This window comes from Centropristis striata, chromosome 15, assembly GCF_030273125.1.
Source record: "Centropristis striata isolate RG_2023a ecotype Rhode Island chromosome 15, C.striata_1.0, whole genome shotgun sequence".
NCBI classification, from domain to species: domain Eukaryota; kingdom Metazoa; phylum Chordata; class Actinopteri; order Perciformes; family Serranidae; genus Centropristis; species Centropristis striata.
In genome coordinates, this window is record NC_081531.1 from 11,418,054 (window position 1) to 11,483,901 (window position 65,848).

The following is a 65,848-nucleotide window of genomic DNA, read 5'->3' on the forward strand; positions in this document are numbered from 1 at the left end:
ACCAAACTTTTTGGAATAAACTTTAGTTTCCCACGCAGTGAAACTTACTTATGGTAGGGCAGTGGATAGGATGCTTACAACAGGGGCGCAGATGGGATTTTTGAACTGGGGGGACGAAGCTGTCAGCAAATGATATTTGCACTCCATGCCTTAATCAAAATGTTTTATTTCAACATTTTTTTTTAAAACAACAACCAAGATATTTACATAAATAAAAAGCAGTTTGTACATGAAATTCCCAGTGCAGCCAAACAAATTTACTGACTTGAAACTGACTTAATGAAGGACCAAAAAACATCTCTCCTCCTTTCATTACCCTGAACATTCTTGTCCGTCTAAGGTGTCAAGCAGCAGTGCTTCCCACAGGATTTTGTGAGACTTTGATGGGGAGACCATAACTTAGTAGAGGGGTCCAGGGGCATGCTCCCCCGGATACATTTTTGCCCTTAAAGCCTAAATTTGGTGCCTCTCGCACATTCTAATGCCACTATTCCATCTTAATCATTGCATATTTTCAAATAATTATTGTAAAGGAGAATAAGGGTTCTGTTTTATTTAAGGCATCATATTTTTACAGTCTTTTTGTAAATTGTATGGTGGATTCTGCTAACACATCCATGTGCTCTTATTTTGAAAGCTACATGTGTTTGCTTTTATTTTTAAGGTGGGTCTAACACGTTCTTACTGTAACGCCTTATTGGGTGTTTTATCAATTTACACTGAAAGTCGGAACTTGGAGCTCAGAACAACGTCAAACTCTTACTCTATATATTCGTGTAGACCTTGAACGCACCATTAGCCATCGGACTCTCTATATGCGCTGCAATTTAAATTTGTCTAACGAACGGAACATTAATCCTCTGTTTCACCGGCGATGTTTGTCACTGGAAATTGGGGGGACGGATAGGGATCACTATGTATCTGGGGGGGACATATCCCCCCAGTCCGTAGTGCCATCTGCGGGCATGGCTTACAGTAACAGACATGATACAAAGAGCATTACAGTCCGTTCATGGTTGGTGGGAGTGGTGGTGGGTGGGTCAAACAAACCTCCTACTTTGACCCTGTGAACACAGAAGTTTATTTCGAAAATCCACTTTGCATGCAACCAGCAGAAACTGACACACCGTCCCTGACACGTCCAAAACTGATTGACCATTATGCATCAGACGCTGAAGGCCATGACAAAACTTGTATCTGATGAGTTGGGATGAGACTGCCTTGAAGTACCACGTAGTAAGGGTAGGGACAAAGGTCGAGCCAGGACATTTTTTATGGTTTAGATCTGTTGATTGAGGTCTAAACTCCAGAGGAGCTCTGTCTCTAGGAATTGTTTGTAAAGCTCAAACTCCAACCTGCTGTCTGGAAGCCAATGTGTTCACTCTGTTGCAAGACAGAGATAGAGGCTGTCCTTGAGCAAGACACTGAACCATTCACTGCCCATTGTACAGAGCTCTGGGTCAGAGCCTCAGCTGCATGCCAACATATAATTAAATATGGGCAGCCACCTCTCGAGTAATGTCCTTTCATAAATATATAGAAGGGTCAAACCTTGCCTTACAGCAATATCAGGGGGGTTGGCAGTTGAAAAGACACTGCCTGGTTTACATCTGTGGCCTGATGGTTAGGAACTCTGTCTGTGCTTGAAAAAAATAAGGTTTCTGACTATTATACAGAAAACCAAACATTTCGGAGCAGATTGTAATCACCATAATCATAAAGCGGTTAAGGATCCCAACAACACCCCCTCAGAAAAGCATTGGCCATCAACTGGGAAGTTAAACTAACCCCAATGTCCTGGAATTTACCGCCCACTTCGACACTAGTGCCATCACCATAAAGTGAATAGGTCATCTTAGCAGAGTGAATGGCTCCAGGTGTCCAACACAAATCTATTCCCTCTTCAGAGATTGATGTCTTGGCCCTGGAGGTCAGAAAAAGCATTAATATGACAATTCCAAATCATAGCCTGAGAAATGCCACAGGTGCAGGAAGCACACACGGGGGACAAAACTGAGGAGGATTACAGTGTTGGCTTCAGGGCCGATGTGATATATGGTGAGTCAATCACCTTCTCAACAGGGAATACATAGTTTTTTTCCTTGGTCCAAATGTTCCTCAAATATGGATTGTACTAACTGACAAGGCAACAGCAGTTCTTGTTTCAAAAAGAATCATGCATTTATATCAGTCCCTCAATATAAAAAATACAGATTCTGCTGAGAAATATGAAATTGAGCACAAATAACAGATGCTTACACATAATTATGTTTGGAATTTTGGTTTGAAGATAGGTCAAGAATATCGTCTCCAGTCTGACCATTAAATCAGACCAATTCTTCAGACTAATTGCAGTCGTAGGTTTGGCCACAATTATGAACATTGTATAAGGTTAAAGCCATTTGGGAATTAAGATCTATTCATGGTCAAAATGTAATTTTTTATTGTTAACTAATTGTATAAAACCCACAAGTTTCCTTTTTTCTCACCCAAACTACTTTCAAAGAAACGGCTTTAACAAAACAGTCCTGCCAGGTAAAATGTCATTATGTGTGAATAATATGAAAATATAAAGGCACAAGGTTATTTTGATGTATGCCCTCAACCATGTTTGGAGCATATTTTTACAAGACTCATGAGATCAGAATATGAAAAGACCTTCATTCTCTTTTATTCATTGTTCTCAAACAAGCAACCAGGCACAGTACAAGTTCTTACAGTTCCAAACCAATGTAAAGTTTTAAGGAGAGTCTGCTTAACAGTTTGAAACTGTAAGACACAGAGAACAGGGACAAAAGAACATCAAAACAAGCAATGATATCCGTAATTGGCACCTAGAGTCATTTCATATCTGGACTGCCAGAAATACACTGAACAAAAATATAAACTCTTCAGTTTTTGCTGCTATTTTTCAAAAGTTTAAGTAGATGATCTAAGACCGCAGACTCCATGTACACAAAATAATAATTTCTCTCAAATTTATTGAAACCTCGTTAGTGAGCACTTCTCCTTTGCCAAGACAATCAATCCACCTGACAGGTGTGGCATATCAAGGTGCTGATTCAACAGCATCTTTATTAAACAGGTGTGCCTCAGGCTGGTCACAATATAAAGGCCACTCTATAATGTGCAATTTTCTCTGGAAAAAATACACTTGACTAGTGCTGCAGAATTTTTTTTTCTTCACGGATACCCCAAACAATAGGTTACTTAAACACGTTTACATAGTTTAATGTTAAAAAATACATTCTTTTTCTTATACTGTCTGTTTAAAAATACATATTAAAATCAAAATATCCGTATTCACCCTCTGTCTGAAATTGTCCGTTGTCTCTTTAAGAAACTAGGTCAGGGGTCAGCAACCTTTATTGGCAAAAGAGCCACTGTTAGCTGAAAAAAAGGGGAAAAAATGATGAAATCGAGCCGCAAACCTTATTTTAAGCCTTATGATGACAATAAACAGCCTACTAAGTCTAAACTAGCCTCCCAGCTTTACTAAAAGGTCATCATGAGCATTTTTCATTTTGTCAGAAAGCAGTGAGAACCAAAGTGCAAATGAGAGGCTTGACAACTGACAAATATCTCAGGAGATTTGGAATTGAAATTGAATTGCCTGGCTAGCTAAACTTATAACTAGACTTGAAGATGGCAAAATTTAGAGGTTAGGGTGGCAGGCTGTAGACTTTGGTAAGCCATTATGCACATTTAACTTGACCAAAAAGTAAAAAAAAAAGAAAAAAGGTTTTAATGTCATGTATAAGCTTCGCATTTTACAACCAAAGAATGCAAATTGCTTTGGGTCTACACCAGTATTTGATAAAAATAAAAATGCAAACAGATAACCGTTTTATTTCGTAGAAATGTTTTCGTCACAGCCACAGGGAGCCACTGCAGATGGCGAATTAATCTGTCCATCGTATATGTCTAGTTTCTCTTCCTCTTTGCTAACCCTCCTTTCTGTCATGTGCATTTGCTTTTAGATTTATACTCACATAAAATTATAAAAACAATTCTAACCCAAATAATTCATCAGACTCACGTATATGAAAGCTGAATTTTGTGTACAACTATGGTTAAAATCATGCACACATCTTTATGATAGCTATCTTACTCCATACATATCGTAGCTCTGGAGCCGCAGGTTGCCTACCCCTGAACTAGGTTATCTTGTTTCACCATTTGTGAGTATAGGTAGGACACAAATATATGTGCACAAGCATTGAAAGTATGATTTCTTTTCACAAAATGTCCCCATGTGTATGCATGCATATATCTGTCCATCTGGTCCAGTAGTATGAGAGACTAGCTGTAGACTTACAGACAGACAGTAATTGCGGTGATTAAGAATTCTTGATAAACCAAGTGACTGTTTTATATCGTCATTGACTGCTGAATACTCTTTACCCACTCCTGCGGCTGGTAGGGGCTGGAAGTGATCAACAGCTGCTTCAGTCACATAGCAGAGGCATTTCCAGCAATCAGCTAAGCTATAAACAAACCTTACTGCAAGATTACACATGTGCAGTAATGTACATATATCATGTTACCAAGGCAACACATGCCACCACTAGCATTACTTTCCATCATCAACAGTGGCCAATACAACCACTATTGCTGGCCTGTTGTGGAAGTCTCAGATACGTTTGAAAACCATAAACCATCACGTCTGGATTAATAATTATCGGTATGTATCCAAAATAAATTGATATTGCTGTTACTTCATTGTCATTAAAAGGGTGTAGAAATAATTAAAACATGATGCCAATGTGGTCTGTCTGCAAGATAAGAAGCAAACAATGTTTGTTTTCTGAATGGAGTTTGGATCAATCAGAGCTATGCTTTGCAGGAGATTCTTAACACAGGAATGAACATGCGCCCGCACATACACACACACACACGCACACGCACACGCACACAAACACACACACACACACACACACTCCATTGGCTGTGAATCATGTACTGCTGCTGAACACTCAAACCCTAGAATTAACCTTACCTCTAACTTGCAATCAGGAACACAGGATTAATTGACCCTCATTCCCTAACTCTAATTTTGAAACTGATACTAATGCCTTCCCTTCCTGGGTTTGACTCTAGTCTGAACAATGTCCTCACCACATGGTTCCTGAATCCACTTTAAGTGCAACATCTGATCCTCACATCAAGAGAAATATAGACACCCAGCTCCTCCTCCTAGGAGTGTCAGTGTACCTTTATGCAACATAGCCATCCATCACTATGGTGACACTTTGCTGCAGTATAAAGCTCCTTCATCTTGTTTATACCGTTCCTCAAAATATTATCACAGTGTACTCAATTTGAGCTTAGATTTTTTTAAATGCAAATTTGTGTTTAATATATCATTAAAACTGTATCACAAACACGCCAAAGTACACAAACACCCGGCATGAATTGCCATTTAGGCGGAGTCTTGATGAAAAATGGCTTCATAGGAGGATTTTTTCAACACAACCAACACATAAGAGCATGCCATATATATTAAAATATTTCTTGAACAGCAAGAGCTAGAAATTGTAGCTTCCATGCAGTGAGAACCTGCAGAGTAAGTCCTTTTCATTCACATCACCAAAGCGCAACAAGCTCTCTGAACACATTAAAGCCACAAGAGTGACTCTCAAACTGCCATAACTTGTAAGGTCTTCTCAGCCAGAGAGCTTTATCCGAAATGGGATTGATGCTTAAGAGAATGTGAACCTACATTCTACTGTATGGGGCACTAATACATCCACTGCAGCCATCTCAACCACCATCACACCTTATTACCTCTGTAAGCTCCAGTGGTCACCTCTCCCTCACCAGCGTGGTGTAGTGGCTTTTCATCAATCATGGTCAACTAGCTATAGAGGCTGAATGGAGGCTTGGCGGGGGTTGGAAAAGCAATTGGGACAAGCTAATGTAGTCTAAACACAGCCTGTAAGCACTGTTTACACATATATGACGTCTGGTGTGAATTTAATTTTCACTTTTAATCAGTTTCTGTCTGATATAAGAACTCATAAGAGCCGTTTCACACACGTTCATCTCCTGTTCTCACTTTTTTTTCATGCCTATTTACACACAAAAACACACCCACACATACACACACAGACAATGCCTCATAGTCAGTGCTGTCCATTTAACTCCACGTCACACCATCAATCTTCATTAAGCAATTGACCTTGGATGAGACTGGTGAAGCATGGATGATATCACCTAGCACTAAACTATTCACCATTGTGCATTGCATCCTTTTGTGTCCATATCTGTTGTTTATTGCTGCCTTTGCAACAAAAATACAACAAGAAAAACACTTGTGTGTAAGGTTTCTATGGCATAATACATGCCACACAGATACAGTCATGGAAAAAAATATTAGACCATATTTGTTTTCTTCTTGATAATGAATATGGTTATTATAAAAAAAAAACCATGGAAACTGGCTAGATATCAGCTCTTAAATTAAACTCTTATCAGTTATTTTTGTTGTTATCATTATATTTGTCCAAACAAATGTACCTTTAATTGTACCGGGCATTAAAATGAACAATAAATTGAAGAAAACAATGGTCTAATATTTTTTCCATGACTGTATAAGCAGAAATAATGTGTCTACAATCATAAAATCATTTTTTAGCAGCTACAAGGAGTCTGTTTTTGTGTTTATTTAACAGTACTGTTGATGCCTCACTATGAGTAGTATAAGCAAAATCATTTCTGAGAAGACTTAATGTTTGTATATGATTCCGTATGCTTGACACTGGGTCGGCAGCGGGTTGGCTCTGGCTTTCTAATACATTCAAATTAGGGAGCAAAAGCTGTTATTTATATTCCAGCAAAAGGGTGTCTGAACATCTCAAAACCTTATTAGAACTATTACTTTATAGAATGCATCTTTCACTGGTTATTGATCTCTCCGTAATTAGAGGTACTGTAATGTTCCTCATCGGTATACAGTGCATCCCGTAAGCTGTTTATCCCAAACACTCTTCTATTTCCTGCTCTTCAAAACAGTTGCATGTCTGAAGGTCATGGATGAAGGCGGGAGGCGCTGGTGCTCATGCTAATCTCTAAGGTTTTTGTCCACGGGGGCTTAGAGAGTCAGCCAAAAGCAAAAGTCTAAGTCTGGTTTTTGTTTCCCCTGAATCACAGGCTGCACTTTTTGTTATTGATTTGCGTTTGGGATTTGATGTTTTATTAACACCACTGAATTTGATGTGTTAGAGATTGCAACATTTCACGTGAGCCTTCTTGTTCCATGCTGTGATAAAGTCCCGGGGAAAGTGTGTTGACCGTCCAATGAGACATCTCAGGCTTTCAAAATCCCAAGAGGAAGAGCTCAGTCCAGTCTCGTGAATGACTTCATAATTATAATTAGAGGACCAGGTTGCTATTGATGGGGTTCAGGCTACCTCATTGTAGCTTTTAGAGACTCATTCATTTCATCATTTAACCAACTAAGGCCTATCACAAGTTAATTAGTTCTTGTTGAAGTAGGCAAGAATGGATTATTATGGGAATGAAGAATAAGTACAGCATTGATATTTGACGTCTCAGTAAGGAAACACCACACCATGCTGTGACAGTGAAGTAACCGAAAGTAGAATGTAAAACCGGATGTCACAAGTTTGTTGCTATTTTCTTCTGTACCAGTCACGAAGAAGCCTGTGGTGCCATTTGTGTGTGTTAACCCATTAAGGCCTAAAGCGCCTGGGAAAAAATGCCTGGAAAACCTATGGGCGATTTTCAAATGATCCCCTAAAACCTGAAGTTTTTCTGGAAATTCAACACCTACTAAATAATAGATTTTTCAGCCTCTGTAGCAGATAAAAAGGAAATTCAAAAAGTATTTGAGAGCTTATACCCGTGGCTTTCATACGAAGTTGAGTTTATCTGTCCAAACTTTCAATACATTTTTTTTTAAATCAACAAACTCAGCAAATGTTACATTTGACTGAATAAAAAATCCTATGCATAATACTAATACATGCCCATTAGCAAGATGCAAACATGATATGACCACTGGAAGAACAAGACATATTTCCCATTAGCCTACTGTAATAAATAATAATAATAATAATAATAATAATAATAATAATAATGATAATAATAAATAATAATACATTTTATATATTGCACTTTTCAGGGTACTCAACGACGCATAAAGTAATATAAGACATAAACAGTCATGATTTCTTATATCATCATCACAATCAATTAGCCTATTATTATTATTATTAATATTAATATATTATTAATAATATTATTATCTCCAGATGGCCACAAATCTGTCTGTTCTTCAGTGAAAATATGTCGTCTAAAAACATATTCCTCATCCATAAATGCCGGTCGATTAGTTCCGAGGGTTCAAAGTCCGGATCAGCAATTAAATGACCGGCGCTGTTTTCATCAAGATTGCTTCCGTCACTTACTGCTGAGCTCCTCCACTATAGTCGTCTTCCGTCATGATTTCAAAGTTCTGGAAAAGTCCGATGTTGCATTGCGACACTCCCTCATGTATTCTGATCATGTTCTGATACATTTCATTGGCCAAGAGACCGAAAATAGGTGGAAAAAAATACAAATACTACAAAATGACATTTCCGCTGTCCCGGCCTTAATGGTAGAGTGACGCAACAGCGCTCCCGGCTTTAAAAGTAGAAATGCGGTAATGCTTTCCCGGCGTCAATGGGTTAAAGCAGGACACAGCCTGTAAATTTAACTCAGAACCAGAACTGGTTCTGAGTACACATGAGGCTTTATGTAAGTTAAATAATTGTATGCGGCAAATAACACTGATTGTGTGTTAGCATAATGGCGCTAGCGTTAGCCCGCTAGCATAAGCGCGTTAGCATTAGCGCGTGAGCAAGCTATTTGATTAGCATGTTTATTGTTCAAGGTCAAGGTCTCGTTTATTTTTTAGAGCACCTTATACACAAACAAGGTTGACGAATGTGCTTTACATAAGTGAGTAACAACAAAAAATCTAAAAGATACATAAATGAATAACAATAAACTCAAAGATAAAATTTAAAAAGACAATTTCATCTAGTAATATATGATATGAGATGTACGATACAACACACAGGTTTGAAAGCCTGGGAGAAAAAATTTGTTTTAAGAGAAGATTTAAAAAAAGTCAAAGTCAAAGAGTTAGCAATCTGCATAGCTGAAACAGGAATTTAATGTGAGTGTGGCATAAAGAGGTAGAAGACCAAAGCGCAGAAAAGTGTCCATCTATTCCAGCATTGTGATGGGATGTGTGAAAAGACACAAGACTAAAATATACTGACTGTAGTGTGAATAGTGAAAATCAATAGACATAACGGAAAGGTTATCCCAGTGATGTTATGTGTAAAAGAGGCTCAAGGAGTTTTGGTGCCTAAAGCATAACCAAGTAGTGTGTCTAAATTCACAACGTTAATTTGTTCAAAACTGCACCCCATTGCATGTTGAGTGCATGAGTAGCACATGAGAACAGGTTAAAGAAAGAACATGAAATAACATGAAATTCAATGTCTCAGTAGTGGTTAGCACTCTCGCCTCACAGCTAGAGGGTCGCCGGTTCGCCTGTGAGGTGAGGAGGGCACTGTTTACTGAACATGAGTACTTTGACCAGGTCAAAACCTAGTATATGGCCACATTTGGTCAATGTGATCTTTGGATTTTGTGGGCACAAAAAGGTGTTACAGGAATAATTTGGGATATTAGTAGTTAGTTTGCTTTTGTCCCAATAATACAAACATTTAATAATACACTTAATGATGTAATAAACCCTAGCGGAACAATAGTGCTTTTGCACCACTCTGTGCTTGGAACCTAATAATTACCTTATAAATAAAATAAATGAAGAAAAAGCACTATACTTACAATGTACAATGACAACAGTTTAAAAGCAGCAGCCGTGCCCCCCAAAGTGTGATCACTCACTCACTGACTCACTCAGTCACATACACACCTGTAAAAATCTTTGCTGTGTATGTGTTTTTTTCTCTCTCCAGTTTACACTGCTTACCCTCACAACATGTGAGTAGGGCTTCTAAAGGCCAGCAGCTTTATTTAACTCTCTTTCACTGCCTTTAACATATTCTGAGTGGCAGCAGTTTATGCAAACGATTCAAAACAAAAGTAGCCATTATGTTTTTTCGCTCCTGTTCCTACTCGACTGTGATCAAGGAGAGGTAATTGTAGGTCTGTGTCTGTGTAATTTGCTCATGCCAGCAAAAAGAGATGGAGGTGACGATGTCTGAAGTATGGTTTAACAGAAGCCAGTTAATAAGATGTCTGAGATTTGGTCTGGGGGTTATGATGTTGTTTCACTCTTTTTATGTACACGTGACTCTCGAAACCTACTTAACCACTGCTCAACATAAGACAATAAAAGAAGCATTATTTAATTTGCTTTACAGTTTAACCATATATTGACAATGTTTATTATCTCTACTGGTTTCTGCAGATGCTTTATTACGAGAGTATTTTTTAAAGAATACACCATATACACATGGTTTCATTTTACACAGTATATAGTATCAGCAATGTAAAAAGGCTTCTCTCATGAGTTAATCCATATAAGCAGCTTTTTCTTTTCCTACAGAGACCTAATGGCAAGGGTAACTTCAAAGCACACTGCAATGCAGAACAGCGAAAGCACCATTTCTTTCCACACATTTCAGTGCTGTGCTTGTTTCAAAGAAATCCAGCACAGTACAGTGATCTTCAGAAAGAAATGCAGAAATGTATGTTTTTGCAGTGTATGCTTTCTTCATCTGATATAGGATTTTCTACAGCAGGCCATTGTTCTGCATGTCTCACTATTTGACACATTGAGATATGCTAAGAACAACTCTTAAGGCATTAATCATAATGATACGAGTCAAAAAGATATATCCCCAGTCTCGGCTGCGTAGTGGGAATTGAACTTTTTTTATGTGTGTCTGCAACCCAGAATAGCACCTCCATACAAATTCACAGTTTTGCTGAATGACTGAATGATCGGCTCTAATGAGGTAGGAAATATGCGGAAAAATTGTTCTTTTTTATGTGTTCCCTCTGTCTATTTCTGTTTTGTTTTTTTTTGTCGCTAACTTTCTTACACACATGCATGCATGCACACTCTGATACCATCTCTCTCAGTCACACACACACACACACACACACACACAAATACTCCTACACCTCCAGAAATAGAGGCAGCAACAGTCTCACTGAATTTCTCAGCCCACATGTTGATACTGTCACCTTTTCGGTGTTTCATTACCTTGTGCTAACAATCAGAGAACATCTCTCTCAGAGCTCTCTCTCTCTCTTTCTCTCTCTCTCTCTTTATTTTGGGATCAGTGGGATGTTTGAGAGGAACTGTCATTCCGTATAATTGCCATAGTTACATTAATGGTGTAATACTGCTATTTCTCTATGGCATCTGGAGAGGAAAAGAGAGTTTATGGTCCATTAATGTCAGTACGTTCACTTGCAAACTGCACTCAGAGGAAATATCGGACAAAGGGAGGACAATGTGGAAGCGAGGTCCATCGCAGAGGAGGCTGAGTCATAATTACACATGTAGAGGTTCTCCTCGACTGTAACATTCTGTTGATCCTCATAACACTAACGGCCACTGACTAAATCACAGATCAGTTCTCAGAGAAGCTTAACCAAGCAACAGTTTGACTTCATAAACGCTGATCTCTGCACTCAAAAGTTTGGGGTCACCCAGAAAATGTCTGTGTCGTTTTCCATGAAAACAAACTGTTTTATTCATGAAATGAATGGAAAATATACAGACATTGACAAGGATAGAAATAATCATTTTAACCTGTACAAATCTCTTTACCCCTTGATACTCAACTAGCCTACAGAAGGATCATTTTATTGCAGGAGTGATGGTTAGTGACAATATACAATAGATATTTTTTTATAAGAAAATCAGCCGTTTCCAGCTTTAATAGCCATTTACCAAATAAACAATGTCTACACTGTATGTCTGTTATTTAAAATTTTTTAAAAATATGCTTTTCTTTAAAAAATAAGGACATTTCTAAGTGACCCCAAACTTTTGAGCAGTAGTGTTTGTCATAGAGTAACAAGATCTCCAACCTAAACGACAGAATGGACCGTTTGTCAATACCTCCCATAACGACACATATGATCGTTTTACGGCTCATGGTACAGCAGAGTGTACTAAAAATAGCACACACGTCATTATACAATACACATACGGTCTGCAGTCATAAAAAAGCCAACAGTTTCTGTTCATTTAGGCTACAAAACCACTGACCTAGGTTTAGGGTAAAAAACTCCCTGGTTGGGCGTTGTAAAAGACAGTTCAAACGTAAATTCCGGAAGCGAATAGTTGCGAGGGTGACGTGAGCGTAAGAACGTAAGATACGTAAGATACATAAGATACGTAAGATACGTAAGATACGTAAGATACGTAAGATACGTTAAATGTTGTTAACTTTTGTTTTCACATGGGACCAGGCGGCAACCTCCAGGTCTGAGCAGGGAGGCAAACCAGGAAGTGCCTTAAGCTACATTCTACTGATAATTCCAGCAGGGGGCGCTAAGTGTGGCTGCAAAAACATTTCTGTCCATTAATTTCAATGCAAAATGAAATACTTCTCATTTGGTTTGTTAACTCAGAATTGTTTTAGGACAACACTATGGTCTCAATCGCTGGTAAAGACAATAGTTCAAATAATGGACCTATATTTAGAAGAAAATAGAAGATAAAGAATCGTATGGTTTTGGGCGTGGCTACCTTTGATTGACAGGTCACTAACAAGGCAAGCCGTCATCAGGAGAGAAGCAGAACAATGTGTATCCATGAAACTGTGTCAATAAAGTTATATATAATGTTATATAGATATAAAAAAGGACGTTTACAGGTTTGGTCTCATAGCTTTGACCCTTTTTAACTGTATTTTCACTTAATGACTATGATGACTAATGTTTATTAGATCCCTCTCGCACCTCCACAGTCCAAATATGGTCTGTCCCAGTATTGGAAACAAGATGGTGACGCAAGATGGTAATGAGTGTAACGCTGAACTCAATGCTTCCAACGGGCAGTCCACAAACCAATGGGTGACGTCACGGTCACAACGTCCATTATTTATATATAGTCTATGCATGGGCCACGAACCCCGTTGTCCTGGGTGACACTGCGCCGTTTGTTCGGCCCATCCAACCTCTCACCTCGAGTGTGACATCCTGCATTTAAACTCTGCATCACCATCAATCACTACTACCACGTCAGCAAGATGGCAGCAGAGGAAAGTCTAAAACCTCAATCGTATGTTGCCGCCCATACTAACGCCCTATATTGTCGTTTCTGAGGGGAGACCAGTCTCTCATAGAGAGACATAAAATAAGGCAGATACACTGAGTGTAAGTTTACCCTTGACTGCATCTCTGCCAACTATTTCTCATAGACCTTGAGAAGACAAATGGTCACTGAAGGGTCAGCTAACATTAGAAAAATGTCCAGAAATGAACTCCTCATAGGTTAGTGCTGGAGTCGCATTTTTCAAGATCTGCACTTGTGTCTGGTTGTATCCCAGAGCTGCCTGGGATAACATTCTCTGATGTTAAGGTGTGCTGCCAGAGAAGCCTTTGAAGGAATATGCAGGGTAATAACCTGTCAGAATTTAATAAACACGTCCTGCTAAATGGAATGAATATGTAGCTGTCACTGTAATAAATGACTCAGTAATACCTGTTATGCAGTGTAGAAGTTAGGAAATTAATATCACGTATTAGCACGAAGCATTCAAACATCTGTGTTAGCTTCTGTATAATTTGTGGGATAGTGATATAGATACTAAATATAGAGATAAATGAAGAGAAGAGAGGAGAAGTATCCACTTTTTTTTGTGCAAGCGAGGGAATATCATACAAACAGTTGTTGGGTTGTTGTTGGAAGGAAAGTACAGGAAGGGAAAAAAAACATACATAATTTGTAATTATTATTTTTTAAAAGTATGCATTTTAATTTAATTTAGATTTCATAGCACAGAATATCAATCATGTGTTTGTTTATTAATTGTAAGAATTTTTCTGCAAATTAACTCTTCATGTGTCTGTCAAAAGCTCAAACAACCATTAGAAACAACAAGAAGCATTATGAAACAGTATAAAACACTATATAAATACTGAAATAGAGCTATTATATAGGACAAACAAGTCTGTGATCAGTTTGCACAGCTTTACATTTTATTTTCTGCCATTTTTTTCATTATTTACTTAAAGTGGGGTTGTTTTATTAGGTGAAGTCAAAGTTTCTGTACATTGAAGGTTCATTATATTGAGTGAAGTGATCTCTGGATATATTGAATATTTGTCCAGCAATCAATCAACTTTGACATTGAATGATGGAAAATAGTGATATGTTCCTTTATGGAAAACTTGTCCCTTGGGTTATGTCAAACAGTCACTATTCCAAAGAGCTTGCGGCAAATCTGGTTTGCAAATTACTTTTAACCATGTATGTGTTGTTGAAAATAAGTGTCCCAAAAATTGATTTGAAAATTGCATTTTTTGACAATGAAATATTGATAACTTACCAAGTGAAAATAAGGCTTTGACTTATGAATATGTTGCAACACATAATATAAAAAATAGATTTACCATGGAATCCAAATAAAAGAGTCAATACTTAATATTTAACAATGCAAAAGATAAAAAAAAAAAAATTTGAGAGGCCAAAATACTGTGAGATAACTGATGTTATATGTCTTTTTTGTTTTTGTTTTTAGTGGAGTTAACTGGCCTTTTTAATCATTCATTTCTATTTTTATATACATTAAAAATAAGACATGGTTATAAAAAAGGATGTAAAGTTTCAAAGTGTTTTCCAACAAGATAAAATTACAAAAACAGAAAGAAGAAACATTTGAACAAATGCAGGTAAAGCCATATTATTGCTCTGTGAAGCTTGAGTGGCAGTACTGTACAGTTTCAATAGGTAGAATCAGTGTCCAGGAAAAGTATTTGAAGGAAAGCAACTAAGCAGTGGAACAGATGGTCAGTGAGATTTTAATGCTCAGGCCAAACTAAACTGTTGCGCGTCAGTTGGCTAAATCTCAGGGTTATAATCAGTGTTATGTAAACTGACGAGTGAGAGCGCTGCTGCTGCTGTGCGGTCTGCCTCCGCTCAGTGGCCCCACTCGCTCGCATCCACAGCGCTGTTTGTGTGGATATGTTTAGAGTGGATTCCCGAGCAGACGTCAATGTTTGTGAGAGGGAAAGGAACAGAAGAGCAAGCGTGGACGTGAACCAAGAATGGATGAGATGGAAAAACTGAGACAGGGATCAAGGCCAGAGGGAAGAAGAAGAAAAGACATTCAGTGGAGGACATCAGTTCATCACAGTGATCAGAAATCACCATCGCTGAATGGTGAAGCCAACTGACACATGTCCAGAGCAGCACTTCCTCTTATGGCCACTAGAGGCTGGCTCCAGCTTGAAGTGACTGAAAAAACAACAACAACAACAACAACAACATAAACACGAGAGCGACAAATCTACTGCTTAGAAGTACAGTCATGGAAAAAATGATGAGATGCTTTTGCTTATACTGGTCATATTGAAGCACCAACAATACTGTTAAATAACGCAAAAACTGACTCCTTGTAGCTGCTATAAATGATTTTATGATTGTAGACACATTATTTCTGCTTATACAGTCATGGAAAAAAATATTAGACCATTGTTTCCTTCAATTTATTCTTCATTTTAATGCCTGGTGCAACTAAAGATACATTTGTTTGGACAAATATAATGGTAACAAAAAATAGCTCATAAGAGTTTAATTTAAGAGCTGATATCTAGCCAGTTTCCATGGTTTTCTTTATAATAACCAAAATCGTTAAGAAAAACATGGAAAATGTCTAGATATCAGCTCTTAAACAACTCTTATGAGCTATTTTTGTTGTTATCATTATATTTGTCCAAACAAATGGAACTTCGGTTGTACCAGGCATAAAAATGAAGAAGAAACTGAAGAAACAAGGGTGGTCCAATCATTTTTTCCATGACTGTAGATGAGAGCGGGTCAAAGAGACACATGAAGGCATCCAAAAACAATTTGCATAAAAATGATCAAAAATACATCTACAATAAAACATAAAGGTGCCAAGACCTTGAGGAACACAAAAAAGACATGCTGTGATTTAGAATAAAAACCTTTCACATTTTGGAGATCTTTGCAAAAATTGCATTTCTACCAACTGAATGGCGAGTTCATGTTCTGCAAATTGCCTCATAGTCAATATATAAGCCGTATATCAACAGAAAGCTCCAGGTCTCGAGTTTGTGATCGTAAAGTTTCATGAGGCTGTGATTTTCCTAGAGGTCACAGCAAGTCATTAATATAATGAGGTCAAGTTTCAAAAATGGTCTCGCTGCAATGAAATGCTACTATGGGGACTAACATCATGACACATGGATAAAATTGGGCTAATTGAATCAACAAGTCTCATCTTTCCAGTCATACCCAATTTATGTAATATGCAACACTGTTCAGAGACCTCAGTATGGAGATGTATTCAAATAAAATACACAAAATTAATGTTCTTTCACCACATGAGAAAATTTGCAGAGTGGGGTACAGTTTTAAGGAAGGATGATGCATTTTTTTAAGTGAATAGATAGAATATCTTTATTATCATTGTCACATATGCAACAAAACTATGTGCATTGTCAGTGTCAGTGCTAGATTTAAAATAAATAAATAACAGTGAAAATTAATAAATAGTAGGAATATAAAAAACAGGAGAAAAAAATAACAACAAACGAACATAAACAAAGATCAAATCAATCATATAAAAATACATTTGCACAAGTCCTCCTCATGGCATCATTTAAGGCCTTGATGGCTGATGGGTAGAAACTGTTTTTGAGTGTTTTTGTTTTTGCTCTGTGTGTCATGAACCGTCTGCCTGAGTAAAATTCTATTGACATTAACAACGGACATTTAAAGGCTGTGTTCTTGGCAATACTTAACTGTCCATAATTACACTGTTTATTCAGTCTAACACAATTCTAATTATGTCAATTATTACCTCCATGTTTTTAAACGCCAAACAACCTTTATCTATGGGTAGATTATGAGACAACAGGCCGCCGGACACCAACATGAAAAAAGCCCCTCTATCACTCGTATCTCATCCCAACACCCAGACTGAAAGAAACATGAAATGATTGTTTTGTTAGTTCGTTTGTTAGTTAGTTATGTTGTCACCTTACGTCTCATTTGCTTCTCATTTTTTTGCCACTTTGGGTGGTTGTATTGTGTCTCTTTGAACTTGTTTTGCATCTCTTTGTAGTCTCTGTTCTCTCTTTCCGTCTCTCTTTGTGGACATTTTGCATCGCTTCTGTCATTTCATTTTGTGCCACATCATGATCTCATTCTGCGTCCTTATACTTGTCTGATTGACTTTAAAACAGGAAATGATAACAGTGACCTCATATAGAGCCTCCGGGGCCCTGTGGGTCTGTACCCGGTAGGGCTGTTTAATAATCCATCCATGATACTAACAAGCCAATTACCTATCACCTTCTGACTCTGGTCAGGTGGTATAGAGCTATATACTGGTGTGCTGCACTCCAATTCAACTCTGAGCAGCTCCATTTTAATTTTCTTTCTTTCTTTTTTTTTTAACCATGAACATGCTGTATATCAGTCAGCGGCTCTTTTACTCATGCTCATATTGTCAAGGGAGCTAATTATGTGAATTATGGTCCACTGAGATGATCTATAAGTGTAGATCAATGACATCATAGGACACTGTGGTGGAATTATCTAACAGTGAGAAAACGATTATAAAACATGACGAGACAATGCAACATTCAAACTTACCAGAAAAGCACTGCCTGTGTCACTGTGAAGCTAAAAACATGCTGATTGTTTCAAGACATAGCAGTTGAAATATAATTGAAACATATATATATATATATATATATATATATCTCCCTGGGGTCTAATGTCTGCTATTCCCACATTTTGTCATACATCAATAATGTCAGAAAACAGATGATTAGCAAGATTTTGATAGCTGAGGTGTACACAGTTGATAAAATACTTTTAAAAGAAGTAAGTAAGAAAACAGTGAGAAGTAAAAGCTTACTGCAAGCTCGGAGCATTTGGACACATGCATATATAGTGTATACATGCATGCATGCACACGCCCACACAGTTCACATACATACCAGTATGACAAAACCGTCTATCTGTGTCTTAGTGTGCAGAAAATCAATGCCATTCTATGGTACAAAGACGCAGCAGTGAAGCCTCTAAATGCTTCATCTCAGGTTAGCGTATATATGCAATCTAAATATAGAGCTTAGCGGTGTACTTCTTTTGATATGCATTTGCATGATGTTTATAAATGACGCCGTTTCATTGGCAATCATGAATATTTGAGTGTGAAAAGATCAACTGGTTGCAGGGTGCAAATGCCTGCAGAGATTTGCAGACTATCTCTAGCTTTAGCTTTGGATTTACCTCCTTATTTTGTCCTGGATTGTGCTGTGCATGTGTGTGTGTATGTAGATGGATGTTGGTAGCTAATTTTTCAAGCCTTAACCATAGTGTACATAGAGTCTGTGGGATATAAATGGATATTTGTGCACAAGCCTTAATGTATGCATATGCATGTATTGTATGTGAGTTAATGCACCCAGGATGTTTTTTTTTTTTTTTGCTTTTATACTAACACATACTCTGTATTTGCTTTAGCCTTTGTAGAAATGCTGTAGTTACTGCACAGGGTACAACTTTGAGTTTATCTTACTTAAGTATATGGAATAATAAAGGTGTGTAATATACAGTAATAAATAATTTATTTTTTAAGTTAGGGTATTATTGTGCAGTTAGTTGCATAATTAGATAACATTTTCACTCTGGCGTTTATTATTTCATTATAAATAACAAACTGGTCAGGCTCTTCTCATTCACCATTCGTACTTATACCTATATAGAAGTAACACACTGGCATGAGCCAGTAGGTGCACCTTATTATGACTGCTTATGGCTAGGAAGACTCTATTGCGTTCTTGTTGCAATCGAAAACAACTAAGGGCTTGACCCGCCATACTCTTCCTCTGATTGGCTTAACCCATTTAGGCCAAAATGCCTGTAAAACCTATATTTGAGAGCTTATACATGTGGCTTTTATAAGAAGTTGAGTTTATTTGTCCAAACCTTCAACAAAGTTTTTTTTTTTTTTTTTAAATCAATGTGTTGCATTGAGACACTCCCACATGTATTCTGATGCATTTCATTGACCAAGAGACCGAAAATAGGTGGAAAAAACTACAAATACTACAAAACGATGTATCTGCTTTCCCGGCTTAAATGGGTTAACCTGATATTATTACCCTTCCCTTAGCCAATCTTCTTTTTCATGCCTAACTCTTACGAGAGTTTTATAACAGGCCATTTATCTAACCAAAGCCAGAGTATATGTATGATGATTTTTAGTAGGCGACGACCTCTTGTGGGTGTAGTAATCATGACAGTAGTAGAGGAAGTCATACAACGTAGTATAAAGAGTGAGAAAGTCTGTGAAGGCAGGAGGTTGGGGTGGGCGGATCGGTAAAAAGGACTTTCACACAGGAGTCTGGTGTTCCTGTACTGTGAAAACAAAAGTCATTCTTGTAAGTTAACTTTTTTACATAACTACATCATGTCAACTGCATGACTGCATCACATATATACATACGGAAGGAGTTATTTTAACAGTAATTATCTCATTTTCTAAATTTGACCAAGTCACTTTTGACTCTGTTACAAGAATTTTATAACAGGCCGATCTATCTAGCCAAAGCCAGAGTATATTGATGATTTTTAGTAGGCCACAACCTCTTGTGGGTGTAGTAATCATGACTGAAGTAGAGGAAGTCAGACAACGTAGTATAAAGAGCGAGAAAGTATCTTATTTTCTAAACTTGACCAAGTAATTGTTGACTAAACTTAATAGTTTTGATACCAAAACCTAGTAATTACATATCACAACATTAACCATGTCTTTAAAACTGCTAATGGTCACATGTTTAAAACAGTGACTGGGTGAAAATTTCACAACGTTAAATTTCCGGGTCATATTTCATAAAATATCATATGACATCTTTCCGTTCATGAGGAAACACTGAACTGCTGGATGTAGCAAATGCAGCATTAGAGTTAGAGAGGTAGAGAGAGGGAAGTTGTGTTTATTTATTGTCTTACTATGTTGCTGTTGATTTAAGATCCAGGAGAAACAGCAGGCAGCTTATTAGCCACAGCCGAAAATGACTGGAAAACACACATAAAAATTCAGGGTGAAGCTTTATTATATGAAGGAGAATTATGGACATACCTGTGTATGATTTGTATCTATTGAAATGTTTTATTAATGTATTACATTATTTGCAAGGTTTAATGCCCATCATAAATGTTGTTTGTGATTAAACTAAAAAGTAAAGATGGATTACATATCTTCTCTGGAAGTGTTCCACTGCACAGTGCCTTACACAGAAAAACCTGATTTCCCAATGCGGTAAGTCCAAAGGGTGCAGTTTAATTTATTGTGAAAGACATTCTAAAAAATGATGTTGTTGTAATAAAGTCACATAACAGATGAGAGAAAGGGTTATGCACAACCCTATGTACCAGACTTACATTTGAATAAAGTCTGTATTTGTCAGACCTCAAAAGATTGTTTGTTAAGTACAATCTGCATTGCCCACCGCTAAACGTATTAAAAAAAAAAACCTGGTGTGGAACCCACAAACACCTCTCAAGTGATTGACAGGTCTTTTAATATACAAGTAAACAACACCCATTTATGCTTTCCAGTGCTGTTAAATGTTTGTTTACATCAATAATGACTGGTTTCTCCAGCCTGCTGGTAGGTTGTAGCACAATACAACATGTGGGGAAGGATCAAGTGATTCATAAACGCTGTATTTTGGCAGCATTGATAGAAAAATATTGCTCATTTGTCTAAATGTTATGCTAAGCTGAACTTCAATGTTCTTTAATTCCTTTAATATGTCTTTTAAAACTATGTTTTGAGTCTCAAATAATATCAGGTTTTAGCACCAATAGTTTTCTGTCAATAAAAATGCCAATAGTTTGCCTTTATTTTGTTTAAATTTCCATTATCATTTTGACAAAATCTTATTTCATGACAATCCTTTACATAGATGTTCCATCGCAGTTGTGCACATCTGTATTTATGTACACATACACACATAAATACATTAAAATTCATGTGTGCACATGCAGTCTATAATGTTCCATTTCTGTATGCATAGAGACATCCATTTAGGTATATAGGTACGTATATATATATATGTGCATGTCTACCTACATGAGCAAAAATGCATGAATATGAATGTAAGTATACCTGTGTCACAATGGACCTTGCCAGAAATAGTGAGTCAGAGGTGTTGCAAGCGTATGGCTGTTTGCATAGAGCAGCTCACAGAGGGGGAGCACTCTTTTGTCTTTTACAGCAGCCTGATTTATTCCTCAGGATACTGATTGAGGCAAGTAACCCATAATGTTCTGCAGAAAGGGAACGACAGGTATCACAGTGCCTAAGTGTCCACCGGTAAAAGTGCTAGAACGGCAGGTAGCCTGCAATTTGGCAGAATCAACTTCTGACAGTGCATTCCTGTCCGCCCTGATGCCAGCCTTGCTTCATTGTTGTTTGCTGTGAGTGTTTCTCTTCCTCTTGGTACTAAATGCTGGTAGCCACTCACTGAAAGGATTTCCACGGAATCATCTGCACCTGTTGAAAGCCTCAATTAGCCTGCTCCATCCACATTAGATGGATGAGAGATAACAAATGAAACTAGGAGGTAAAATGAGACACTGTTTAACAGCAGATACCAAGTCCGGGTTCAAGAGCCAGAGCCGTAGCACAGTTTTCAACCCGTTGGCACTGGGAAATGCACAAGCCCATGGGGCGAAAAAGGCAAGCACAAATCAAGCTTTACTGCAGTAATTGAACTGAAGTACTGCACTTGGGTTTATCTCTCTCTCTACAGCTACAGCCTCAGTTGGAGGCCAGATGAGAGCCCTGCCTGCTGTTGCCTACCGGACAAAGAGTGGTCTTGAGCGACCTCTCCATCGAGGAGCAGCCCAGACGAACCGGAGCTACAACATTCTGTTATCCACGAGCTGAGAGACTCACAGAGCCTCAGGAATCTCTAATCGAGTGACATCACATGCTGAATTAAGACATTCCACCGCTGTCAAGAGTGCTCTGGTCCACTCCAAAAAAAGCATTAAAAGCTGAAAAAGCCCTCTCCCACCAGTACTGCTTCGATCCCTTTTAAAACTGCACTTTACTGCCTACAAATAACGGAGACTTCATCTGCTGCTGTCTGTGTGCTTGTGGACAGAACGTGAAAAGAATTTTGGGCAGTGCATGTATGTAAAGGAAAACACAAAAGTGCCAGGTGATAATGAAAGGCATTATAATGGAATATAATGCAGTAAGACTCAGTCATTCTTTATTGCTTTTACATATGTATTGGCCAGTATTTACAAAGTGCACCTCAATGCACCACGAGGTCTGTCAGCACCCATCGTACACTGTGGCTGCAGTTCTAAAAAAATATAATTCACCCAAACAGAAGAAAGTAGACTAACTTTATGCAGGTTGGCATCCAGCAGCCCTGTCTAACAAAATGTTGAACTTGCACTGTTGTTTACTTGGTTTTCATGACTTCGCGAATGATTGACATCCTGTCATTGTTCCAGTTGCTCATCCTCAAAATGAAGAGAGATTGGACAACTGTTTTTATAAGCTCCACAGACACCATGACAATCAATGAATTATGAGGAAGTGGTGACAAGCTAATGCAAAATGAATAAAGGCGAAACAGTGCAGTTTATTTCGGACCATTATAAATTACTCAGAAAGCCTGATATACAGAGGGCAGAAAAGAGTACCAGCAGTTTGTAATAAGAGCTGGTGCACAAGGAAAATGTCAATACGCCAAAGATTAAATTGTGAAAGTACCAGAAGTATGTGAGAAGTGACGTAGACAAGAAAAAAGTGTGATATGCCAAAGAGTAAAATGTAAATGTTCCAGACGTATAAAGTATGAAGTAGTGGGGGTACGCCTCTGTAAATTGTATAAAGGTGAATCACTTTATTTTAGCCTATTATAAATGACCCCAAGAGTCTGATATAAAGAGGATGGAAAAGAGTACCAGCAGCTTGTGAAAAGTGGTGCATATGAAAAAGTCACAATATGCCAAAGAATAAAAAATAACTTGTCAAGGTTGTGACAAAGTCAATACAATTCAGCTGTTAACTAAACTAAATAGAGGCCGGCAAAACCTTCAGGGTCATGAGTGGTCAAAGGGCCACAGTTCCTTTCATGATTCTTTAAGTGCTGTACAAAGGCACAACAGGACACCCCAAGCAGCAAATGGTTGTGTAATTGCATGTGTACATATGCAAACAGTGTTGGACAGTGTGAACGACTTCACTTTAAAAGGTCAAAGGGAAAAATACTGATATCACACTAACATATTCAAGGTTGATTGTGCAACAAATCTGCACAAAACAAACACATGGGGACAATAGAGACACAGGTGACTACATCATCACCACAGTTGGTACTTTAAGTTTGTGTGTAACTAAACAAATCATCACCACATACTGCCCCATGATGGATGCACAAACAGAGAAAGAAGGGGGGCGTAGTCCGTCAATATCCCTCCCTTTAAAATTCAAAAGCACTGTTCACAGCGAGTGATTATTTCTCCATAACCTGCACATCTCTCACCTAAATTACCGTCATCCATCTCTCTCCGTTTAGTCCTGTGCGCGTGCACACACACACACACACACACAGGCACACACCTCACTTCGCTATCCGTTCCCATCACCTGCCCAGAGATGGAGCTGTGAGTAGGCAAGTCGCCTTCTTGCTTGTCCTTATTTGTTTGAGCGGCGTCACTGGATATTCGTCTTAATTGATCACTTGCAGTATTTTTTTTTTTTTTTTTTTTGGAGAAGCTGTCTTTTTAGTTGCAGACGGAGACATTCTCCTCTTTTGGCAGAAGAACGGAAGGTTATTTAAACGTGAGGAGGAGGGTGGAGAGACGCGAGTCGTACTTTCTTCCCTCCTCTCCACTATCCGTCTCGGGGCGCGCGCGCGCCAACATAACGCGCACGCGGGCACGTGTTGGTTATGCATGCCCGCACGTGCACGCGCGCGCACAAGGCAACTCGAGTCACATGCAGCGGTGGCAGCGTCTGGCTTTGAGAGAAGGGAAGCAGCTTGAAATGATACTCCACTTGCATTACAATAGCATTAATTCTACAGGAGGAGCTCGGTGGGGTTGTGGAGGGCTTTTTTTCTTTCTTGTTGTCATTATTAAAATATGCGCGTGCACCTGCGGCATCAGGTTATGGGGACGAAATAAGAGCAGAGCGCAAGAAGGGGGGTGTCAGATATTTAGACTATTTTTTTTGCCGTTGTTTTATTTTATTGTATTGAGAAGGGTTGAAATGGCATTTCTGTATTTATATACTCAAACGTCAAATAATTGTATTAATTTATTCAGATAGATAGATAGATCTCCCACAGTGAATACAGAGGCATATACAAGCTCATGACGTCCCTCATAACTAATCACGCACATGCACTACTTTAACCACGCGTGAGGAGGCAACACACACACACACACACACACACGCACGCACACTCAGAGGAAACGTTGCACTGCAGACCAGACTGACGTGACTACACTGCCAGCTCACTCTGCCCTGCTCTGATGAAAATAAACCCCCAGTCAAAACTAAAGGCAAAAAATGAGTTGCTCTTCTGTCATAAAAGCATAAAAAAATGAAAAATAAAAAAAATCAACAGCTGGGATTTATAGGAGGCTTATGCAACCACGTATTAACACTGATGTGATATAAAACTGCCCATAATAATGTCCTTGTTTTCCTCTTATTGCCTCCTGTTGTAGTCCACGGTGATGAAAATGTCTTCTGATTTGTAGTTTAACTTGAAATACGCAGATGACTACAAAAATATACGCTGGGTATCATGAGCCCAATTTTTTTTCCTCCCTTGCAGATGCACGCAGCTCAGCGCTCCTCGGCGTTCTGAGCTCAGTCTGGAGTGGCGCGGCTGTAGCAGCAGAATATTTGGCTGTAAACAGAGACACAGTGCTGTTGTCTCGATGCGAAACGCAGGCTTTTAGGAGACGGTGAGTGATTCGAGGAGGATTTTATTGCAGAGAGAGGCTCGTCTCATCAGTGCAAAGCTGGTGAGGGAACACGATTTTCTTAACATTTTTTGGAGGTGTCTTTTCTCCCCTTTGCTTGTGTGCGCGCGTATCCGAGCCGTGTAATCCATTCGTGTTTCATTTTTTCCTCTTTTCTTTCTTTTTTTTTGCTTCATCGTGTGTACTTACTGTCCGTTTTATGACTGCTACTCTTGTCCATAAGATGCCTTGGTCGTGAGACGGTTTCTTTTGATGCATGTCAATTTATCTCCTTGGAAATCATCACGTAGGAGTCAGTGAGCGAGACAGAGAAAGCGCGATGGGGGAAAAAACAAGGATCCCAGCTGAAAATGTAAGAGGATTTTTATTTAGCAGCCACTGAAAAAGAGATTAGGGCGACAGCAGTGGAAGTTAAATTGTGCTGCATATAAAATGGGCGGGCTAGTCTTTATATTAGGTTGGTACAGCCTATTCCAAAATTAAATGGTCAAGCGCTTGGACACAGTCATGCACTTTATTTATTGATGAACTTAAAACGTTGATTTTGGATAGGCACCTCGGTGCACAGAGCAGCTTTGTTAGTTTAGTAGAACATTTTTTTTTGTTGCTGACAGACTGAGAGAGTTCAACTCACTACAGCACCGCCAATGAACAGTGAGAGAGACCTGCGCATATCGTCAGCAGCCGCTTCTCCAGCCTCAAGCTAAAATTCGTCAGATCTGAGATCACAGAGGATTTTTCTCATTCAGTCCGGCTAGAAAAGATATTCTCAAAAGTTTGAGGATATAGCCAGCGGACACCGAATATACCCCGACTCGTCTGCTGTAAGTGATTTTCTCCATTTTTCTCGCCTTTTTTTATATCAGGCAGAAGAGAGAAGAAGAAGGGGGGAGAGAGGGGAGTAACACTCGGATTTAGAAAAAAGGGATGGTTTGTGTTGCTGGACACCGCTAGAATCGACTTTTATTGGGGAGAAGGGGGAGTTTGCCGTCGAAATTGGGACCGTTTAAGTGGTATTTTATGGCAAACAAGAGCCGTTTGATGGTTTTTTTTATAAACGGGAGGCAGCCTGGCTTCAGCACCACGGACAGCGCTCCGAATAAAACAGCATCAACGCACATTTGCTTAATTACTCCGCCACGCACGAATTGGATCGCCATGCATGTATTTAGACCAACCTTGCAGGGATGCCAGTTGCATGCTTAATTTCTCACCCCAGCTCCGATACATTCTCGTATTGTAGAGGGTGACATTTCCTCTGAATAACTTAGAAAGTGTGTGCTTGTGCGGGATTTTCTCCTCCGGTCGTTAATCTGCATCATCCCCGCTTTGTCAAATCCTTGTCAACCAACGGATTTATTTTATTTTTATTTCATTTTTTTTTTTTTAAAGCAGAGCAATTGTACGTCCAACCCTCTCGACTCCCATCCGCTCACAGTGCACCTTGGAACATCACAAGCAAGTAGCAGGGGGTATTGTCTTCGATGTGGGCTGTGTTTCACTGGCAGGATTTGTGTATGAAATACTGCTTTTTATATAAGTAAGTAATTGGTCCTCTCGTGGACACATCGATTATGCCTTCAAAAATGGACCGTGGATGCGAGGATTATGTTTTGCATGCACAGTAGCGCAGGCTAATTGCTTACATACTTTATGACCCGGCTGACATCATAGCTTAATGATTGAGGAGGAAGCAAAATGCTCTAATTTTAAAGGGGGATTTGATATTGCGGTATTGTGCGTCTCACATTGCAGGGTATTAGAGGAGGCTGTGTGTACAGGTGCTACAAGCTCACGCTGGGTGTTATATGTGCTCGATGATGTGTTGCCTTGTTATTTCGTCTTAATTATTATGCGCTACAGATGCGGCCATATCGTGTGTATGCAGTGAGCGTCAGTTATGAAAGTCGTAAATCCACTGGGTCCCCTTTTATTTCTGGTCATCGAGATGCTGAGCAGCTATTTAAAATTCGGTCTCCCACGTAGTTAAGGGTATAGGATATGTCTCTGTCAATGTGACACATTTAAAATGATGATGTGGAATCTTTTAGGGGCTGCGTGTGTCAAGTGGCATGTGATGGCCCAATGCATTTGGCAGGGCCATTTGGCTTGATTAATGTGCTGTCAGTATGACTGTAAGAGATGTTTAGCAGGACCAAACACCTCATCTGTGTATAAGAACAAACCTCCACGTTGCTTGTTGTTGTGTCTGCATCTATATGTTTCCTGATGTGATGAAGTGTTTGGGTTGATGGTGGACCACTGGCTCATGTGACTTGGCAATGATGCTCACTCTCTTTCTCTTTGACCTCCAGCAGTGAAAGGTCCTCATATTGCAACTATGTGTGGACGGAGCAGGACGGCCTTTCTGTATCTGTGGGCTTGCTTGCTTTTCGCCAACAGCGTACTGAGTGGGAAAAGGTAAGAAACTTTAACCTACAAATGCTAATGTACATTAAAATGGATCATTGGATAATTTCCGACATGCTAAAGCTACAAATTTCATGCACTTTATGAAGCTTTATGCAGAGTTTTGACAAGAGCGCTCAGTGGATTTTAAATATTGCCTATATGATGAAGATGTGTTTGGAACAGTGCAATTCCACATAGTGACATTTGAAGGGCAGACCACGCTGCATTGGGCAAAATCTTTAATGCAGTTTTGTTGAGGAGGACAATTGCCTTTTAATGGTGGTTTCACTGTTGCTGAATGGTCAACTGGCCATTAAATGTGTCAGTAAATCAGTCAGGCGGACAGCCAGCCAATGGTGCAAACAGTGTTACACCTGCTGAACTGAAACCTGTCTTCCTGCCTATTGCTTGGTTTATTGGGCTATACCCTTGCAGAGCATATTCACTGTGGTTGTAACTGGGGCATCCCCACAGGACACCCCAATGCTTATAGCTGCATAGAGGCAATAACAAGTGCAACACAGAGAGGAGAGGCACTATCTACAGTACATTACCACAGCATTGCACTTGTTTTGGCTCCTATTGCCGGACAACAGTATGGCCGTGCACTGTGGTATTTGGCACACATTTGTGCACATGTGTTTGTGACAGTGACTGTGGGGATAGTAGGGTCGATGTACAGAGACACTTCTCAATGTCAACACTGAGGTGTCGAATGTCACCCCAACCAGTAGCAGACAGAGTGAGGAAGAGAGATAGTGATTGGATAAGAGATGGCAGCAATTTGATCCACTGTCATGTGCAACTGCATTAATTCCCACATGATTCAAATGCTGGTCAGCTATTGTATGTTAAGATATAAATATATTATAACCTGACTCCACTCCTTGGATAGCTTTGGCATCGAACCATACAGTAAATACACAGGTTTCAAAATAAAACAGTAAAAGTACAATTCATTACAACTGCATGAGATCATTCTCTCATCCCATTGTCGTTCTTCTGGAGAATCCTGGAGAGACTCAAGAGATCAGGCTTTTCTGCATGGTTGAATAATTCAGCAGAACTGTCACAGGCAGTTGACTTAAATGTGATGTCTTGAGATGGTCCAGCTTGCTTCTCCCTCACGTACAACGGATAAAACATACACATACATACAGTACACGCCTCAGCTCGCACGCCCTGTGAACATGCAGATGGAATGTGTCCTATTTTAAATGCATGATGCACTGCAATACGTCACGATTGCACACTGATTCGATCTAACTGATTAATCACGGCTGGAGCTGAGGTTTAAGATGTGCCCGTCGAATGGCGAGTGGAGGGTTTGATTTACTGGGTTTGATGTGCTGTAGGTTGAGCACATTAGAGAAAATGTAAAAGTACTGATTACTTTACTGAGGAACTGTCACTGCAAACTGCAAAGCAATTATCACCCAAAGATTTACTGTATAATCCCCCCCTCCTCCCTCCTCCTTTTGAAGTCAAATACAAAATCACACAGACACACACACACAGACACATACACACCTTGGGGGATTTCAACTAGACACGGTAATCAGGAAGACCTAGCACTCTGCTACAGTATGTTGCCAACGAAAGAAATTGCCTTATAATTAGATATCCGAGTGACCAGATAGAAAGGGAGAGAGAGAGACATACAGTAAAATGGTAGAAAGGGAGAGAGAGTGAAAGAGAGACATTGGCAGAGTGAGTGTGAACGGCACTGTTGCTGTTCAGATGACCTGTAGATGGGGATGGTGTACAATGTTTTATGAAGAAGTGGCCCCTGGCTGACAAACATGTGTATTCTTCCACAGCACCTTTTTCTTTCCATTTTCTTTTCTTTCGATTGACATAAAACCCTAATCCCCCCCACCACCACCACCTATGTTTCCCATATGCACTGTAAAAAAATGACAAGAAAAATATGTACAATGGTATTCCTTAATATGTAATCAATGTGGTTTGGATTTGACTCGTTGGAATCTTAAATTAACGTAGAATAAAGCAGACTATTATTCAGAAAATGCAAGGTCGAAAAAGTAGTCCCTGAGATTGATTTTTTTGCATTAATTTTAATAAGTAAAGTGTAATTTTTCCTATTATTTTCAGTGATTATTAATGATTTGAAAGGATGGATGTTCTTCCTTGTATTTTCCCCAATTAAATTCATTATAATTATTGGTGAACATAAAAGAGTGGAGGCACACTCTGGCTTGTTTTCTCTGTTGCTGATAATATAACAAGAGGACTGTAACCCTTGGGGCAGGCCAGAAACTGTTTTGGTGTCTTGCTGTGATTTGTAAAATTGAAATGCCTAAATAAATGTCAAAAGTAGGAATATTAATCAGGAAAGGAAGATGAGGTTGTGTTTTATTTTAGCCTCAGTTGCGTCCAATGGATGCAATTTATGCTTTCTGAATTTATATATAATTGGCTTCCCAGACCTGAACAAAACAGATTAATTATTGTTTTGAATTGGACTGTTTCAAAGCTGTTACCTCCAAGACTGACGCAAAACAAAATTGCTCATCACAGTTTCTACAGTTTAAATGCTGGCTTTGATTTCCAGAGAGTTCTCTTTTTTTGGCAGATAGAAGGACGCTCACGAATGAAGGAAAATTGGTGGCAGATAGATGCACATTAACCCTTTTATACAAATCCATGCGTGACGTGGCTGCCGCGTCCTTATTTAGAAAGCAAAATGTTCAGCAGCTCACGTTCAAAGCCGTAGAATCCGCCTCAATCCTAAAGCTTTGAACGTGAGCTGTGTCTCTCTCAAACGCCCCTCCCCAGTCTCACTTAACAATTTCCTCACCTTTTCCCAACCTCTCTCTTCTGCCTTTTATCTCCCCCCTCATCCATCTCCGTTATCTCCCACTTTTTTTCCCACTCTTTGTCTTCTCTTTGGAGCTTTTCCTTGCATGTTTCCTCCAGACGCCACTCTCCCTGCAGCCATACCTCCTGTCCCTGCCCAGTTGCAGGTCCTTTGCTAAATAATCTTGATGACCTCTCCCTCTCCTTGGAGCCGTTCAGCTTGCAGAGCTTGTTTCCAAACACTTGCTGTTTATTTAGCATGCAATCAAACCGAACGCTATTGGCATAAAAGAGAGGGAGAGGATGATTGCTTAGAGCCATACAATACATTGTGAGAGCGTTTCATCTGATTGTTATCAGCACAAACACACATGCAAACATATGCATGAATATGTACACGACCTTGCATATATATGTGCAGACCCTGAGCCTATACAGTGCATGCATGCATTGATTCAGGTATGCAAACACACATGTGCACACACATAGTCTGTAAACATCCTGATTTTATACATTGTAATTAGGGTTCCTGATTATGAGTGCGTTGAAATATTTATGCGTGGAGATGCTGCAAACTTTGCTCTTACAATTACTGATTGTGACCGTTTTCGGCATTGCTCTAAGCATTTTGTTTCATGTTGTTCAAAGAGCACATTCAGCAAGGCCTTTGTGGTCTAAAAGACCATATTAAGGTATAAATAATGTATTACGATTTCTCTATTGTCTCTCACTGTGAGATTGTGCCTACAGAACGTGTGTGGGTGTGTGCGCACGCACATATGTGCCCTGCATGCCCAGTTCTACACTGATGAAAATAACTTTTGCAACACTTTCCAAATGGATAATACATGATAAATTGGCCGTGTGGGATATTTTCCTCCATCTCTGTGCAATCATTGTTCTAATATCAATATGATCTAAAACCTCACGATCGCACACTGAGCATAGTAGATTAGCAGCGACAGCGAAATGTCACACAGGATTGTGGTTTTCTTGTCCATTTTTTCCATTCTGTGTTGGCCATGTGCTTCAACAGAACTGTCTTTGGAACTACAAAGAAGAGATCCTCCCTTTTTTTTGTCTTTGATATATGATTCATATTCAGAGTTCGTTCTTACTGTTTGGCAGTTTTGACTGTGGTTTTGGACTCTCGCTGTGACGACTTTAAATCTTTTTCTTTGCTTTTGCCAGCTCTGGGCAGAACGGCATGACAGATGAACAGAAAGATAACACTACAGTGTTCACCAAGATCTTAGACAGCCTTCTGGATGGCTATGACAATCGCCTCAGGCCAGGACTGGGAGGTCAGTAAACCCAAGTCATTGAATGTCTTTTGTCCCTTGTGGTGACTCAATCTTTTTCTTTTTTTCCCAGCATATATGCAAATCATCCAAGAGACTTCTACAAATAGCTTACTTTCTGCATGACTACACATAGTAATATCCATATGACTAAATCTTACAGAGGTGGGTTTGCTTTCAGTGTCAGATTTTATGTGTGATAATTAGAAAAAAAAAAGAACCGGAGAGTCAATCTTCACCTGCTGCTTTTGTGAAACAGTGAATTGTCATAAAGCCAGCACTTCTAATATAACACAGTGAATGACATTTTATTGTGTGGGCTGCTCTTCACTCTATTGTCAACTGTCCATTGTTAGAGAGAGAGGGAAACAAAATGGCAGGGAGACTGAGAGACAAATCCAAAAATGGAAAATGAGAGAAATAGCGAAAAAGAGAAAGAAAGAAGAGAACAGGGGGAAGAGATAATGTGAGAATTGGTGTGTGAAGGACACTGAGGATCGCACAGTGTGATGCAGCAGGCATCAAACAGACAGGCGAATAAAACCAAGCCTGCTAGAAGTTCAGCAGCTGAGGGTGAAAGAAATTATGGATTATGATGGGTATCATTCATAAATCATGCTGCCATATTCCAGAATCACAAGGAACTCTCGCACACACACATATCGCCTCTGCCACCCCCTCCAATTGAATCCCCAGTGGACCCATTTTGGCTCTCAGTATTATGAGACCAGAGTGGCATATTTTCAGTAACACAGCAATGCGCAAATTTATTAAGAGATTGAACCACTGTCCGGGTAATGGAGCTGACACTGAAACCAATACCAACAGAAATGGTTATCGACATCCAAAATGGGCATTTTTATGGCAATGTGTTTTTTTTTCAATTTGTGTGTGTGTCTAAGTGTTAAAAATAACGTTGAATAGATTGAATGGATCAGAGGCTATAGCCAGGTGGGCTTGTATTAACAGGTAGTTAGGGGCTAATGAATGCCACTGATAGTCACTCACTCTGGCAATTTTCTGCTTCAACAGAGCGTGTAACTGAAGTCAAGACTGACATTTTCGTGACTAGTATTGGGCCAGTTTCGGACCATGACATGGTAAGACTCTTTTTGCCTCTGTAAATGTCACTAGTTTCCCCTCCCCCTGTGTCCCTGTCCCCCCACCCCCTGTCTCCTAACTTCTCTGGACACAGTGGTCTCCAAGCTGCAATATAATTATTAATTTGATGATTCATTCCATTAACTCCTGATGTGTTAATAAAGCTGTCACATGTGCAAAATGTATTTTCTGGTGCATGGTTCGTAATCCCACTCTACATAAATGCCACCCCTTACCCGTAAATACGACTGTGGGTGACTTTAATGTGTTATGCTGTGACCACAGTTCATTTTCTTGGGAATATAAACATAGCGTCAATTATTATGTATATTCAGGTTGCTGGGATAATAATCATATTTAAGAACATGCCGATCTAGAGCGAAGAAAAATGTGGGAAAGTCAAGGGGTCAGATGCATAAACGACGAGTATGCACATAAACCGCATGTACGCCTTGTTCTACACATAAACTGGTATTTTTAATAAGAAAGAATGTGCAGTGAGAATGTGCACGTCTCACACATTCTTCACACCAGGCGTACGCAGAGTTTTAAAATAGATGGCTGATGGTGACATGAAGGTTAACGTTAAACAACAGGCAAGATGTAATCTTATAATAAAACATTATTTGTTCAATTTCACAGATTTGAATTCGTTTAGGCTGCAGTGTTCCATAAAATGTAAATCAAAGGCTCATTTATTAACTTAAGTTAAGTTAAGTTATTCATGATTTGTCATTAATTTTATTTAGGTTTGAGCCACCATCTCTTTTTAATGATCATTTGATTTAATTTGATCCTGAAATGCAGCACACTTTGTAAAATCAGTTTTAACATGAGTAGTGTGAATGAATCCTTGATCATCCTTCTGCTGTTTAATAATAATAATAATAATAATGATAATGATGATTGTGATTCTATTGCAATTACAGTTTGCAGAAACATGCAATGAATTAGTGGTTTGGTTTCTACAAATAGCCAAAGCTATGCACATGACTTTGAGGTTTTCTATTTTTCTGAAATTGCACTTTTTCTTTGCCGTACAGGTCTAATGACTGGTGGAATGGTCACAAGTATTGATATGCAAAAGGAGCTTGAGAGCATTTCTATATTAATTTCTGGCTTACTGTACTGGTGTGGAAATGAGGCTTGTGTATATTCACCCAGCTCCTCAATGATTGAATGTATAAACAAGAATCAGGCATATGTACGGCTTTATAAATCTGTCAAAAAGAATGCATATGCACATTTCTGTCTTTATGCATCTTCCCAAGCTGTCATCACATCCCATTTTGAGATTCTTAATAGACACTACAGTATGATGAAATTATTTAACAGTAGGCAGCAATAACAAACATTTCCGCATCAAATTCATATGCTACATGAAACTATGAGTCATCACATTTATGGTTTCTTTAGTCTTCTTCAATATGCTACCTAAAAAAAAAAGCCACGGGCTGTTCAAACATAAGCATCTGATCTTTGCTCTGTGCACCGGAAACCAATTAATCCCATCCAAATGTCTCACTGCCTCTTCTTTACCACTTGAAAAAAAAGACTCCTGTTATCTGCACGTGAAGTGTTGTACTCTATTTGACATAATCTCACTTAATTGCACTGGCTCACATGCGGGCCAGGACTATTTTGCCGCTGCACTAGGGCCAGAAGGAAGAGCTGAAGAACATTTGCTCCATCTCCAGACTTTCCTTATGCCCCCCTCTATTACCTTGAAGCTCTGTTTCAGCTCATACTAATTATCTTACGTGGGCCAACTGGAAATGGGGGGAGAGAAGGGAACAAAAAAACAGACTGCGCTGTAATTTTTACAGGCTCCCTTTACTCTGCCGGGCAGTCATGTGGAACCATTAGAATCTGCTCTCAGCTATAGTCATTAGCTGCCTTCAAAATGAAATGTCCTCCTAATTTTGTGTCCAGTGCTTCCTTTTTGTGTCCAGTGTAATTTAGATTACTGAGCAGAGAAGTTTCCCTAAAGATAAATGCTAACAATGACCATTTCTGGCACTTACCTAACAATGCAGTACCAAATGACCAAATATCAAATGATTTGCATATAGGGAATAAAGTGACCAGAATATAATTGTGCAGAAAATTAAAGGAAATGGAAAAGGCAAGAACAAATATGGGGGAGAAATGAGAACAATTACTAAATTTAACAATGGAGGTATTCTTTTAGAAAAGACACCAGCCAGAAAACCACCTCTGCACCTCCGTCCACTAGATCCTCCCTTTGTTGGCCAAAGCCTTTAACATGAAGAGACAGCTACCAGCAGGGAAACTAGGCCAAGACTACCATAAGAAAGTCAAAGTGACATGAGGAAGAGAAAAAGGAAAAAGTGAGAACATGAAAAAGGGTACAAAAAAGGAAAAATAAGGTTGGATTACTCAGCATGTTCCCCAAGCCAGCTGCAGTAGATGGAGGTGGAAAGCAAAAAGCTACAGACATGGGGTTTTGCTTTTTTGTTTCCTTCCTGACTTCTATTTTCTCTACCCCTTGCCGTCCACCTGTAGGAGTACACCATTGATGTCTTCTTCAGACAGAGCTGGAAGGATGAAAGGTTAAAGTTTAAAGGCCCCATGGCCGTGCTGCGTCTCAACAACCTGATGGCCAGCAAGATCTGGACCCCCGATACCTTCTTCCACAACGGCAAGAAGTCGGTGGCTCACAACATGACCATGCCAAACAAGCTGCTGCGAATTACAGAGGAAGGCACGCTGCTGTACACCATGAGGTAGGCTGACATGTTCTTCACCAAGGAAATAAAAGGATTTCAGAGCCAGAGACTAAAATGTTTTTGAGCTGACACTGAAACTGTAGCATTACTCAAAGTGAAGGAAACAGTGCATTTGTTCGGGACTTTTATGACAATTTTAGCCTTATTCTTTCAGCTGCGTCCCCGGTGGTGTCAAACGGACTTGGAAGCAAACAAAAAATAAATACATAAATCATATTTCAAAGCAGAAATGAGACTTGCATTCGTTGCTTATAGGTACACCAAGCCAAATCAGTCTTTGTTGTAGGATCATACTGCTGTTCAGCCTAAGATGCACCAAGATGCATTACCTTTGCAGGACAGAAAACGCAGGGATAAACCTGAAGTTAACTTGCAAACCCCAAATCCTGCTTTGTAGTATGGCCCTTTGGTCAGTAGCCCGTGGTAGGTAGATAGATAGATAGATTACTTTATTCATCCCCGAAGGGAAATTCGGTTGTCACAGCAGTCCAGTATTTAAGTACAATAAAATACAATAGAATAAAAAATACTAAGGTAGAATAAATAAAAACAAACAATAGAAGAAAAAAAACACAAAATAGAACAAGGACACTAATAAAGTTGAAAAGAAGAAAATTTGGTAGGTAAAGATGATGGTAATTGTACTGATGATATGATGGTAATAGTGTTATTGTGACTAGACATTATATAATAATAGTACAGTATATAGAGCATATAATAATAATAATAATAATAATAATAATAATAATAACACTAAGAAGAAGAAGAAGATGATAATATAATGTATCATTATTATTATTTTAATTATTATTATTATATATTATATTATATATTATGATATATGGCACAAATGGTGCCACTTTGTAAAGCACAGGGTCCCCCTAAAGCATCAGTTTATGGATATGCAGGGATAATCTACTCTGTTATGTTTCGGCAAAGAAACTCCTTGGTGAGGGTAGGAAAAAATGAATTGTTCCATTTGTTTAAAAATATATATCAGACACAAACAGTTATTTCCAGGGTTGTCTTCCACTGACATTAATTTCCTAAAATTATGCAAAAGGGGTGACATGTGTGTTTGCCTCCGTTTGTGACAAGTTGGGAGTGAGAAAGGGGTTTTTAAAGCAGCAGAACAGTATTTGTGAAAATGACTCATGACACATTTCAGTAGCCATGTTCATAGTAATGAAGGAACATGTCACCCAGTCCACCAGTGTGGTTTATTGATGTGTTTTTAATAGGCAATGAGGGATAAGCTATTTCAGGCTTTAGCTACACAGGCAATACTTGTTAACAGGAATGATTAATTGTTGATTTTGCTCTTGGTTTTTGATCATGGAAATTATTAAAATAGAAAATTAACAGCTTTATCTTTTAAAACATTCTTAGTGCAACTTGCTTTGACACTGTTAACAGTAAATACACCCAATCCTCCACTTGCACATGTGGTTCTTTTTACCCAACCATCACTCAGCACAGTATTACATTTCTATGTCTATAGAGTTATCTATTTATTGTTCCTTTGAGTAAATGGTCAGCCATTTATAAGTTCCATGCACCACATAAATTTTCATTACAATTTGTCATTTTTCCATTGTAGTGTTCACCAGGAAAAATACAATAGTTTTATCCTGTCATGACTGATCACTTTGGGGATGCTACCTGACAGTTGCGAGCAGGAAGATAAGGTGTATGACCAGCTGAGCTGAGTTTAGAACCAGCAGTGGCACCTCGGCAGCCTTCAGCAGAATGTGGGTAAATAAAAGCCTGATAAAGGGTGGCACAAACCTTGATGTACACCGCAGAGTGATGCTAATGTGAGACGTCTAAGGCGAGGATTGTAAAACATTTGTTTTAGCATGTTTACTAGCAGGGGGAGGGGGTAGAGGCGGAGCCCATATTGCTGTCACAGATGAGCGAGATGAGGGATGGATGGGAGATTAGTGTGTCACGGGTGGCCTGACGTGCTGTTTTTCACCAAGCTGTCAGGAAATAGAAACCCACGGCTAAGGGAAGTGAAGCGTTTCTGTTGGTTTGGTGGAAAGTAGCTGCAGTTTGACAGTGTTTGGTACTGAGAGACTGGGAAAAAAAACACACTACACCACATGCTTGGTGCCTCACTGTACAGAATCGTCATTCATGTGCCTTAATTCTTCCTGCCTCTTTCTCACTCTGCCACAAGCTGTGTTTTTCCTATTTCCTTGCTACTGTTCTTTCTTATTCCCTATCCGTTTGTGTGCATCTCTCTAGGCTTACAGTAAGAGCAGAATGTCCCATGCACCTGGAAGACTTCCCTATGGATGCTCATGCTTGTCCACTGAAGTTTGGCAGCTGTAAGTGGCCTCTGCACTCACACACAACCTTACTAAAATGCACACAGACACACACATGCTTCTCTGACACGCTGTCACTACCTCATCCAACTGGAAAGCGCGACCCCGGCACCAGTCCCTGATAAGGGATGACAGTGTGGCAACAGCTGTTCTCCCAGAGGAACTGTCCGCCAAAGCCCCCCCTCCCCATCCCCCCCCACCCCATTCAACCCTGCCAGGGCCCTGCAAGACCCTGCAAGACCCTGGCAGGCGTGCAGCGAGCAGACCTGTGTTTATCCAAGGCTGCACTCTTTGTAACATTTCCAGAACATCACACCAGCTGCTCACCGCTGACAGCTACTCCTAGCCCGCATCATCCTTGAGAAGACTTAGCGAGAGATAGAACGATGGAGGTTGGAGACGAGAATAGAGAGTGAGAGAAGATGGGAGAGAAACATCGGAGGGTTGGGGGGGGGGGGGGGGGGGGGGGGGGGTCGGCAGCAGCAAGCAAAAATACAGCAAAAGTGAAAGAGAAGTGAACGTCACACTGTCTCTGTGCCATTCTTCAGACAGCTGCGCAGCGTGTGTGAAAGGACCGAGCCTCAACCCCCCCTTTAAATTGAACTCACTCCCTAAATATTTCAGTGATGAGCTCTCTTCCTTATGCTGCAGTCTGCAGTCGAGCCATCCTTTCCTCTGCAGTGGTCGAGCCACACTGCAGCTTTGACAGGTTGGGTGGCCGGAGGGAAGAAAAGACTGACTTGGCTGTTTTAAGGTCATGTTGTCCTGTTGGGATGTTGTTTGTTTTCTTATAAGTAGAGAGATGACATGACATGATGTGACATGACATCACATAACAAAATGATAAAAAATGTTTGAGAAGGGACAACTAAAATATGAAACAGGATGAAGCTTTAAAAGATTAGATAAAACAGACGCTCTAACAAGGTGAACAAAAATAATGTGCTTAAATTGCAAATGAGACAAGACAGGCAGAATTGAGATGAGAGCGGACGAGACAAAATGAGTCCAAATAAGAAGAGGTAGAAAAAAAACTTTAGGGGTTTCAGTGGAAGACCTCATCTTAGATTTTTTTTTTTTTTCGACTGGCATCCCTAGCAGCTCCAAAAATATAACCCGCAAGGCAACACGTGACAGCAGACAACCAGCAGCAAAATAATTTATAACTTTTCACTCTGTTCGTCCTTGTCAGATGCCTACACTCGAGCAGAAGTGGTGTATGTGTGGACCAGAGGGGCTGCCCAGTCCGTGGTAGTGGCCGAGGATGGGTCCAGATTAAACCAGTACGATCTGATGGGGCAGAGCGTGGACTCTGGTGTGGTGCAATCCAGTACAGGTAGGTACAGTTAACTGTGAAAGAAATACATGCTTTGAAGGGAAATTTTGTCATTAAATTGACTTATTCAATGCCCACTCTGCAGTCAAAGCTACAGAAAAAGATTAAATCACTGTAGTCCTTTTCATCGCTCTCTCAGTCTCGTTCATCATTCATCACTGAACGAGCCACTGGTCTGAAACCGCAAATTTCGACCCAGCTGCATCAGTTCATCTGCATCTTCATCAGCATCAGTTTGTCGCTTTACAAATGACAGGCCGTGCCCTAGATTTATCATCTCCCTACTGGCCGTTACGTCCTTTTCCCACCTCCTCTTCTCTACATTGATACTGGCAAAAATTAGTGACAGCATAAAATGGGTGACCTGTTTGCAGTAACTCTCGCTGCAGGCAGAAAGTAAGGCTTAAGACAGCCTTGTCCCCCAATCCATGCTTTATTAGCAGCAAACTCCCAAGTGACTGCATCTACCAAGCTTGAATGAATAAGCTATGCTGGTAAATAAATGCATTATTTTCTTTAAGCTATTTATGTCTTTAAAAAGCCTTTAAAAATGAATTTTGCTATAACCAGATTAAACTCCAGTGTTGTTCCGGTGGCGGTCGTATTCTCTCTGCGACTGGTTCTAACTGCACTGATGAAATGGATCATGCCTGGGTATTGAATTTGTTGACAAATGGCACCCATAACTATGCCAATAAATCTCTACTACAATAAAACTAAAGGCCAAAACCATTCAAGAAAAAAAAAAAGTCGGTCTGTAGGGACAGGTACAATAGATGTCCTAAATATATATTTTGAAGTGTGAAGTTTGTCTTTGCTTTCGTTCTGACTTCATGTCTTTTGTCTACTCACCACAGGAGAGTATGTTGTGATGACAACCCACTTCCACCTGAAGAGGAAAATTGGTTACTTTGTGATCCAGACATATCTACCCTGCATCATGACAGTCATCCTCTCCCAAGTGTCTTTCTGGCTCAACAGAGAGTCCGTCCCTGCCAGGACTGTCTTCGGTGAGTCCTCTGCTCTCTCCTCTTCCAAACATCTGTTGGTTGAGAAATAAGCACATCACCTAATTTGAATTTGTAATAGGATGACATCAAGCACTCACTCAAGTTATAACCGCTTTGGACAAAAGCGTCAGCTAAATTACATGTAATGTAATGTAATGCCACTGAGCAAGGAACACTATACAAAACCAAAAAGTCCCCATTAATAAAACAAATACATATCGCAGTTGTACTTATGTAGTGATTTTATTTATACTTTTCAGACTTTTTGGAACAATGTAGTAACATATTTGGTTACTTTGGTTAATAATATTTCATTTAAATTGATCAAAGTTGACTTTTGTTTTCACATGAGACACAAACAGTGGTCTCCTGAGACAAATTCCTGTGTTTAATCCAAATAAACCTCCTCCCTCTGCAGACTTTGTCGCTCTGTATACTACATCGTCTGACTTCCTGATTTGCCCCCGTCATAATTACTATGGCTACTAGAGGTCACCAACTCTAGAAAATTAAATATGGCTCATTGAAAGCTGTACAAATGACTTATGAGGTTGTTTTTTGTTGGACAGACACGTAGTAAGAATTACAGTATATTGTGACTTAAAAAAAGTATGTTTAACCTATTATTATTTTGTGACTTTCACTGGTTAACATAATAATGAGATGCACTGCAGCGAGTTTTCATATCAGCACAATACAATATGACATATTCAATACATGATTGTTTAAAAGTTTTTCAGTCAAAATATCTACATATACAAATACACGTGCCATCTATATATATATACACGTGATGCATATTTGTATTTTCATTCTCAGAAAAATAAGAATGAAATGACAATGACAGATGAATTACTTTTGACACTTTTCTTTGAACTAAATAGAAGAAACTGTGAGACACACAGCTTTTCCACACGCAGCTGTCAATGACCCTGAAATGCAGCTTTATTTCTTTGTGCCAAGATAAAATGTCTTTGCTGTCAGTATTTACTACAGTGTGAATAACACATCTTCATTTGCAATACAAGACGAGACATCAGTGGGAGGGTGGCTGCTTCCAAAAGAAAAGCATGGGGTCTTGGATCGATTGACTCATGTTATTGCAGTATGTTGATTGAGTTTGATGACTGACAAAGTAAAGCGATGAGTGTGATGGCTTTCCTTGACACTGGAGAGAGATTTTATGATACGGACAGAAATCACTTATTGAAAGGAATGGCTCGACATTTTGGGAAAGTGTGTGTATTTGCTTCCTTTGATGGGGGTTAGGCTGCATTCACACTAAAGCAGGATCTGTAGCGGAAATGCCAGTTCTCCCATTCATTTCAATGTGGGTATTGTGTTGAAGCTGTGGCAGTGGGACCACAGGGGATGTTGAAACAGAATCAACTTTTTGAGAATGCAACACTCTGCTTTGGTCAATCACGTAACTGGCAAACAGACACAATACAATGGATTGTAACCACCAGTTTAAAATCCACCCCTTTGGTAGGCTTTGCATGATTGAAACTAAAGCTGCTTTTCAAATCCACTCTTTTTTCCTTTTCCTTTTATAATTTACTCCAGCTGCCCTTAGAAAGTATGTTCTGTTGCATTCAGTTTGCATACAATCAGGACATGCTACTTCATCATAACATGGCGCCAGTGTTGGTGGAAGTTTCAGAATCAAAATGTACTTAAAGCATCACAGTAAATGTACTTGTTATACAGAATGGACCCACTCAGATTGATTAATATATTCCAAATAAACACTGTTGCTCATAAAGTTGGAATAAAATATATTTTTTACCTCTTTCCATGAAATGATTTTGAATGTTATGCATGAATTCATTTCACCTGGGTAATTAGGGCGCATAATGTAATCCTTGCACCTGGTCAAAAGTGATTACTGATGCATTTAAATAGGAATAAACAGAGGATTGTGTGTGAAAACTAAATTATTCCAACTTTATGGGCCACAGTGTATTATTGTATTTGATGCATTTATGTGAACAGCAGTTTACAGTAGGCCTAATTTTGACTACTTAACATATTTACTTATACGTGGTTTCATTTATAATCAATCATGCTGATGATTTGAAATTGATCATATCGTAACTAAAGCTGGCAGCTAAATGTAGTGGAGTAAAAAGTACAGTAGTAGTAGTAGTAGTAGTGGATGTTTAAAGTTACATATAAGGAAATACTCAAGTAAAATTGTACTTAAGTATACTTCCCTACAAAGCCTAACTGCAGTAACTACGCAAAGGGTAAAACTGAGAAACACTGCTTTAAAGTTTGTTTGTTTTTAACATTTTTTAACTGGCCAGCCAAATGGGTTATAAGTGATATGACACTCATTTCTACATGTATTGATGATTTTATTTTTATGCTCAAAAATCCTGATGATTTATTTGACTGTTGACCTCAAAAATGTAGTTACTGCACTCTGGTTTTGCATTGCTGTAAAAGGTTCTAATAGTAATGCAAAAACAGTGCTTTTATGTTTTGTTTTCAGAGAATGAACAATTTCAAATTGATTTTGTTAGAAGTGTATTTAAAAGTGTTTAATGACTCTATTCAAAGATTTGTGTATTTTAAACTTAATATTATAAAGTAATGTTATATTTTAGTCTTAATGTAATTTTTTAAATAAATATCTAGATAATAATTTCCCTATCAAATAAACGTAATAATAACTATAATTAATAATACTTTATATTTTATTTAATCTTTATCTTCACTATTCAAAACAATGAAGAAATACAAGGCTATACTGTATCAGACAGTCAGTGCAATTTCTGCTGTCTGCTTTGGTTTTGAGCTGGATTTTGTAGTTACTGCAATTTTTGTGTCATTATTTCTCTGAAATAAATCAGAAATTGAAATCTTAAACTTTGTCACAAGATAAAACAGACATCAAGGGGTTCATGTTTAGTTATAATTTTTAATTTTCATTTAGTTACTGCAGTTAGGCTTTGTAGGGCAGTACAGTACAGTAAATGTACTTTACTGTTACATTCCACCACTGCATGGCACCTTGCACTTTGTCTCATATACAGTATATGCTGTGCAGAGGAATTTGTGGGTAAGAATAGCCAGAATAGCATGCAGGCTTGTTTACTGCAGATTGTGAGTGGATGTAGTAGGACATCCTGGTACTCTTGGCATACTGCATTTGACATACTATGTATTGGAACATACTAAATCTTTTCCTGGCATTCTAAATAGTATGGCATTATGGGTATTAGAACACAGAATAAATCTTTTTTGTTTTGTTTTTTTTATCTGTTAATGTGGACAATAATTGATAGAACTGGCATGCTGGCAGCCTGGCTTAATGCTGGCACCATTGGGAACACAATGCAGACACAAACGAACGACACTCCCACACCACTGCAAAACTCTGCGCTAATCATCGCAGCGCCTGTGAATGCAGCCTCAGATGAGAGCTTGAACCAGAAGGCATGTGTTCAAAGTTCAAAAATACCTCTAAAGCTTGTTAATGTCCCTGTCATATCTTGTTTGTTTCAATGAAAAAAGGACAACATGCTGAAACAATTCCATGAACAGTGGCCGCGCTCTACCCAGTGTCTCTGCTGGTTGCCTGGCAACCTCACAGTGATGACAGAGTGGTATCAATCTTCTCATCTAATTCTCCGCAAGAAAGCTAATAATAGTATTTGCGAAAATGTCAAACTATTCCCTTATAGGATATTAAATGTTAAAAAGAATGCCGTTGTGCTAAAATCTCCACTGTGTTCTTTTCTGTTCTACTGCACCAATGAGGTGAACAAGAGCTTTAATCAGTTGTGGCTGGCTGCAGTAAAAATTTCAAGCACAAGCCTCAGTGTGAATTTAGATTTACGTGCTCTGAATGTTTGCCTACAAGTGTGTGTGCCAGCCTGCGTGTGATGTAAGTGTGTGTCTGCGTACGCACCGATTGGTCTATGTTTGTTGTGCGCATGTGTCCGGGCATGTGTACTGGAGTGTTTGTGTGTGTGTGTGTGTGTGTGTGTGTGTGTGTGTGTGTGTGTGTGTGTGTGTGTTTTGTGGTATCTAGCTGTCTGTCTGTCACACTAAGGTCTTACATAATACCGCCCAAAAGGAAAGCTCTTGCTAGTCTGCAGCATGCTCTGTAGCAGCACAGCACAGCAGCAGGCAGAATGTCCTTGAGTTACCTCACCCTACACTCTTTCTTCCTATTTTCCCTCTGTCTCTCTCACTTCTCATGGATGGCAGTGTCTCCCCTGGCCTACTACTTAAAGAGCTTTCACAGAAACATTACACAGGCACCAGAATTTGCAGCTCCGCAGTCTCGAGCTGTTTTTTTTTTTTTTTTTTTTTTTTTTTACGCTTCCTGCCATGTTTTGGTGTCTGTTTGTGTGAGCTTTGAGTTGCTTCATGTGTCACATTGCTACCTGCGGTGCTTGTCACGTGTCGAGGGGAAATGAGGATGGCCTAGATTAGATTCGAACAACTATCTAGGGCATGTGTGTGTCCCTCATGCTATCATTGCTGGTTCTGCTTCATGAGATTACATGCGTGCAGCGTGCGCATACACACAGTCGAATAAACGCGCTTTCATGAAGACGCAGAGCAGCGCAGCATCCCAGTATACTAGGTAGGTCATTCATGTGATTAATATGAATCATCTGAGACAGCAGATGAATGAGCCTGTTCTTCAGAGAGGTTACAATGTCAATATCGCTGTAAATGAATCATTAAAAAGACATAGCAGACAATCAGGATCTTTCATTGCCATCTTAATCCTTTAGCTATCATCTAAGTCAAGGATTTATGTTCTATATCAAACCCATTGTACATATGTCTAGCGCTATTAGGATGAAAGAGTACACTGAGCTGTCGTCACAAAGAAGCTCGTATATACAGTTTTACCTTTATTGCAGCGAATCCTATGCAAAATGCAAAACCATGCTATATTCAGGAATAATGTGTTTATATTAGAGAGCATTTAAGGTGTAGTGCTTTGATTGTTTACTGCATAGAGGAGGGAAATGCCTCTCAGCACCTCTGGTTCAATTGGACTTGTTGCAGCTTTATATTGCTGTATACAGTGATTAATTTGAGAGCTGGGCTTGTAAATGCTGCTTTAAACATTCTGTGATGTGATGTAGACAGATGTCAGGGTTCTGAAACACGCAGCTGACAGGAAAAGAATGCTGATAAACGCAAATAACAACCAAAGTCCTTTTCAGAAATGCACCTCGTTACTGTATGTACATTCCAATTTTACACCATGTCTCATGTCAGAATAAGAACCCAAGACACTTGTTCCTAAAGGTTGCAGCAGTAATGTTACAAGGTTGGACTTGTTGTAACATTTCCAACATAGTAGAAGTGCAAATTGTATGGTGTCACATTAACCTAAATATAGAAAAGTTTTATAACACGTAGTTAGTCTATAATAATCCAAACCATGATGTTTTGCTAAACCTAACCAAGTGGTGTTGGTGCTTAAACCTATAAATTGTAACTAAAACAGAAAGAAAAAATAATAAATCACTAAAGTCTAAAAAGAGTAGCTTCTTATCATGGGATATGAACCCTAGTCACATAGGTGAGAGCCCTGTTTGACCCAAACTCTTCACTGTGTGTACTTTGTTGCTCAAGCTGTGGGTGGATTTAATCAGATGGGGGGGGGGTTGCATTATGTATAATGGCCAGCAGGAGGAGACTCCACTGATTGCAAGTCGATAGGAAAATGATCCTATTTCTTCTATTCTATTTCTATTTCACTTGATTTATTATCTCAGTAAACATTCTCATGATCAGTTCCTCAATCACTAGTTTCAAGTCTTCTTTAGTACAGCATGTATTTAATTTTGTTAGTCCCATTTTGAGTAAAATAGAGGATAAAGCTGGTCACATGTTTTTGTCTTTGAATGTTTACCCTTAACTACTGTATTTTCAGTTCATTCGAGTTCATTGTGACATTTTGATCGCTTTAAAATGTTTTGTTTAGTATTTGGTTGGACTATGGACACTCTAAGGAGTTGGCTCTTCATTTTGGATAACATGACATCATTCCGGCTCTAGCTACTGGTTGAAATCAACAATAAAGGAATAAAGCACAAACCAAGGTCGTGACAGCCAAAATGCTGAACTTGAGGCTTCAAAAGTAGATTCCACCCACCAACGGGTGACATAACAATGTCTACATCCACTATTGTTATACAGTCTATGATTGTCTTATCTCACACCATCCAGATACACAAATTTATGTGCACAACCACTAAGGAAGTGCGTATTTCATATGTCCCCTTTAAATGCACATCATGTGTGGCCCTATTAAGAGTACTGTAATAAAGGCATTGCTTAATCATTACCTGTTATGCACAAATAAAGCAAAAATAAATTGATTTAAAAATCCACACAATCAACATGATTATCAGGCCAGCACTCCATCCCTATGTTCATTAATGCCAACTGCATGGATGAATGGATACAAATTCATCTTCAAATGAGCAAATATGAATTCAACAAGGACTCCAAATGAATGTCTTGTCTTTTTTTTTCCTTATGAAGAAGACGGCACAATCTCTGAAATGATGAAATTAATGAGAGTTTATTGAGGGGATTCACTGTGAGAAGTAGGGACGAGTGTCACTCATGCTCACAATGGTCATTCATTAAATCTTCAAAAGGTAGAATACATTTTAAAATCCACCATTGATTCAGTTTGTGAGAAAACAGAAAGCACTCTTCTTCCTTTGTACTGTGTAATGAACATTTGCTGCTGCTTCTCTGCTTTTACCTCCAAATTGTGTCTGTTTGCGTCACGGTCCTGCCAGGCCTGAGTGAAGCTGTTAGAAACATTTATAAAACACACCTTGGTCTGAATGACAAAAAGTAATTATTCTAATAGATGCACAGATGAACCCAACAATGCGACCTATTCCCGCTCTAGGAGTAAAAAAACAAGAATAAAATATTGTGTTTTTAATATTATATTTACCGTGGGAAGAATGACTAAAGTGCATTTGTGCACCTTAGTCATTCCCGCAGACACCTTTTCACAGCTTGACTTCTCTTTGTTTTCATTCCTGCACCGAATCGCAAGGTATCAAATGGTGCAGCAATAGTAAAAATAAACAAACAACTACTGTAATGCTCTGTGTTTTCTTATTACTACAGATGTGATCAGGTTTATGTTTGCAACACAGATGCCCCAATCTGACACAGAAACCCCATTAACATGAAGAAATGCAGCACTGAAAACACTGTTTAAATTACATTGTGTCTATGAAGCACATCCTCTGCACTAAATCATTCCCTGCAGATGAATAGGCAATTTAAAAACACAGCAGTGGGTAGAGTTATCTTATTTATCATTGTGCCGATTAAGAGGTTGATTAGTTTATAGCCAGTTTGGTGTAGTGGAAAACTGTTGGCGATGTATTTATTTGCAGTCCAAATGAAAACCAGAAGGAAACAGCAGCTGATGGTGCTGATATGGCGCTCTCTCTCTGTCCCTCTCTCTCTCTCTCTCTCTCTGTCCCTCTCTCTCTCTCTCTCTCTCTCTCTCTCTCTGTCTGTCTCTAAGCTGTCAGGGACAGCACTGCTCAGAAGATTATCTCGCTTCCTTCCCTCCTCTTTAAGCGATTGGCTGGGTATTTATTGGTTCTCCCATGATGCTGTTTAATGTATCTGCTCATTAAGGAATAACACCTTGTGTGTGTCGTAGGATGTGTGTGTGTGTGTGTGTGTGTTGGAATCTGGTTGTATATGTACACAAGTAAAAGTGTGTATGTGGCCTGATGTGTTTGTTAGCTATATGTGCACATGCTGGTTGTGAGCCAGCGGGTGCTCATGAATTCATGATTACTAGCTGTCAACATTGTAGGTAGTGCAGCTATACTGTGTGCGTGTGTGTGTGTGTGTGTGTGTGTGTGTCACAGTCCTCACAGCTGCGGTGCTGGCACAGTCATTTAACTTACCCGCCAATCAACATGTCAATTTATTTCCTTATTTATGTAAATGAGAGGTGACGTAATGACGCTGAATGGAATGTGTTTATGAGTCAGGCCCCCTGAGGTTTCAGGTATTGATAAAGCATGAATAAATAAGTAGCCACAGCACAGCACAGAGGTTGATAGACAGCCAGCAAAGACAGCTTCACTCCTGGGACTGGTTGACGGTATAGAAAAAAAAGTAATGTTCTTTTATTATCATTAACAACAGTGGTACCCGGACTACTTAGCATGAGATTCGTCGTAAAAGTACTCCTATGTGGAAAATATACACAACTGTGACAAAAAGGATCTGTGAAATGCATGCAGGCGACTAAAACTAAAATAATTGAATTGCATCAGTACATGTATTTAGTATTTTACTGCACGTCTCCCACCCAATTTGCTTTGGAAAACTAAAATACAGCTAGTATGTAATTTGTTGAGGTCGACAATGTCATATAAGACACTGCAGTACATACGATATGACATACTAAGTAGCTCTGGAACGCTGCATGCAAGAGACTTGACTTTATTTGCCCAGAAGCTAAGCTTTGCGCTGTTTCAACAGGCATTCCAGTGGGATTGTTTAATTATAAATCTGACACTGAATGTCTTATACCATGTGTTTCTGTGAAAACAGTCTGTTTTTGTGAGCTGTCCACTAGCTGTGCATGATGCCTTCTGGTTGAGTCTGTCAGCCAATCAGAGGCTGTGTTCCTGTGTTAATTAATGTGAGGTGGCTCTGCTCTCAAACGATTCCTCATTTCCTCGGATCAATATTATTAGCACTGCAGCCAAAATAATGGGTAGTGCAGCCTTATCATCATAAATAATGTGTAGACTCTTCTTAGCACATTTTGATTATTGTAAGGCACACGCCCTGGGTGCATTAACAGGGGAAACTGAGAAAAAAACACTTCATTTGGTAGTTATTTATGATATGGACAGTGTGGCCTGTATGACTGTGGTGGCAGGCGGACGTATAACTACCCAGAAATCTTGGGTGTTTTATTTTATAGCAATCCAGGCTTCAGAAAACATACAAAACACACTTTAAGGAAGAGTCATGGGCTTAAAGACTTGATGGATTTATTTTTGCATGACAAAAACACAGTCTAGTGTTTGTCTCTGATGTCAAAGTCCTGTGCTTGTATGCCCAACCTACTACCCTAGCATCCTTCTTATGACTTCTTTGCAGTAAAAGTATGTAAAAGAACCAAAACTGTGCCATTAAACGTAGTCAAGAAACACTAGTATTCAAAATGTCACACATATGATTTATGCAGAAAAAAAGACAAGCTACACAAGAGGTGTTCTAAGAGATGTTCCTTAAAGGATTTAGCATAACACAAGACTTGTCTGTCCTGTCCTTGTTCAGGTGTAGTTATGCGTACCAATAAACAGTTTGTAAAACAGTTCATTAACAGCAACTTTATTGCAAACCTTCTTTAGCGCCCGGCTTTTACTGTATACAGGGTTTAAGTCACACATAAAAGACTACACATTCTTTGAGTGAGTCGGCATCCCACTTCACAATGTACTTTTGACCTCGTCCCACATTTTGATTGCCATGTTTGATTGGTTGCCTACTCAGTCAAAATGTTGTCAGAGGCAAATTTCAGCCTGGAACCAGAGAGCATGGGAGTAGAGAGTGAAACAGAGAAAGAGAGAGAGAGAGCACAGCCATTTTCCTGAAGGCTCACTCTCCCCTACAGAGATTTCAGATCTGTGGCTTGGCTGCGATCCAATGGCTGAGCAGTACATTTTACTCACTGGCTTGAGATTGGTCAGATTAGCTGAAGCCTGTCATTCAGTGGCTGTCAATCAAGAAGTAATGTTGGAACCCAACACAGCAGAGAAAAAATTGTCAGAAAAATCAATATTAATTAAAAACAATGACTTTGCACCTTATGCAGAAAAATTGTTTGACCTTAAGGGACAAACAAAGTTGAGCTCAAAAAGCCTATTAATTTATTTTTAGCTTTGCCTGGAGCAATTTATTTTTTAATCCGCAGCGTCTTACAGGCAGCCGAGCACTAAATGTCTATCAGACTGATTAACCAGATAGACACTAAATCAAAATTCCATAAGCTTTACCTTGCTGTGTCAGAAACCTATTAACCAAGTGAGCTTTATCTGCCCCACATTTTTCAAAAATGCACATTTTCACTGTTTGCCTGCTTTTCCTTGCCTGAGGCCGCAGCAATAGCCTCGTCACCTTGAAAATAGTCTGCCTCACCTTGCCATTTGTCACCTAAAATCTCTAATTTAGTTTTCCCCAATTTTGCTTTCTTGCACCATCTTCCTCCATATCTTTGCATTTTTCCCCAATCACCCTGTAAGTAAGTCTGCAAACAGAGGCAAAAACCTTGTTAGGAGATATGTATCATATAAATCAAGTGTCAGTGCTTGTGCACACTGAGCTAAATTGAGTGGAAGGGACTCTCAAGAATTGAGTTACACCACTATTAATCCAGTTAGAACTTTCCAGATCAGTGGCTTTGTTCATTAACAGCCTTCAAAGCTTCAAGTCTATTAGTTACAACATGTCAAATGGAGTCATTTAAAAGAGCTCTGGAGTCATGTTCTAATGAATCACCTTACTAGTGTTCTAAATTATTCCTAAGTAGGCCTAACGCTAAACAGACACAAAGGAGATCCGCTCCTCCTGTGCTGGAAAATGCCTAACTGTCCACCTTGTTAGCACAAACGCATTACCATACATAAATGCAGAGTAATATAAGACATCAGTATGTGCAACAAAGCAAACCAACACTTAACGATTCATGTCCCGTTCCAATTTGTATCACTGAATGTTTCTCTCTTCTCATTTCTCTCTTGCGGTATTAAGACGTTGGAGGAGTTGGAAGACTTGTTTCCATGACAACAGAGCTTGTCAAACACAGTAAAGTATATATGATTCCAAGCATCGGGGCGCTTTTGTGAGGCCTTGTGTAATACCCAGTGGTGCTGCCTTCCTCCTCCCCCACAAAATTAACTGATTTACTGGCAAACAAAATACCTGACAGATTGATACCGCTCTGTTGCCACCCATCTCTCCATTCACCTCACCTGCCTCCCTCTCTTTCTACTACACTGCACCCCATGTGACTTTAAATATGCTTATAGGCCTTATTTCTTCCTCCCGTACATGTATTGTGGTTATTTACTTGTTTCCCATAATAGATATCCCCTTATTCAACCTGCTTCGTAGTGCTCAGTGCAGGAGTAATATATGTGAGGTGCCGTGCTTCTGGGCTCCAGCACCTGCTGAGGCCATGAGCACGCATGATTGCTGGCAAAATCACTTTGCACTGGCTTTTCTCCAGTGGAGAATGTTCTGGCACCCCTCCCTCATAAGCAGTGACACCTTGGTGTTAGAGTTACACTCCACTGGAAATCTCAAGATACTGTTCTCATACCTGAAATGATTGAAACTGGGACAGCAGGCTGGTGCTTCCAGTCAAAGTACAGCAATGTGATGCACAGTCTGTTCTCTTCTACAGCTTACATTTGCATGCAACTAATTTGCAGGTAAATTTGCAACATTATAGTCCAATGCAAGAAGCTTTTATAGCTTAGTGAAAGGTTGCAGGGAGGAGGTCATGCATAGCTTTGGACTTTGGCATTAGAGTTGACGCCTCATCTAATTTTTTAACCTCTTCAACTTTGCACAGATACTGGCGTCCTTGGCCGACTTTCTGTCTTTCAGAGCCTCAGTTTAAACGCTGCAGATGCTATTATCATATGCAATTAGAATCCTAAGGAATCTATTGATACCAAAACATTGGGTACCCAAAAGTTACAGACATGGCCACTATATTCTCATGTCGTGCTGCTCTGCTGCAAAATCTTTTTAGTTTTTTTGCATGCAGTATATAAAAAAAATGTGTATTTGAATATCTCTGCAGACCTGCATGTAACTGGAAACTTTACAACCATAAACTAGACACATAAGCCATTCAAAGGATGTATGTCTTACCTACGTATATTGGTATATAATATGAGGGTTTCTCAGCAGTTTCCAGAACAGAAGTGGTCGCCATCCAATTGCTGAAAAGTACAATTCTCCAAAATGTCAAAAGTTTTTGATGCTGAATAACAGTATGGATTTTTCTATGGTATTCCTTTAAGGTCTTTGTGTCTTAATGTGCCATTTAAGAGGGATTTGATACATTTTTGAGTGGTCAAATTACATTTTGAACAAACAAGGGCTATGAACCCAAAAATTACAACAACAACTTATGTGTCATACTTGAGCATGGCAATGAGCATAATATTACCCCAGTAGAGGAGGTTGAGCATTAATCTTCCCTAACCTTACGCAAGTGTTTATGAATGCCTTAACATAACCATTATGGTATTAATCAAGCTTAATTTGTCTTGAGCAGATATTTTATGTAAATCAAATAGAACACAATGTAAACAGTCCTATGCCTTATCAGTCCAACACCTTATTTAGTTATCTGGTGTGTGTTCTGTTGTGTACTCCCTGTTGGAAAACAAATGATAAATGTGACAAATGCACATTTAAAAGGCAAATATGAATGTTCTTCAAAAATACACCTCAAATCTTCCAAAATGTTATTTAGCAAATATAAATGACCTGTTTATGGACATTATTCTGGGTTGAGATGGAGGGTATGAAAATCTGGTATAAATATGTGACTAAGCATCATTCAGTATTTCCATATCTCCTGCTGCCATGCATTCTCATAACAATATATCAACAAGCCAGTCAATGCCCTACTTAGCAGTGGGTGCAGTGCAGCACATGGTCAAGTGTGGATTTTATGACATCACATATCTGTGTTAAGACTTACTCTAGCATAAAAATAACTTCATGTGTGTGTGTGTGTGTGTGTGTGTGTGTGTGTGTGTGTGTGTGTGTGTGAGTGATGAGGCAGGTGTTACTCTTGATTAATCCTGTATGTGCTTTAAATTGAAAAAAAAAACAAAATATCTATCTGGGACAAAAAGCTCAGGAACAAATTTCAACAATAAATTCCACCAGAATGAATAATTCTGAGATACTTATTTGTTATTCCCTTTGGCGCCATAATGAAAGCAGAAAAAGTATGACCACGCACCCTGTGTACCTACTATGCCCATCCAGTAAATCCATCAGAGGTGTCTTGCTCAGTTATGGCTAATGACCAATCATTTATTTGGCTCTGACTAATGAGAACATAACAATCAGCCTTTATGCTTCATGTCACAGCACCAACTCAGTAATGCCAAAAGCATGTGCAAAGAGAGTGGGAGGATGAGGAGCCTGTGATTCATCACTTAACACTTCATCATAACCGAGGAGGAAGAAGGAGAAGAATTCATAATTCCCAAGTAACATTTCAGGACACATGTAATAACTCAGTACCAGCTGCTTTTGCAGCTTGTAGGTGGTGGAAACTGTCCAATATAATGTAATCTAATACAAACACTAACTTTCTCTGAAAAATATTTTTTTGATGCTACTGTAGGTGATGTTGTAGAGTAAATATTATAGGATAACCAGGTAGCAGCCTTTTTGTTTCATTCACCATTTACCAGCCTTTTTTTTGACAAGTCATCATAAAGGCTGTGAAGTTAATGATGCTATTTTGGGTAACTATCTTTGTAGATTTATAAGTAATGATTTTAAATGCAATTGCCTGTAAATCACAAAGGCAGCAATAAAATAACTCACATTAAGTTAACCCTCAGTCACATTTTACACACTGTGGCATTTTTTGTCACTGCAACATAAAAGTCCTGCACCTCTATGAAAACAGCACAATCATGGGTAGACATAGGGAGAACTCTAAAATATCTTTTGTGCAGCATATTACAGTTATAATACAATAAACCATAAATCATAAAGAGATCAAGTTGAATTTATTCGATACAAATAGAAACAAATGTTTTATCTATATTTACACAACGTTTTCCAAATGCCCACAAGTGTTACCAATATTGGAAAAAAAATGGCTCCACATGCTATATTTATTAAACTTTTTACATTTTTAGGACCTCTTTTTATAACCTTTCTCGCCCTCTCCCCTCTGCTCTGTGTAAGCAGCCTGCAGTTCTGTCGAAGTTTCACTGCTTTTGTAACTGTCATGTAACTGTTAGTCTCAGTTGGTTGCGGCTTCCCAGTTACACTGAGAAGCACAGAATGTGAGGTTGTTTTTGCAGAATCTGGCTAGTGCAAGCTTTTAATTTTAGTGACATTTTAAATGACACATGTAGAATAAATTAATTATGTTCAAATATAACTATTTATCAAATGAAATCAACAAATTGGTGCATACAAAATGCATGAACTGATGGTACAATGTACCAAACACAAGAGAGTTCCACTGACAAACTGGTGAGAAATAAATGCCAGTCCTGACTGAAAGCTGCTTAGCTGTGTAGTTGCATAAGAAGGCAAAGTCATATTTGCTCAGCATTAAGGAACTATCCTCCCCAAAAATAACTATTTAGATAACATCAGCATTTTTGATGTTTGAAATAAAGCCTAGGTCTTTGAGAAGTGGAATGGATCTTTTAAAGATGAAAGTGTGTATGCTGTGGTATATCATATATGTGTGTTTTTACATAAACATGTCTCTCCACATGTGTGGGAGGGTCCTCTCTGCATATTTTATACCTCCTGTAGCAGCCAGCTGTTCTTCATGCTAACCCCGGATAAATTGGTGGATTGTTTGCTGCTTGGGCTGATGTTATTTGGTGTGTAAACATCTGCAGTAGCCTGTTCTGCGATGAGCACCGCATCGTCAGATATGCTCTGACCCAGTTCCTCTCTCTCTCTCTCTCTCTCTCTCTCTCTCTCTCTCTCTCTCTCTCTCTCTCTCTCTCTCCCTCTCTGTGCTGTGCCTCATCTCAGCTTTCAATAGCTGATGTCGTAGCTTAGTGATTTGGTTTTCCAGGTTTTACATGCACACCTCAATATGAACCACTTTAGTTGAAAAACAATGCATCAACTATATTAATTTATGCTTTTCCGTTGTTTCATAACCGCTTGTGCCTCAGTGCACGGGTGAAATTTAGAGAGAAAGCCTATTTTTCCTGGTATTAGTCAGCAGCAGTAGCTGTGAGGCCAACTGCATCTTCCAGCTGCATCTGTGGAAATCTCTACCTCTCTCAGTCTATTAAAAGCGCAAGCTGCAACACTGTATCAGCTGCTCACATAGATTAATGTGAATGAACTGCTTGCTCATTTGATTTAAGAAAAAAAAACTTGCACTGCAAAGTTCCTATATGATGCTACCTCAAGATTGCTCCATTTGATCAAATATAGTCCATATATAGAATTTACTCTAATGCTTTTTAATGCCGAGTTATATCAATAGCATTTTAATCTATTTTTTTCTTTTCTAGCAGCTGAACTGTCTGAGATTTGATCCGATTTCACATGTCCATCTTGTCTTCTCCCCCCTTGCAGGAGTGACCACTGTCCTGACCATGACCACACTCAGTATCAGCGCCAGGAACTCTCTCCCTAAAGTGGCCTATGCCACAGCTATGGACTGGTTTATCGCTGTTTGCTACGCCTTTGTCTTCTCAGCCCTCATCGAGTTTGCCACAGTCAACTACTTCACCAAGAGGGGTTACGCCTGGGATGGAAAAAGTGTAGTGCCAGAGAAGGTATGTGAAGCCATTTTCGTATAAATGATCATTGCAGACTTGTGGATATGAATACAAGCGTTACTTCTCAGAAAATGCAAAAAAGGCTCATTTGAAAGCATTCTATTGAGCTATTTATCTCAGATGAAGTGAGATGAAGTGGAGAAAAAGTGAGACAAAACTTCCCCGTGACTTTGGAGCTTTGTCTGCATTTTGATGATCCAATTGAGCTATGAGCTCTTAACACCTTTCATTAGATGCATATGAATTCATAAAACCCACAGGGCCAACATATCGGGTGACCAATTGCATCGATTTATGATAAATAAAAAAAGAAAATGGCAAAAATATGTAGATACAAGGTTTCTGCATGAAAACGAATAGAAATAAGAGACAGAAGCTTTGGCAGAATATGGTTTGTTAGGCAATGAGTTTGCACATAACTGCATTCATTATCACCATGTTTTTAGTTACAGTGTTTTTACCAAAACAAAATTAAAAAGGTGGCTCCTGGCATAATGAGGGCAAATCAATGTGTCTAGAAAAGGAATGACCCATCACCAGAACAGAGCAGTTACAGAAATTGTAATTTTATATGGACTGTTTAAAGTCCTCATTCATTACACCAGGAAATCATCACTTAGCTGTTGAGGGAGCAAGGCCAGGCAGGGAATATTTAGTTGTCGTCATCAGCTCATCTCATAGAAAATGCAATTTCAGTAACATGACATGAACATTAATAGTTTAGTGTTCATCTTGTGTTTTCTGCTCCACTTGTCTTAATGCTGCAGTTAGCAACATACTCTGTAATCTCCAGCTGTTTTGAAAAAAAATAGACCCCAATAATAATTCTTAGATTGCTTAGTTTGTACTTCTACAAAGAAATAGGCCTTTGAATATGTGAGGAATTTAATTAATTTTATTTGAATATTCTCAAGGCTGCTGAACATATTCACATCATGCAAATTCAGCCTGTTCTCCCGTCAAAAACGAGCTATATTTACCAATTTTACCATCCACTGTAATGTGGTCGCCGCCATCTTGCTGACGTAGTAGTGATTGACAACCAAGCAACGTTTAAAAGGGTGGATTCCCTTGTTCGGTTGGGGTTGTGAATGGGTCAAACAAGCGGTGGACTTTCAGGAGAGCAGGATTTGCAGACTGTTTGGAAACAAAAGTAAACCATTTTTAACTTCAGTTACCTTCTTTACGTAAGTTACGTGAATCACGTTTTTGAACGTAACTTACTTACTTTTTACGGCACTTATATTTTTACGGAAATTGCGGCAGTCACGTGACGCTTGTAACTACTTAATTTCCGGCATTTATGTCTATTTATTTACTGTTTAAACTGTCTTTTATAACACCTTACCAAGACATTACAACCTAGGTAAACCTAAGGTCAGTGGTTTTACAACATAAATCCACAGAAACTGCAGTCTTTTTTTACAACCGCGGGCCGTACGTATATGCTATTTTTAGAATGCTCTGTTGTGCCGCGTGGCGCGATACGTTAATATGTGCCATGAAACGCGAGCCGCAATACATGCCTATGTGCCGTAATTTCTGCTACTGACACACAACCTCTTCTGCCGTTTATGTTGGAGAACTTGTTGTGTAAATTATATAAAGTGTATCTTTACGAGTCTAAACTTTATCCTTTTTTACTTTTCCCAATGCCTCCCCCCTACAAACAAAACCAGCAAAAGAAGAAGAAGGAGTCCCTCCTGAAGAAGAACAACACTACAGCCTACCCAGCTGCCACTGCTACAGCCTTCGCCCCCAATATTGCCAGGGACCCTGGATTGGCCACTATTGCCAAAAGCGCCCCACCGCCACCAACTGAGCCAAAGGAGGAGCCAAAGCCCAAGCCTCCAGAGGCCAAGAAGACCTTTAACAGTGTGAGCAAGATAGACAGGATTGCCAGAATAGCCTTCCCTCTGCTCTTTGGAACCTTTAACTTGGTCTACTGGGCGACCTACTTGAATAAGAAGCCCAAATTGCAGGGGATGACTGCACACTAATCCATGTTTCACTCCTTTAAAGATTATACCTGTAAATTTTCTTTCATTTTTCTTTCTTATTCCTCCTAAAAAAAAGGTGTTTCTTTTTTTTATTTTCAGACAAACATGGTGTCCATGCTGGTTTGAATTCCCAGTTGTTGCATTGCTTCTATGTTTACCTAAAGTTTGAAGATTTTGAAAAAACAAAATAGAGAAAAAAAGAGATATAAGGATACAGACTTTTGAAAGGGTGTTGTTCAGGTCTCGGGTGATGCTACTAAGAAAATGCTACTATAAATATATAGCCAAGAGAATGCTATTCTACAACTGCACATAGCCCAAACTTGTTAAGGGGCTTTTGTTTCTATGTTTTTATTTTTTATTTATTTCTATTTCATTTAAACATGGAATCACAGACACGGTAAAAGGCACTTGTGTATATGCATGGGCAGGGCATCTTATTAATTTATGTTTATTTATTCAAAATACAGATCAACATTGACTGATAGCTTAGTTTATTTGATATCAGCAGCAAAAATGCTACACTCATTCTCTGTCGAAATATCTTCAATTCTCTGTAGATGTTTTATGAGATTGATTATGTCATTCTTCAAAATATGTTAGGGTTTCTGCAATAGCAATAAAACATGTCTCAGTGGACACACCATTTATTTAGGGATTAAAAAAGATACAAAAATCCAATCATCTCTGTGCTCAGCATTAAAAATATTAATTTCCTTTCACAGCGTTGTAAATATTATCAAGTGTTAGAGATGTCAATATTATGTTTAAGCTTTGCAAAGTGTAACTAAAGGGTATGTTTATTGAATACATGGAAAAGTAACTTTTTTATTTGATTTATTTTTGTTTCTGTTAATGATACTTTCTATAAAAAAAAAAAAGAAGAGTATATACTGGTCTAATTCACGCTTAAGTGACTGTTTCTCGCCAAGTTCGCGTTCCATTCAAAGCTGCTTTCACACTGAAGTAAAATATTATTCAACTGTGTGTATCTGTACACACTGACCGCAACAACAGCAACAACGGTGTAATCTGAGATTGGCTAGTTATGAGTAAGAATGTAAAAAAAAAAAAAATCATCTCAATCCTGGAGTGCATTTTGACATTTAGAATTAAAAACTCATTATTTACTTGTTTTTGTTTGTTTTATTTATGGTGGTGGCCTTGTGTTCGCCCAAAGCGCCATTTATATAGCAAAGTACAGTTGGCATCGCAAAAAAAAGACGGGTGGGGCACACTGAGAAGGAGGAGAAGTGCCTTTTTCATTTTCAGAGTTGAAGCTGTGATGGCTACTACTTTGTTGATTGATGGCGCGTCTGTATTTTCCATCCCACTGTGTCCCCTGACCCTTATTTTACCATAGTCCCCCATCTTCCTTTTAGTTGAAAAATTGAGACATAACACTCAGAAAGTACCAGCTACACTGCCTTCAGTATCACATGCCCGTTTGGACTCATTTGTTGCTGCTTGTTGGTGAGCAACAGCGAGAGACAGGGACAGAGACAGAAAGAGACAAAGAGAGAATGGAGACATTGAGTTGAAGTGGCACTGTAATCTTGCTTTAGCCGGCGCTGTGTTTTCACACAGAGGACTTGTCTTGTAGTTCCACGATAGTGACGAAGATGAATATATTTTTGTAGCATGATGTCAATCCCTCTTCCGAGAAAAACCAACAGAAACTAACGCAAATGTGAAAAGAATGCTTTTGGGGTTTTTTTTTGTCTTGAACATTGCTTGCTATTTTTTTTTCATTTTAACTTATAAAACACACTTTAAGGACATGCTTGTTCTCTGATGTGGCATGTTAAGGTTTCAGAACAGTCCATTTTAAATTATTTTAATGTAGCAATATTAATTAGCAAGGGCTTTTCTTAGGACCTGAACCTGACACTCAGTCTGGGGGTGATATCCATTGTAGCTTTACATTGACCCCTCTCTACTTGTATAGGAATTATTTAGATTTGGTCAAAGATAACAGGCATTGTGTGTCCATCTTGGGTTCTGAAGCTCCCACTCTAACCTTATTTCACAAATTTTCCACGTTTCTTGCTGGGGAGTGGGGGTGCATTGTATCGCATTATAGCTTCCTGGTGTGCTTTTTTCTCTCAATATGTTTTACAGGGCACTGAACAGGCTAAAAGGCATGTAAGAACCCCTGCAGAACTCTGTGTTTGTGCACTGGGGTGAAGAGATCACGCTATCGCCAGAGGGAAAAAGAGATCGTGGTTGTTGCTATTGTTATTATTTGCATTATCATTATGACCAATGCTGAACCTACCTACCCCCCCACAACAATGGCAGACATCTTTGCAGGCATATGCAAGCGGTCTACTGTTAACAGCCACTTAACCTACAAGCAGAGGGTCAAGGAACTGCGAAGTTCAGGGTGAAGAGTTGTATAAAGATATTTGAATTCTAAACTATTGTATGTATGTTTATTATCATGAAGAAAAAATATCTATACATATGTAAAATACATAATGCATACAGTATTTGATTCTATTAATGAAGATATTAGCTAAGATGATGATGAATATTGTTTGTATTATCAACCTATTGTTATGCATTTTGCACATTTAGAACAACAATAACATTACATTTATGTAGTCAGCTTCGTGCTATGCAAGGACAGCTTTGAACCACATCATTGACCTTCTCTCCCTGACCATTGTGTTTCAGATTTACAAGCTATTATAAAAAAAAAGATATAAAAAAAGCTTAGCTTTTCTATCAGCTGCGCACCCACTAGCATTTTTTTTTCTTTCAACCATGGCTATACAGGGTGACATCAAAGAAAAACACTGGATTATCTCTTTTGTTTGCGCTTTGGATTTGTCGGTGGTTGAAGGGAAAATGGCTTTCATTGTTGATTGCACTTTTTCTCCAGTGACATGCAATAAAGTGATTGAACTGAAAAAACCAGGAGCAAAACTGTAACAAGATCACCTTGTTAACAATATTTCTGTTCATTTCTTGAGCTTGTTTGTCATTACAAAAATGGAGGCAGGTGAAAATGCTACTTTGCTAAGTGGATCGTTTTGTTTATCTTTTGCTCAATGATATTACAGGGAGCGCCAGAGAGCTTTGACTTTGACTGAGTAAAAGTGAATTTTGTAAACCTTTTTTTTTCTGTCTGGAATAAACGTTGCTGAGCCCTCTATTTTGTACTCCAAGCAGGATCAAACAAATGCTACAGACCACTTACAAATATTTTTGAGCCAGATCTGGTTTTGCTACATTTAAATGCTCCAGAGAGAGAATGTGAAATATGAGGCACAGTGCAATCATGAGCTTCCAAGTTTTACCTTCACAGTCATATGCAGAGCATACATGTAAATATCACATTTGTAGGCACATCAAGTCATTGATTTCATTATGTTCGATGCAAGGTCCATTGCAGTTCTCAGCAGCACTTGCTTTTCAACATTGAGTCTTTGGTTATTACTAGATACCTACTGGAGTTTTTCTTGTATTTTTATCAAAGCAAAATATGTTCTGATTTTCACTGAAATGTAAAAAAAAAACTAATTTTCTAAAGCACAAAAGTTGATTAGGGTAAGAGAAAATAGAGTGAGACTGTATACATATGGACATTGACAGACAGACACTTTCAAAACGCACACAAACATACACGCTGACATACAGTACACAGGAATGTGTTGGTTGTCCAATGATACTGACAAAGGGTTCTGATGGATGTAGATGAAATGGTGAACCTTCTGTAAATGTTTTCTTTTGTTTCTTTTGGTTATGATATGGCCCTGTAGAATCTGATTCTCTGCATTAGTCTTTAAATAAAAAGAAAACAAATGAAAATCGTGGCTTTACCTCTGTCCTTGTGCTACAGATCACCAGACAGACACACAGATCTCTCTCCAGGCGTAAACTATGAATTATTGTGCACAGAAAAAGTAGGAATAATGTATCATATGATTATAATATATGTGCCAGTTTTAGAGTGTGTATCAATTTACACACAGTCCACAGTATTTAACATGTAATGTTTCTAAATTGCTGGAAATGTTTCAGGCAGCAACCTCTGGCTCTGCAAAGTGAAGCCAATGCAAAGTGCCTTAAACCTGCATTATTTCAAATAGCCAGCAGGGGGCGACTTAACTGGATGGAAAAAGAAGTTTCCAAGAAGTATAGAAGTCTTTGAAAAAAAATACACTACTTCTCCCTTGAATAATTACATCAGTAAACATGTCCTTAATGAGTTTTTGGTCTTAATCACTAGTTTCAAGTCTTCTTCAAAGCCGCATGATGTTCATTTTGTAAATTATGGCCCCATTTAGAGTAAAATAGAGAAATGTTAATTGTAACATTTTGGTCGGGTATAAGTCTCTCAATTGTACTAAAAGACGCTCTAAAGAGTCGCCTGGTAATTTTGAACCACAGATGCACCTTGATAACCAAGCTAGCAAGCTTCACTAGCGTTAGCTTGTAACATAGCGTCCTTCAGGCTTTGCACATGCACGAGTTACAAAAAAACCAATATGGCCAAAGTGCCAATCTTGAGGCTTCAAAACGGTAGTCCATAAACCCATGGTTGATGTGCACTTCTTTTATACAGTCTATGTTCACTGGATAGATAAAGGACTATAAACGGATAAATACCCCTCTATGGTACACATTATGATGCCAGTTAGGAAAAAAATGTTTGGAGTATTTTTTGTCTTAAAATAGACTACATTAACATAATCTGGAGAAATTGTGTGTGTGTGTGTGTGTATATATATATATATATATATATTCATTTTTTGGGGGGAAGTTTTGGGGGTTTGTTGCCTGTTGCCATGTGTGTAAATTATAAGTAAATAAGACATGCAAAGTGTACAATAACAGTAGACTATGGCCCTCAGGGTATAGTAATAGCCTGAACTTTACTTTACTGCAACCAACGTCAAATATATCTTTGTTAAATTGTAAAGATAAATACAAAATTATGATGAATGATATGCTTTTGAACATTATATATAAATACCTAAACACACACAACCAATATCTCATGCTGCCATGCTGATTCCATAATGGTTCATTGTTGTGTCAAAGCAACATAGCAATTTTCCATATTGGTACGTTGTTGCCTCAGGGCAACAGTTGCATTTTAACAAGTTTCCATTATTTAATTAGAAAACACATTGCATGAATCTATCAAATATGAAGGTTTACTCACCTATTAGTAGGAATATATATTTTTTCCAGTTGGAAAAGGGCAAGAAAATTTGTTTTGACGTTTTGATTTTTTTTGTGGCGCAAAATGGCAAAGCTGTTTCCTTTGGAAAAAGTCTGCAAAAAAGTGTTTCAATATGGCCTCCTGGAGGTCATGTGACAAATATAAGCTATTGGTTTCCTATACGCTTCCCTCTTTTTTAAAGTATTGCATCACTCAAAAACATGCATTGTAGAAATTTGACAAGCCAAAACTGGGTACCATACCATAGAGGGATAAACAGGCCTACAGGCTAAGCAACATACTGTAGGTTTATGTAGAAGTCACAGAACAGAAGAGCCATTTGGCATATTGGGAACCCTGATAAATCAGGGGGCGCAGACTCCTAAAACATGCCAGAGCAGGTTTTATAGTTGTGTATTTGGACTCAAATTAGCAGCAGCTGTGGTAAAAGCCTTATTTTCCTCCAGTAAATGATGAGTAATTGAGAGTAACTGATGAGTCAGAATAATGTAGCTCACTCCAAATTGCCACATCATTAGCAGTGATGTTGCAAATGTTTTCTCCAATTTTTACAGAAATTCTGGTTGTTTTGTTATTGTTGTTTTTTTCTTGGTTCTAGGGAAGGAAATGTCAATGTGTCCAGTCCACAGCTTTGGTCCTGGCAGATATAGCTCAACTACTAAATGGATTGCCATCAAATGATATATGACATTATGATAACTGGTGGCTAGAGAAAGAATCCCTCTCTTTGGACTGAAGCACCACTATTAGGTCAACTTTTTCACTTGTCCTGCAAAAACTCTTAAAATCTACCAGATGCATCGACTCCAAACTCTTACACAATGAATCCCCATGATCCCCTCACTTCTTCCTCCAATAGGACAAAGTGTATTTTTTAAAATTTCTTATTTCTTTCCGACATTTTCTTACACTTTTTGACTCAATACCTGCAAAAATAATTAAATTCCCATTAGCCTCTGCTGTATTTGTGTGTATAACCTTAGCAAATGTTAGCACATAACTAGCACATAACAAACTATGCTGGTGATCATATCAAACATTGTATCTACTTTATCTTATATAAAACACCACTGTGCAAAAGTACAACCTCACAGTGCTGCTAGTGTGGCTCCAATTTAGTTTGGAGTCTGTCCAATTTGCATAAACACCATGGCAGAGAACTTAGTTAAGATACTCGTGACTAAAAAGAACAACTCTCCTGCCGTTTAATCCCTAACCCGCAGAAGTAAGCATTTTTCGCAAGAACCCTAACTTTCCTTACTGTGCGATCAACCAACTTTTTTAATCAAATGTTTCTTCAAACTCATATTAATTGCATTACAGTGCATTAGTGTGTGTTTTCTTCCACTAACTAAGTATATGTGTAGGTAGCTCTCCTTCTACATATTCAAGTGGTAAAAATTGGTTAAATTTTTGCTGCTCCAGAGATGAATTTGACATCTAACAAACTAGAAAGGCCAGTGCAAGGCCTTTTCTCTTTGGTATTCTCACAATGAATTTGTTTATTTGTGGCAGTCATACAGTCTGGTTCACTGGGTGGAGACTGTTGTATCAGCCTGCCTTGTCATGCCTATTTCAGATAGAATTCACCTCCCACTTTCTATTTTGCAGGGGCACTGTTGCTGCAGACGATTGTCTTGTTTGTATTTCTTCAAAATAACCACAGAGTGTTTTTTCCCCTATTCCAGAGTGATAATGAGTGCAGCCACACCATTCTTCAGCTCTGACACGATGCTGAGGAGATAGGTCGGGCAATACGAAACTACTGCAGGCATGTATTGGTACTTTTTTTTTTTTTTACTATCATAAATATGTTAAAAAGCTGCTGTGGCTCAGTTGGTAGAGTGGTCACTCTCTGATCGGAAGGTTGGTGGTTCAATCCCTGACCATGGCAGCCTACATGCCAAAGTATCCTTGGGCAAGATACTAAACCCTTAACTGAGGACTACACGGTGTAGTGGTTAGCACTCTTGCCTCAAAGCACGAGGGACACCAGTTCTACTCTTAGGTTTAATTGATGACTCTAAATTTCCCGTAGGTGTGAATGAGAGCGTGGTTGTCTGTCTCTATGTCCCTAATGACAGCTGGGATCGGCTCCAGCTCCCCGCCACCCGAGTGCGGATAAGCGGTTAAGGAGAACGAATGAATGAATGAATAAATATGTTATCACTTTCTATTAGCAACAGTATAGTAAGGGTACTAACAATCAGTGTGGCAGTAGCAGTAATTGGCTGATTCCTGTCTTCAAGCCTCTGAAAATTGCATCTCTCAACCGACATCTGTATTCTGCTCATCATTGCTTTTCCCCTCACTCGTCTTCTTTTGCCGCCTCTGCTCCCAAACCTCCACCTCATCCCCATCTTCTCCCACCCTGCCATGAGATTTCAGGTGCAGGGGAACGTGTGCTTCTTCCTTAAAAGCATGTGAGCTGCCAAGCCCTGAGACTGTTATGTAATAAAGCTGCTTCTCGTTGGCAGAAGAGCAAAGAGAAGAGGCTTTTTTTTCTCTCTTTCTCTCTGCCTGGTTCTCCTCCACCTCCTCCTCCTCCTCCTCCTCCTCCTCCTCCCGCTCTCTATGTCTGTCACTTCTTCCCTCATAGGCACAGCTTTGGGGGGGTGGGGGTGGGGGCATGGGGACATGTCCCACTCAGTCTTAGGCGCTGCATGAATTGTACTCCAATTGTTTCTGCCTCAAATGCATATACTGTGTTTTTCTTTTGATCTGCGTTTTTTTAGACACACATTTGAATTCAACAAAA

At 39.0% G+C, this 65,848-nt stretch overlaps 1 protein-coding gene across 6 annotated transcripts; it reads left to right on the top strand.

Annotated features, from left to right (window-relative positions):
- Positions 1–25,063: 25,063 nt before the first annotated feature.
- On the top strand, positions 25,064–59,097 carry gabra1 (gamma-aminobutyric acid type A receptor subunit alpha1). 6 transcript variants are annotated; one of them, XM_059351660.1, is made up of 10 exons: positions 25,064–25,285; positions 27,559–27,664; positions 31,667–31,779; positions 32,809–32,876; positions 35,404–35,624; positions 37,878–37,960; positions 39,153–39,296; positions 40,154–40,306; positions 55,688–55,890; positions 57,573–59,097. In XM_059351660.1, the coding sequence occupies exons 2-10, from the start codon at positions 27,585–27,587 to the stop codon at positions 57,891–57,893; spliced, it is 1,386 nt and encodes a 461-aa protein (XP_059207643.1). In that variant the 5' UTR covers positions 25,064–25,285; positions 27,559–27,584; the 3' UTR covers positions 57,894–59,097. The 6 variants fall into 6 exon arrangements, with proteins under 6 accessions (XP_059207643.1, XP_059207646.1, XP_059207644.1 ...); XM_059351663.1 differs by having other exon boundaries at positions 27,562–27,664; XM_059351661.1 differs by having other exon boundaries at positions 25,067–25,225.
- The last annotated feature ends 6,751 nt before the right edge of the window (positions 59,098–65,848 follow it).

Coding starts and splice junctions, on each gene's coding strand:
- gabra1 (XM_059351660.1), top strand. CDS start 27,585: ATGTGTGGACGGAGCAGGACGGCCTTTCTGTATCTGTGGGCTTGCTTG. Junction 37,961..39,152: donor TCCACTGAAGTTTGGCAGCT/GTAAGTGGCCTC, acceptor CGTCCTTGTCAG/ATGCCTACACTCGAGCAGAA. Junction 55,891..57,572: donor AAAGTGTAGTGCCAGAGAAG/GTATGTGAAGCC, acceptor AAACAAAACCAG/CAAAAGAAGAAGAAGGAGTC.